Below are 72,089 nucleotides of genomic sequence, written 5' to 3' on the forward strand. Positions count from 1 at the left end.
TTTGGCAGCTATTGACCTGCAGAGTTTTTCTTTCAGTGTCCTATCCTTTTGACTTTTCCTATTGTTCGTGGGGTTCTCAAGGCAAGAATACTGAAGTGGTTTGCCATTCCCTCCTCCAGTGGACCACGCTTTGTCGGAACTCTCCACAATGACCCTTCCATCTTGGGTGGCCTTACATGGCGTGGCTCGTAGTTTCATTGAGTTAGACAAGGCTGTGGTCCATATGACCAGTTTGATTAGTTTTCTGTGATTGTGGTTTTCATTCTGTCTGCCTTCTGATGGATAAAGATCAGAGGCTTATAAAGGCTTCCTGTTGGGAGAGACTGACAATGGGGCTAAGAGGGTCTTGTTCTGATGGGCGGGGCCATGCTCAGTGAATCTTTTATCCAATTTTCTGTTGATGGACAGGGCACTGTTTCCTTCCTGTTGTTTGACCTGAGACCAAACTATGGTGGAGATAATGAAGATAATAGTGACCTCCTTCAAAATGTCCCATGCAGGCACCGCTGCACTCGGTGCCCCCGACCCTGCAGCAGGCCACTGCTGACCCACACCTCCGTTGGAGACTCCTGGACACTCACAGGAAATTCTGGGTCAGTCTCTTGTGGGGTCACTGTTCCTTTTTTCTGGGTCTGGGTGCATAGGTCCTGGTCATCTGCTCGATATTTCTATGGTGGGGTTAATGATGAGCTCCTCCAAGAGGGCTTACGTCACAGGCTGTGTTACCAGGTCTCCTGCACCCAGACCCCCTTGCCCTGTGACAGGCCACTACTGACCCGAATTCCCCTCCCCGCCTCTCAGGGAGATTGAACTCCTAACTCCCCCTTTTACTGCTGAGCCAACAGGAAAGTCCTTAGAACATGCTATGCTTCCCTACACTGCATGATATGCTCAGGAGGCATAATTACACTTGATTTTTAATCTCTAATATATCAATATTTAATCAACTGTGCCCTCACTACACATGATTATTTTGTGGAAGCTGGAATAACTCATCAACGTTTTTTTAACATTGACTCTCTGTGAAATAAGAATGTATAATTTTTTTCTAAGAAGTACTGGGATTCCAAGAAAAGTATATATGTGTGTATGTGAGTGTATGTGCATGAGTGCACATGTGCATCTATTTACACAGCTAATATTCTAGTCACTTTAGCTGTAGTTTCTCTTTCATTTCTCACTGAATTCCATTGGCGGTAGGCACTGTTATCCACCTAAGCAGATACCAGACTTATATGTAGAGAGACGTGAATAAGGACATGGATGTGACCATCTAAAACTATCCATATTGAGTCCCTTAATCCAAACATGATGAGTCACAAAGAGTTATTTGTTTCTAATTTTGTATATGTTTCTTGTTCTGGCAAAGCTTCCTGGATCCTACTGATTTACTGCTCAAGGTAAATTGTTCTGTGAAGCTGTAAGATATTAGTTTGGCTCATTTTCTTTGAAGTCGGGTCCTGTCTTTCCAGCCTGTGTACTACAAGTCTGTAGTGACTATAATCATCCTGTCATGACTATGATTCACCATGCCTAGTTGCTGGCCACGGTATTATGGAAACTTCTGAGTCTGTACCTTGTGATGACCCATGTGGACTATTGACCAGGTTTCCTGTGGTCTAGACAGTGGCCTGAGGGAAAGCTAATTTTTGTTAATGTCTATTCCCTGAGCTATAGTACGTAAACATTGCTTATTTGGTATTTATTCAAAATTATCTCCAGAAACTTCTTTTCAATGTGTTTGAAATGTTTGTGTCTACTCAGCTGTGTCTGACTCTTTGCGACCCCATGGACTGTAGCCTGCCAGGATCCTCTGTCCCTGGAAATTTCCAAGCAAGAATATTGGAGTAAATTGCCATTTCCTACTCTAGTTATCGAACCCAAATCTCTTTCATCTCTTGCATTGGCAAATGGATTCTTTACCACTGTGCCACCTGGGAAGCCGAGTCATCATTTAATTAGTTATAACCCTGAATATTTAGTACGTGTTTCTTATTTACTAAAGCACATTTTAGAAAGCGTTTCATTAAGGAAAATACTTATCACTTTATTATATTGTTTTTATATAACACAGTCAGTCTTTAGAAGTATAGCTAACACTCTGATAAATCTGTTTGAATCATATCTAATACCCAAATATGGACCCTTTTTCTAAGATAGCACAATCTGCTAGTGCTCAATGTGTGGGAATTTTTTATTTGAAATATTTTCTTTTTGAATGAATGTATTTATCTGTGTATCTAACTATTAATATGCACCTACTTATCTATCAGGGCTTCCGAGGTGGCTCAGTGGGTAAAGAATCTGCCTGCAATTCAGAAGACCCAGGTTCGATCCCTGGGTTGGGATGACCCCCTGGAGGAGGGCATGGCAAGCCACTCCATCATTCTTGCTTGTAGAATCTCATGGACAGAAGAGTCTGGTCAGCTACAGTCCATATGGTTGCAAAGAGTCAGACAGGACTGATGTGACTGAGCATGCACATATGCACTTATCTATCATTCTTTTCTTTATTTCTCACAGATCGTTATAAGAAAATCTAAGATACAACTATGTGCTTATTTAACAGTCAAATTAGATTTGAATCATTCACTTCACAAAAGAACTTATTGCAAGTTTGCCTAGAGCCTTGAAAAAATAATCGATTTACTGTAATTTCACATAAGTAATTTCTTTCAAGAATATCTTAGTTACATTTCAAGAATAACTTATTACATTTCAAGGTGCCATTCATATGTCCATGGGGAAAACAAAATAAATCAGCTTCTGTTCCTGGGCATCTGAGCTAACTAGATGAATAGTCAAATGGGTAACATACAAGTACAGCTGTTCAAGTGGTTTTTAAAGTAATTTATCTGTTTGTCCTGATTACTGCTAGGTCATATAAAGGTATGTCTTTTTTTTTTTTTTTTTAATCAAGGGATTATTATAATTTCCTTAATCATAGCCACTCTGAAACTGCTAACAATCATGTTAGAGCTGAATCACTCACTTTATACAATAACTTACTGTTAAGTTAACCTAGTGCCTTTAACAATCACTTTAGGAGCTTCTTATTCCTGTATGAATTCCTATAATACTGTTGGGCGGATATCCTCCTTTTGCCAGGGGAATGCTAGGAAGAAACTTCTTAACAGGTAGGCACATACCTTTTTCTCAGGATCCCTTCCTTTCCTTGAAAGTTGTTAGAATCAGAGTGGGAACAAGTAGAGTAGTTTAGTGGATTAAATGCCAAGCTAAGACAGGGAGTTAGAGTCAAGCCTTAGAGAGGTGTCAGAAGCCGAACACTGGAGTATGTAAGATGCTGCAAGTGGACTAGAAGCAAAAGTCATAGTGTCATCAAACGGAATCTTATAATACTGTGGCTTTAAAATTTAGAATAAAAATTCATGGACTTCCAGACAGTAGATCAACAGGGAGATGAGATGGTTTCATTCAAACACCTGCCTACAAAGAATAGAGCAGAAAACCCAACAGGCTCCAGGGCATGGAGTTTTATCTTCATTTCCTGTTGATTCAAAGTACTTATACAAACTGACTAGGAAAAAGTTCTGCCCTAACTTGCATAATCTCAGTATTTCTATTTATAGTCATTTTGGGAACTATAAAACAGTAAAACATATTTATTTATTTCTGGTTTAGAGTTACAATATTTTGCTTTTGTGTGATCACTTCCCTCATTCGAATATTTTCTGCCATAAGCTTTCAGTTCAGTTCAGTTCAGTTCAGTCGCTCAGTCGTGTCCAACTCTTTGCTGCTGCTAAGTCACTTTAGTCCTGCCCGACTCTGTGTGACCACATAGACGGCAGCCCACCAGGCTACCCCGTCCTTGGGATTCTCCAGGCAACAACACTGGAATGGGTTGCCATTTCCTTCTCCAATGCAAGAAAGTGAAAAGTGAAAGTGAAGTCACTCAGTCGTGTCTGACTTTTAGCGACCCATGGACTACAGCCTACCAGGATCCTCCATCTATGGGATTTTCCAGGCAAGAGTATTGGGGTGGGGTGCCATTGCCTTCTCCCGTCTGACTCTTTGCGACCCCATAAATCGCAGTACGCCAGGCCTCCCTGTCCATCACCATCTCCCGGAGTTCACTCAGAGTCAGTCCATCCAGTAGGTGATGCCATCCAGCCATCTCATCCTCTGTCATCCCCCTTTCCTCCTGCCCCCAAGAGTCTTTTCCAGTGAGTCAACTCTTTGCATGAGGTGGCCAAAGTACTGGAGTTTCAGCTTTAGCATCATTCCTTCTCTGGTATATATTGTGTTGGCCAAAAAGTTCATTCAGATTTTTCCAAAATCTTATGGAAAATCCTGAATGAACTTTTTGGCCAATCCACTATTCATAATCACAACTTAATATTTTCTTTATTTTGGTGTGCTTTGTGACAGTTTCAGTATTTAAAATCAGAAGAAATTGCTCTCCGTTTCATGAAAGAAAGTGTCTGACATTGGTAGTTTATTTTCCCCCACTAGTATTTCCTGTAAAGCAATCTGGCACTTACAGTTTCCAGTACCCAATGGCAATTACTCATTTCTGTTTTAATTACCCAGAGGACATAATTCAAGCTCCAGCAAGTTTTCTCTCCCCCATATTCATTGTAATATAATTTATTATATTGGCAATGTCTCTAAATATTTGATCATCTAGCTTGTATGCTTCATCTTCTTATTGCTGGGAAATTTAATCTTATTTTAGAATTTCTTCCTTCATCAATGTGAAATAATAGGATATTCTCACATTTTAAAACATGTCACATTAAAAGCTAATCATTAGAATTTGCATACAAAAAATAACTTCACATTTAATACAATTATCCTGGTAGGTCTGAGACTTCTGATTTCAATGACAATATTCTTTTATCCTTACCTTTCCCACCATTGTGTGTTGGGTGTGTTGGTGCATCGAATGCACCAGGTGTGAGAAACTTCATCTGCACCTGGGCCTAAATTAGCTTGAGATTCCAGACCCTGAGCCTCAGCTTGATGATAACTATAAGGAGATGAGACCTTTGTAGGATCTTGGGAAGGAGTGAAAGTACTTTGCCTGTGGAATAAACAAATAGAAGTAAAAGTTGGTTGACAGAGGTCAGACCTTGGTGGTTTTCAAACATGGCCACAAATTACTTGAAACTCTTTCAACACGAGGTAGGAATATATCCTTTTCCAGTGAATTTGGACAGATCACAGCCGCAACCAACGTAATATAGCAGAGGATGCTAAACTTTCTAAGCTATATAATAAAATGCCATGCCTCTTCTGCCTTGCTCAGTATGGAGTATGTCTGGGAACCACAGGCTTCCATGTAGGAAGACCTGATAACCTAACGTCACCCTGTTACATGGAGCTTGAGACAGCAGTGCCAGTGTGGGAACTTCAAATGATAGCCCCCACTAAGCCTGGCCTTTGAGTTTCTCCAAATTAATTTTGCCAGCATACTGTGTGAAAAAAACTCTCTGGACCCCAGTTACTCACAGCCTTTGAAGTCTTCCCGGTTAAGTCTCCAGATACCAGACATCAGAGCCATTCCTGCTGGTCCTTTGTTTAAAGTCCTCACCTACATATTTGTTGTGTGTTGTTGCTCAGTCACTAACTCGTGTCTGACTCTGTGCGACCCCATGGACTGCAGCACTCCAGGCTTTCCTATTCTTCACCAACTCCTGGGGTCTACTCAAACTCATATCCATTGAGTTGGTGATGTCATCCAACCATCTCATCCTCTGTCACCCATTTCTCCTCCTGTCCTCAATCTTTCCCAGCATCAGAGTCTTTTCCAATGAGTTGACTTATTGCATCAGGTGACCAAAATATTAGAGCTTCAGTTTCAGCATCTATCCTTCCAATTAATATTCAGTGTTGATTTCCTTTAGGATTGACTGGTTTGATCTCCTTTCTGTCCAAACGACTCTCAAGAGTTCTCTCCAGTACCAAAGTTCGAAAATATCAATTCTTCAGTGCAGGTAAAGTATTCTTTATGGTCCAACTCTCACATCCATACATGACTACTAGAAAAAAATCATAGCTTTAGCTATATGGAACTTTGTCTGCAAAATGATCTCTCTACTTTTTAATACATTGTCTTGGTTTGTCATAACTTTCTTTCCAAGTAGCAAGCACCTTGTAATTCTGTGGCTGCAGTCACACTCTGCAGTTTTTTTTGGAGTCCAAGAAGATAAAATTTGCCACTGTTTCCATTTTTTTCCCATCTGTGTATCATGAAGTGTTGAGATTGGATGCCATTATCTTAGTTTTTTGAATGTTGAGTTTTAAGCCAGCTTTTTCCTTCTCCTCTTTCACCTTCATCAAGAGGCTCTTTAGTTATTTTTCACTTTCTGTCATTAGGGTGGCATCATCTGCATACCTGGGGTTGTTGATATTTCTCCCAGCAATCTTGATTCCAACTTGTGATTCAACCATCCCAGGATTTCTCATGATGTACACTACACAGAATTTAAATAAGCAGGGTGAAAATATACAGCCTTATTGTAAACCTTTCCCAATTTGTAATCAGTCTGTTGTTCCATGTCAGTTATAACTCTATCTTCTGGACCTGCATACAGGTTTCTCAGCTGGCAGGTAAAGTGGTCTGGCATTCCCATCTCTTGAATAATTTTCCACAGTTTGTTGTGATCTACAGAGTCAAAGGCTTTAGTGTAGTCAATGAAGCAGAAGTAAATTTTTTGGAAATTCTCGTTCACTTTTTATGACCCAATGGATGTTTTTAATTTGATCTCTGGTTCCTCTGCCTTTTCTAAATCCATCTTGGACATCTGGAAGTTCATGGTTCATGTATAGTTGAAGCCTGGCTTGGAGAATTTTGAGCATTACTTTGCTAGCATGTGAGATGAGTGCAATTGTGCAGTAGTTTGAACAGTCTTTGGCATTGCCCTTCTTTGGAATTAGAATGAAAACTGACCTTTTCCAGTCCTGTGGCCACTGCTGAGATTTCCAAATTTGCTGGCATATTGAGTGCATCACTTTCACAGAATCATCTTTAGGATTTGAAATAGCTCAGTTGGAATTTAATCATCTCTACTTGCTTTGATCATATAAAGGCTTCCTAAGGCCCACTTGACTTCACATTCCAGGATGTCTGGCTTTAGGTGAGTGATCATACCATCATAGTTATCTGGGTCATTAACACCTTATTTGTATAGCTCTTCTGTGTATTCTTGTCACCTTTTCTTAGTCTGTTGTCCTTCTGTTAGATTCTTGCCATTTCTCTCCTTTAGTTCAGTTCAGTCACTCAGTTGTGTCTGACTCTTTGCGACCCCATGAATCGAAGCACGCCAGGCCTCCCTGTTCATCACCAACTCCCGGAGTTCACTCAAACTCATGTCCATCGAGTCAGTGATGCCATCCAGCCATCTCATCCTCTGTCCTCCCCTTCTCCTCCTGCCCCCAATCCCTCCCAGCATCAGAGTCTTTTCCAATGAGTCAACTCTTTGCATGAGGTGGCCAAAGTACTGGAGTTTGAGCTTTAGCATCATTCCTTCCAAAGAACACCCAGGACTGATCTCCTTCAGAATGGACTGGTTGGATCTCCTTGCAGTCCAAGGGACTCTCAAGAGTCTTCTCCAACACCACAGTTCAAAATCAAGTCTTCGGCACTCAGCTTTCTTCACAGTCCAACTCTCACATCCATACATGATCACAGGAAAAACCATAGCCTTGACTAGATGGACCTTTGTTGACAAAGTAATTTCTCTGCTTTTAAATATGCTATCTAGTTTGGTCATAACTTTCCTTCCAAGGAGTAAGCGTCTTTTAATTTCATGGCTTCAATCACTATCTGCAGTGATTTTGGAGCTCAAAAAAATAAAGTCTGACACTGTTTCCCCTGTTTCCTCTCTTTTATTGTGCCTATATTTGCATGAAATTTTCCCTTGGTATCTCTAATATTCTTGAAAAGATTTCTAGTCTTTCCCATTCTATTGTTTTCCTCTATTTCTTGGCATTGATCACTTAAGAAGATTTTCTTACCTCTCCTTGCTATTCTTTGGAATTCTACATTTAGTTGGATATATCTTTCCTTTGTTCCTTTGCCTTTCACTTCTTTTTCAGCTATTTGTAAAGCCTCCTCAGAGAACCATTTTGCCTTTTTCCATTTCTTGGGAATGTTTTTATTCACTGCCTCCTGTACAATGTTATGAATCTCTGTTCTTTGGGCACTCTGTCTATCAGATCCAATCCCTTGAATCTATTTGTTACTTCCATTGTATAATCGTAAGTGATTTGGTTTAGGTCATACCTGAATGGCTGGGTGGTTTTCCCTACTTTCTTCAATTTAATTCTGAATTTTGCAATAAGGAGCTCAGGATCTGAGCCATAGGTCACGCCCAGTCTTGTTTTTGCTAACTGTATAGAGTTTTTCCATCTTCAACAGCAAAGAATATAATCAACCTACTTTCAGTTTTGACCCCCTGGTGGTGTCCATATGTAGAGTCATCTCTTGTGTTGCTGAAAGAGGGTATTTGCTATGATCAGTGCATTCTCTTGACAAAACTCTGTTAGCCTTTACTCTGCTTCATTTTGTACCCCATGGCCAAACTTGTTTGTTACTCCAGGTATCTCTTAACTTCCTACTTTTGCATTCCAGTCCCCTATGATGAAAAGGACATATTTTTTTTGGTGTTGGTTCTAGAAGGTCTCATAGAAAGGTTCAGCTTCAGCTTCATCAGCATTAGAGGTTGGGGCACAGACATGAACTACTGTAATTTTGAATGATTTGTCTTATAAATGAACCAAGGTCATTCTGTCATTTTTGCAACTGCACTCAAGTACTGCATTTTAGACTCTTGTTAACTATGAAGGCCACTCCATTTATCTAAGGCATTCTTGCCCACAGTTGTAGATATAATGGTCATCTGAATTTATTTCACCCATTCCCATAAATTTTAGTTCACTGATTCCTAAAATGTTGATGTTCACTCGTCATCTTCTGCTTGACCACAATTTACCTTGCTTCCTGGAACTAACATTCCATTCTTTATGTTCTTTATGGAATATTGTTCTTTATGGAATCAGACTTTACTTTCAGCACCAAACACATATATAACTGGATGCCGTTTCTGCTTTGCCTCAGCCTCTTCATTCTTTCTGGAGCTATTTCTTCACTCTTCCCCAGTAGCATATTTGACACCTACCAATTTGGGGGTGGGAGGGGCTCATCTTCTAGTATCATATAGTTTTGCCTTTTCATACTGTTCATGGTGTTCTGTTCACAGTATCTTTTACTGACCTAAAATAAAGGGACTGTCAGATATTTCTCCAGCAAGAATGGATTTATTCAAGATCAGCAGATGATTGCAATTCAGGATCTACAAGCATATTGAGTCACAAGCATGTCCCCACATGATCAGGGAAGAAGTAGCTTTCATCAGGTGGCAAAGGAAGTTGGGAGGCAAGGCTGCAGTAAACAACGAAACCATGACTTTTCAGTGGCTGAGTTCTTGCCAGGAAAGAAAACAAGTCTTTCTTTTTCCTGTTCAGCTCTGTTAACCTCAGAGGGCATGAGAGCTCTCCCTTCTGATTGCCCCACTGTACTTTAGTGAGTATTGGTAAAGATACCACCTGCCAGTGCAGAAGATGCAAGGGATGTGGGTTCAATCCCTGGGTCGGGAAGTTCTTCTGCAGGAGGAAATGGCAACCCACTCCAGTATTCATGGAGGATCTCATGGACAGAGGAGCTTGGTGAGCTACAGTCCATGGGACCACAAAGAATCACATCTGATTGAAGTGACTTAGCACAGTCATAGCACAGTCTGTTCACTAACCTTTTACACTATGAACATAGTAAAATGTTCTTTTCTTTATACTCCAGGTTTGGTTTGATTTGTCATGCAATATTTGGTAACTGTAAGACATACTCAGCATAAATCAACAAAATGAAGTTCAGGATCTGTTCATCTATTTCAGCTTTGAAGTATGATTTGTCATTTCAGTTATATCCATCACTTGGAAAATTAAACAAACAAACAAAAACCCACACTTTTTTATTTACATTTATTTATTACAATATATATTTATATGTAAACAGAAACTTTGATTTTTTTAGCTATTGTTAAATAATAGTTGTGCATTTTGCTTTACTAATAGATACTGAATGCTAGTCAATTGTTTTACCTGAGTTTCTTAAAGTTCACTTGCTTTTAACATCCAAAGAACAGAAGTATCCCATAAGGTATTATTTACAAAACATGGAAAGCTGTACCCTAATAAACCTTTCCTTTTTTGTTCTTATTTATTCTATTTCTATTCTAACCCATATTTCTAACATAAATGACCATCATCTGACATACGCAATATAAATAATTTTTAGGGATGAAGCTCCAGATCCATAATCATACATACGCACACAGGTTTCCCAGGTGGTGCTAGTTGTAAAATAACCCACCTGTCAATACAGGAGGCACAGAAGACTCCAGTTTCATCCCTAAGTGGGGAAGATCCCCTGGAGTATGAAATGACAATCCACTCCAGTATTCTTGTCTAGAAACTCCCATGGACAAGAGTCTGGCAGGCTATAGTCCATAGGGTTGCAAAGAGTTGGTAACGACTGAACACACATGTGTTAGACACAGAAAATTTTTATTATTAGTAACACTGATGTCTTTCTTGAGAAAATCCCCCAAAACACACACTACCCTTAGAGGATATGCACAAGTAGGAGGAGAAGTAGATTTAATTTTTATCTCTCTTTCGCCTGTGGTAAACAGTCTGAGGCATCATTTAAGAAATGATCTATAGATTTGACTGTTTGATTTGATTGTCAGCATCTATTTTCCATTATAAGAATTGTAATGATATTCATTAAAAACATAGAACTGCCTTCAGTTAACAGAGTATGAGTATTCTAAGATTGCTTTTGGAAATTACACTCAGATGGAAGAAATGTCATTTATGCAGAATGGGAAAAATTGGAATTGCACAATGTTGAATCTTCTTCAAAATCTAAGTATTGGCATAAATAAAAAAGTTAAATTATTTTGGAGTAATTAATTATAATAACTCAGTTGTAATTATTATAGATTTATTTCACTTCACTAAAGCCAAAACCATCTTCACAAATGACTGTCTATAATTCACAATTAATAAATTTCATTGCCCATGATAAATTTCATATTGGCTTCTTGAAACACTGTGTTTTAAAAGTCATTATTTTCTTCCTTCATATTTTTTTCCATGGAAAACAGTGGTACATTTGTCACTGAAGAAAAACAAAAAACTAAAAAATGGTTTAGTTGTGTCATATTATATTAGACAAACTCCCTTCCATATTAATTGAATAAATATGTATCCATTTATATATATACATGCTTCCTGGTGGCTTAGATAGTAAAGGATCCACTCAGATGTAGGAGACCCAGATTCAATCCCTGAATCAGGAAGATCCTATGGAGAAGGAAATGGCAACCCACTCCAGTATTCTTGCCTGAAGAGTCTCATGGACAGAGGAACTTGGCAGGCTACAGTCCATGACGTTGTAAACAGTTGGACAAGACTGAATCACTAAGAAAATATATATATATATATATAGTCTTCTCCAAAATGTACTTTATATTAGGCCATCTTAAAAATTAAGTAGTATCAAATAGTAACAGCATTAAAAGGAAAATAAACTTACAAATGATTGAACATATTATGTTTTTAAATGCAAATTTCCAAAATGTTCATGCTTTTGCAAGAAAAACAATATGTTACAAGCTAATAAATATATAACCCGACACACATTTTTTATCGTGTTTTCATCACTTTTAGCAGAAACTTCGGCAAGTTCGCTAATATTTTGATCACTCCTTTCACTACAAAATGATTCTGTTATCTCTCAGGGTTGTTATGAGGTTTTATGTAGAACACAAGTATCGAGTAAAATTTGTCAGATTTTCTTTTCCTTCACTTGGAGCAGGGTCAAAGTTTTACAAATCATACTTATGTACTCTAGTGTCTTGAAAACAGAGGACAGGAAGTAAATACTTGTAAATTTATATTGATATATTATTGAATTTACCAAATTTTAGCTGGATATCTTAAGTAATTCCAGCTTATATATTAAAGTCAAAGTGACTCATAATTTCATAATAGAGAGTATACTTAACATTTTAGTGTTAAAGAATCCAGTTTACTTTAACCCCTAAATTAAACACGTAATATGATCAATATGGAGTCACGATTGCTGGGAGAAATATCAATAATCTCATATATGCAGATGACACCACACTTATGGCAGAAAGCAAAGAAGAACTAAAGCACCTCTTGAAAGTGAAAGAGGAGAGTGAAAAAGTTGGCTTAGAACTCAACATTCATAAAACTAAGATCATGGGATCTGGTCCCATCATTTCATGGCAAATAGGTGGGGAAACAATGGAAACAGTAAAAGATTTTATTTTGGGGGGGGGGCTCCAAAATCACTGCAGATGGTGACGGCAGCCATGAAATTAAAATATGCTTGCTCCTTGGAAGAAAAGCTATGACTAACCTAGACAGCATATTAAAAAGCAGAGATATTACTTTGCCAACATGTCCATCTAGACAAAGCTATAGTTTTTCCAGTAGTCATGTATGGATGTGAGAGAGTTGGACTATAACGAAAACTGAGTGCCAACGAATTAATGTTTTTGAACTGTGGTGGTGCAGAAGACTTCAGAGTCCTTTGGAAGACTTCTCAAGTCCCAGGAAGACTTGAGAGATTCAACCAGTCCATCCTGAAGGAAATCAGTCTTTAATATTCATTGGAAGGACTGTTGCTGAAGCTGAAACTCCAATAGTTGCCAACCTGATGTGAAGAACTGACTCATTGGAAAAGACTCTGATCTGGGAAAGATTGAAGGCAGAAGGAGAAGGGGACAACAGAGGATGAGATGGTTGGATGGCATCACCAACTCAATGGACATGAGTTTGAGTAAACTCCAGGAGTTGGTGATGGACAGGCAAGCCTGGCGTGCTGCAGTATATGGGGTTGCCAAGAGTCAGACAAGACTGAGCAACTGAACTGACTGAATATGATCATTGTAATTTAGAGTAGTAAAAGTTGTAAAAAGTAATATATATGAAAAGTAAACAAAACATAGCATAAGTTTAAAAAGCGTCCATCCTTTACATTTGGAGAAGGAAATGGCAACCCACTCCAGTATTCTTGCCCAGAGAATCCCATGGACAGAGGAGCATCAAGGTCCACAATCTATGGGGTTGCAAAGAGTCAGACATGACTGAGCAATGAACACTTTACTTTACCTTAATCTGGACTTAAACACATGGGAAATAGCAGACTATACAGACCCATGCTGCTGCTGCTGCTAAGTCGCTTCAGTTGTGTCCGACTCTGTGCGACCCCATAGATGGCAGCCCACCAGGCTCCCCTGTCCCTGGGATTCTCCAGGCAAGAACACTGGAGTGGGTTGACATTTCCTTATCCAATGCATGAAAGTGAAAAGTGAAAGTGAAGTCGCTTAGTTGTGTCCGACCCTCAGCGACCCCATGGACTGCAGCCTACCAGGCTCCTCCGTCCATGGGATTTTCCAGGCAAGAGTACTGGAGTGGGATGCCATTGCCGTCTCCAATACTGACCCATAGACTATGGTTAATCAAGTCTACACTAAGAAAGAAGGCTATTAATATTCTCTGTATAAATTATCCTGTGGTTTGCAATAATATAACTGTTCAGTTCAGTTCAGTTCAGTTCAGTCACTCAGTCGTGTCTGACTCTTTGAGACCCCATGAACTGCAGCACGCCAGGACTCCCTGTCTATCACCAACTCCTGGAATCCACCCAAACCCATGTCCAACGAGTCTGTGATGCCATCCAAACATCTCCTTATCTGTTGCCCCTTCTCCTCCTGCTCTCAATCTTTCCCAGTATCAGGGTCTTTTCAAATGAGTCAGCTCTTCACATCAGGTGGCCAAAGTATTGGAGTTTCAGCTTCAACATCAGTCCTTCCAATGAACACCCAGGATTGATCTCCTTTTAGGATGGACTGGTTGGATCTCCTTGCAGTCCAAGGGACTCTCAAGTCTTCTCCAACACCATAGTTCAAAAGCATCAGTTCTTCGGTGCTCAGCTTTCTTTATAGTCCAACTCTCACATTCATATATAACCACCGGAAAAACCATAACTTTGACTAGATGGACATTTGTTGGCAAAGTAATATCTCTGCTTTTTAATATGCTGTCTAGGTTGGTCATAACTTTCTTTCCAAGGAGTAAGCATCTTTTAATTTCATGGCTGCAGTCACCATCTGCAGTGACTTTTGAGCTCCCAAAAATAAAGTCAGCCACTGTTTCCACTGTTTCCCCATCTATTTGCCATGAATTCAAGGGACCGGATACCATGATCTTTGTTTTCTGAATGTTGAGCTTTAAGCCAACTTTTTCACTGTCCTCTTTCACTTTCATCAAGAGGCTCTTTAGTTCTTCTTCACTATCTGCCATAAGGGTATTGTCATCTGCATATCTGAGGTTATTGATATTTCTCCCAGAAATCTTGATTCCAGCTTGTGCTTCTTCCAGCCCAGAGTTTCTCATGATGTACTCTGCATAGAAGTTAAATAGGCAGGGTGACAATATATAGCCTTGACGTACTCCTTTTCCACTTTGGAACCAGTCTGTTGTTCCACGTCCAGTTCTAACTGTTGCTTCCTGACCTGCATACAGGTTTCTCAAGAGGCAGGTCAGGTGATCTGGTATTCCCTTCTCTTTCAGAATTTTCCACAGTTTATTGTGATCCACACAGTCAAAGGCTTTGGCATAGTCAATAAAGCAGAAATAGATGTATTTCTGGAACTCTCTTGCTTTTTTGATGATCCAGTAGATATTGGTGATTTGATGTCTGCTTCTTCTGTCTTTCTAAAACTAGCTTGAACATCTGGAAGTTCACAGTTCATGTATTGCTGAAGCCTGGCTTGGAGAATTTTAAGCATTACTTTACTAACGTGTGAGATGAGTGCAATTGTGCATTGTTTGAGCATTCTTTGGCATTGCTTTTCTTTGGGAATGGAATGAAAACTGACCTTTTCCAGTCCTGTGGCCACAGTTGAGCTTTCCAAATTTGCTGGCATGTTGAGTGCAGCACTTTCACAGCATCATCTTTCAGGATTTGAAATAACTCAACTGGAATTTCATCACCTCCACAAGCTTTGTTCGTAGTGATGCTTCCTAAGGCCCACCTGACTTCACATTCCAGGGTGTCTGGCTCTAGGTGAGTGATTACACCGTCGTGATTATCTGGCTCATGAAGATCTTTTTTGTACAGTTCTTCTGTGTATTCTTGCCACCTCTTAATATCTTCTGCTTCTCTTAGGTCCCTACCATTTCTGTCCTTTATTGAGCCCATCTTTGTATAAAATATTCCCTTGGTATCTGTAATTTTCTTGAAGAGATCTCTAGTCTTTCCCATTCTGTTGTTTTCCTCTATTTCTTTGCATTGGTCACTGAGGAAGGCTTTCTTATCTCTTCTTGCTATTCTTTGGAACTCTGCATTCAAATGGGTATTTCTTTCCTTTTCTCCTTTGCTTTTCATTTCCCTTCTTTTCGCAGCTATTTGTAAGGTCTCCTCAGACAACCATTTTGCTTTTTTACATTTCTTTTTCTTGGGGATGGTCTTGATCCCTGTGTCTTGTACAATGTCACAAATTTCCATCCATAGTTCATCAGGCACTCTGTCTATCAGATCTAGTCCCCTAAATCTATTTCTCACTTCCACTGTATAATCATAAGGGATTTGATTTAGGTCATACCTGAATGGTCTAGTGGTTTTCCCCATTTTCTTCAATTTCAGTCTGAATTTGGCAATTAGGAGTTCATATTCTGAGCCACAGTCAGCTCCTGGTCTTGTTTTTGCTGACTGTATAGAGCTTCTCCATCTTTGGCTGCAAAGAATATAATCAATCTCATTTTGGTGTTGATCATCTGGTGATGTCCATGTGTAAATCTTCTCTTGTGTTGTTGGAAGAAGGTGTTTGCTATGACCAGTGCGTTCTCTTGGCAAAACTCTATTAGCCTTTGCCCTGCTTCATTCCATACTTCAAGGCCAAATTTGCCTGTTACTTTAGGTGTTTCTTGACTTCCTACTTTGCATTCCAGTTCCCTATAATGAAAAGGACAGATTTTTGGGGTGTTGGTTCTAGAAGGTCTTGTAAGTCTTCATAGAACTGTTCAACTTCAGCTTCTTCAGTGTTACTGGTTGGGGCATAGACTTGGATCACCATGATATTGAATGGTTTGCCTTGGAAACAAACAGAGATCATTCTGTCATTTTTGAGATTGCATCCAAGTACTGCATTTTGGACTCTTTTGTTGACTATGATGGCTACTCCATTTCTTCTAAGGGATTCCTGCCCGCAGTAGTAGATATAATGGTCACCTGGGTTAAATTCACCCATTCCAGTCCATCTTAGTTAGTTGATTCCTAGAATGTTGATGTTCACTCTTGTCATCTCCTGTTTGACCACTTCCAATTTGCCTTGATTCATGGACCTAACATTCCAGGTTCCAAGGCAATATTGCTCTTTACAGCATCAGACCTTGCTTTCTATCACCAGTCACATCCACAACTGGGTGTTGTTTTTGCTTTAGCTGCATCCCTTCATTCTTTCTGAAGTTATTTCTCCACTGATCTCCAGTAGCATATTGGGCACCTACAGACCTGGGGAGTTCATCCTTCAGTGTCCTATCTTTTTTCCTTTTCATACTGTTCATCGGGCTCTCAAGGAAAGAATACTGAAGTTGTTTGCCTTTCCCTTCTCCAGTGGACCACATTCTATCAGACCTCTCCACCATGACCCACCCATCTTGCATGGCCCCACATGGCATGGTTTAGTTTCATTGAGTTAGACAAGGCTGTGGTCCATGTGATCAGATTGGCTAGCTTTCTTTGATTGTGGTTTCAGTCTGTCTGCCTTCCGATGCCCTCTCTCAGTGCCTACCATCTTTCTTGGGTTTCTCTTACCTTGGATGTGTGGTATCTCTTCATGGCTGCTCCAGCAAAGTGCAGCTGCTGCTCCTGACCTTGGATGTGGGGTAGCTCCTCTCGGCCACTGCCCCTGTCCTCGGAAATGAGGTAGCTCCTCTTGGCTGCGCTTGTTTACCATCGCAGCTGCCCGTGCTTTTATATACAATATAAATAATATAATATATAGTATATAATTATATACAATATAATTGTATTTTTAGATAATTATCAATTTTATTTAGTATTTATGCATTAAGTCCTATCATACAAAATAAGGCATCTACTTAAAATACCATTTACCTTTCCCCAAATTTCTGAATTTGAGTAATTGTAAAATTTGTATTTTCAGTTTGTTTGTTCATTGATTCATTCATTTAAAAATATTTAGTAAATACATATTATATATCTTACCTGGTGGCTCAGACGGTAAAGAATTTGCCTGCAATGTGGGAGACCTGGGTTCAATCCCTGAGTTGGGAAGATTCCCTGGAGAAGGGATAGGCTAACAACTTCAGTATTTTGGCCTGGTGAATTCCATGGACTGTGTAGTCCATGAGGTCGTAAAGAGTTGGACACAACTGAGTGACTTTCATTTCACTATTCTATATCAGTTACTATTTCAGAATATAGAAATGCAACAATCAACAAAACAGATTTGGTGCCCATGTGGAGCCTGAATTTCAAGGAAAGAAGCAGATAGTGAAAAGTAAATGAAATGACAGGCTAAACTTCCTTTTATAGAGACCTTTGAAGGCACCAATTTGAGTGAATTGTTGAACATGATCTCTCCTAAGTTTTAACTTATAATCCGAGACTAAAAGTGAGAAGGTAGGAGCCAGGAAAAGACTAGAGTCATAGACCATACCCCATAAAGGAAGCTGAAACCACATAGCAACATCCCAAATGTGGTAAAATCATGATCGTTCAAGGGAAAGAGCAGAAATCAGAGGTTCAAATTATAATGTCAAGGTTTTGTCTTTTTCTCTCGTTCAAGGGAAAGAGCAGAAATCAGAGGTTCAAATTATAATGTCAAGGTTTTGTCTTTTTCTCTCTGTTCCAGGTTGTATGCATGTGTATTTGAGTAGCTGTCATTTCATGGTGGCCCCATAAATCTCAACGCTTACATGCTTTAACCTTGTCCACTCCAGTAGAATAAAGTTTTCTTTTTTTTCTAATAAATGAAGGAGAAGAACTAGCCAGTCTTGCACTAATCAGAACTGATTCATGTAATTGACTAAACATTAGCTATCAGCTAATGTTTGGATCAGGCAAAAGAATTAACCAAATCGGAACAACATTGGATGAATGATGAAAAAGTGGTATTCTAAAGGATAATGAAAGTTTTTTTTTTTCTTTTAATTTCAAAATGGTTGAATAGACATTAACCAATTAGTGTCACTATAAGAGTCTTAAAACATGAAGATAGACATGTTAGTGGGTAATCTGGAGCTCTAGTGTCTAGATACATATTGTATATTTTTTTAAAAAAGTGATATCACACCATGTACAAAAGTAAATTTGCAATGGATTAAAAACTTAAATGTAAGACCTGAAACTATAAAACTCCTAGAAGAAAACATAGGTAGCACACCCCTTGACATTCATCTTGGCTATATATATATCATCTTGGCTATATATATAGCCAAGATGAATGTATATGTATATGCATATACATACATATGGATCTTCCCTGGCAGCTCAGACGGTAAAGCGTCTGCCTACAATGTGGGAGACCTGGGTTCAATCCCTGGGTCTGGAAGATCTCCTGGAGAAGGAAATGGCAACCCACTCCAGTATCCTTGCCTGGAAAATCCCATGGACGGAGGAACTTGGTTAGGCTACAGTCCATGGGGTCTCAAAGAGTCGGACACGACTGAGCGACTTCACTCACTCATACATACATATATCTTTTTTTTATATGTCTTCTCAAGAGAAATAAAAGCAAAATTAAGCAAATAAGACTACATTAATCTAAAAACAAACAAGCAAACAAAAACTTTTCTCACTGTGTGGGTAACTATCTGTATCATGATAAGGCCATTTATTAAATGGGAGCAAAATATTTGCAAACAATATATCTGATAAGGAGTTAATCACCAAAATATACAAAGAATTCTTAAAACTCAACGTCAAAAACAAACAACCTGATTAAAAGATTGGCAGTTGACCTGAACAGACATTTTTCCAAAGGAGACACAGATGGTCAATAGGCACATGGAAAAATGCTCAGCATCACTAATCATCAGAGAAGTGCACACAAAAATCATGATGAGAAATGACCTCACACCTATTAAAATGACTTATATCAAAAAGACAATCTATAGTAAGTATTGGGGAGGATATGGAGAAAAGGGAACATTCTTGCGCCTGGAATGCAAATTGGTGCAGCTGTAGCAGAAAACATTATGGCAGTTCCTCAGAAAATTTAAAAATAAAGCTTCCATATCACTCAGAAATTCTACCTCTGAGTACTTATCCAAAGAAAACAAAAACATTAATTTTAGAAAATACGTGCACCTCAGTGTACACTGCAGCATTATTTGCAATAGTCAAGATATGGAAACAAGCTAAGTGCCCATAAACAACATAGGTGAATCCAGAGAGTATTGTGCTAAGTGAAATAAGTAAGAGAGAGACAAACACTGTACTATTTTATTTATATGTGGGATCTAAGAATCAAAACAAATTGCCAAGCATAACAAGACGGAAACAAAGTCACAGATAGAAGAAACATATGGTTGTCAGTGGAGAGGGCATTGGAGAGAGGAGATAAATAGGTGAGGGAGATGAAGTGGTACAAACTTCCAGTTACAAAATGAATGTCATGGATATGAAATATGCAATGTGGGAAATACAGTCAATAAAGAATGGTGGTCATTAACAGAGAGATGATACCCAAGAAATGTGAAAAGTTTAAAGAAAGTAGGAAAATGTATAGAGCAGATATAACAGCATAAGACCTAGCCTTATGGGACTCCAATTTAGAGGTTGTGTAAATGGTATGAAGCCTGCAGAATGGTCTAAAAAGGAGTGCTCTGCTCTTATGTAGAGCTGAATCTGGAGAGGTACGATAGACTGGACTCTTTTGTAAACAGTTCTGTGCTTGATTCTCCTTAGCATTGCTTCCTGTGCTTTGTGTACGTTCACCGAGAGCTTCATGATTTTCTGGGCTACAGCTGGGAAGGATTCTCTCCTGTGCAGTCATCTTCTGATGCCTATTTGGGATGGTAACTGCTCTACTCAGTTGCTCCTCCAAGCCAATACCAATGCTGCATTCCAGAAATTTCTCCAGGATAATGAAATGCATTAGTAACATACTTCTTTCCTTTCTGGAGCCATATTTTGGATTTACACATTCTGAAATAAAATTTCCTTCCTTTCCACAGGATATTAGAAGGAAAGGAGGTCAGTGTTTTTCCTCAAGGTGCCACCTTGAGGTGAAACTAGTAGTCTAAACGTTATTTCTATAAAATAATTTCCTGAAAATTTTATATGTGAAAAAAAAAAAAAAAAACCCCCGCTGTGTAAATTTAAGTAATCATTTTCCCCTGCAAACCGAGATTGGGACTTGAGTAAAATTAGCACTTAACTAATGTGTTTTCTTTCTAATTTATTAAAGCTTTTGAGGCAAGAGCAGCTCATTTATTATTTTCCAAAACACTTTTATTATAATCAACCTACTTAAAGTAACACTATAAATTCCTGATTTTACCTAGAAATAGTACTTTTGCCTTTGTACCAAAATAGAAAGAAATGATTTTTAAAGTCTTATCTCATTGAAAAAAGAATGCATGCATATACCTATCCTCTTATTGACTATTTTGCCTTAAAAATTTTGAATAGATTATAACTCCTTAACTTAATTTTCTTTTAAAACTTTAGGAAAAAAAAATCTTCAACACAACTATAGCAGAAGTTAGAATACTCGCTTCAAAATCTACTATCATTAATGAACAGTTATAATTCTGTGTTTCAATTCACTTCTCTGTCAAAAGCAGCTCATTTATAAAATCTCCTCATAGGGTTGTTGTGAATCCTAATGTTACAAAAAGGCAATATATCATAGCCGCAGGCACATAATAATACTTAATCCATGTTTGCTGACTCAAATAAAATTAGTTTCACAAACAAAATTCATGGATTTATGGCTGGAATGTTTTATTTTTTTAAATTTTTTTGAATGTTCTATTTATTAGATATTTTTCACACTCCATGGAAAAGATATTTAAGAATCTTATATAAAACCAGTGTATATGGTTCACATTCATTTTAAAAGCATATATTTTGTTCATTTCTTTTTGTTTGTTTGTTTCTTTTCTGGCACTGCTGAAAACCAGATGATATTACACCATGAAAAATGAGTTGGATACTAAGCTTTTCCAGCTGTGACAAAGGAAAAAGGATCTCACACTTTTTAGGCACCATGTTTTAACATTTTTACAGCAGGTAAATATACACCACGGCTCTTAACTACCACTAGGTGAGGATCTTGTTTGAAACTGTTCCTAAAAATGATTGTGACTCTAATGTGAGTTCAGGTAGTCACGCAGGAATACCTTTTGACTTCATGAGTATTTCAATTACGACCCTTATGCTTAATGTAAAACAGGACAATTTTCACTATGATAAGAACTGATGGTATCTGGTATGAAACTGGCACAATAGCTCAAACTCTGAATAGAAATACCTTCATTACCTTCATTCTCATTTAATCTGTTTATTCAATACTATTGTGTCATTGGCAAGCTCCTTTTCTTTCCTAAACCTCAATTTTGTCATTCCTAAATATGAATAGCTCCAGCTCACCCCCTTATTTGCTGTGTGTGTTCATGTGCTAAAGCATCTGACTTAAGACAGATAGTAATCACATGGCCCGTGTGAAAGCTGTTTATATTCTTGGTCTTATTCTTGCTCTCTAAGAAGGAATGATGATTCAAAACCAAGCCATTTAACTCTTCATTAAACTGTTTTTATTTTGGACTTTGTCAGCATTCCACACGCTACGTTTTCAGATATTCAGATGTTCCATTTCATAACTTATAGTGATAAACTTTTCATGGAAAAATACATTTTTGTCCAACAGGACAAATAAGCAGTAAAGTTTTGATGAAGCTGAAGTATTCTGTTGTTTCAAAATAAGCCAACAAAAACAGTAATCTATAAGAGGGAAGAAATTCGTATCCCTTCTGTGTTTTATTTTTGGTTTCTAGGATACAATATCTTCTTCTTTTGGAGCCTTCTCTTTGAACGACATACCCTTCGAGGGCATCGTGGGGAAGAACATGTGGGATGAATTTTGGACTTATTTATGTCTGAAATATTTTTTTTTCTTGCATGCTGGATTAATAGTTTGAATGGAGTGTTCGTTCCATATTGCCATTTTAACAAATTATCACAACTTTAATGGCTTAAAACAATATAAATTTATGTGTACTGACTCAGGGACTATTGCTTTGGAAAATCAGCCTCCTCTACAATTTCTTGAGAGGTTCTTGTGCCTAGACCTCCTACTGTGACTTCTAGGGGGACTGATAAATGACAGCTTTATTCAAGCTTAAGCTCACATGGACATAATAAATATAGATTATACATATAACAGAATGGGACACCAAGCCCTGGAATGGCACTCATCAATTTAATCTGCTGCCTGTGTGGTCCAATGTGCACCTTGAGGATTTCTTTTATATGAAGGATGAGGGGCTCTTGTGGGAAACCAATCTGCTCACTCCAGACACCAACTTCCTTTATTGAATCACTAAGATTATTTGCTTAAAGTTTACTGCAAAATCTATGTAATAAGATCTGTTGGTTGTGTTAAATTGTTGGCTTCTGTTTCCATCTTTCCTATTTCTCCATCCCAGAGCAGGTGGAAGGGTGAGGGGAAAAAATGGCTGGGGAGATAAGGGTCTGGTTGGGGAGAAGAAATCATAAATGCAGTGGCTTAAACAACAAAAATATATTTTCATACAATTCTGATAAATGGTTGTCTAAATAGGTCAGCAGAACTGCCTTCCTTCTAAAACTTTTAAAGGGAAATCCATTTTCTTGCTTTTCTGAGCTTCTAGAGTCCTCTATATTTCTTAACTTCTAACCTCATCTTACATTTTCAAAGCCAGCAGCACATATCTTTGAATCTTTCTCTCAATTTTTATCATCCCATTGTCTTTTTCCGATTCTCATTTTTTTTTTCTCCCTCTTATTAGGACACTTAATCTTATATTGGGCCTATTCAGATAACTCAGAATTTTTCCCGTCTCAAGATTCTTAAACTAACACCTCCAAAGTCACTTTTGCCATGTAAGGTTTCAAGGATTTGGATGTGGGCATTTTGGAATGTTATTACTTTGTCTGTCCCAGACCCTGAAAGATTCAAGTCCATTCTGCATGCCTGAAACACATCCACCCCGTTCCAAGGTCCCCAACAATCTCAAATCGTTACATTAACATCTTAAGTCCAGAATCTCATCTAATTATCATCATCACAAAGACACAAATTTCATTATCTAAATCATCTAAATTAGGTATAGGTGACAGAGGATGAGATGGTTGGATGGCGTCACTGACTCAATGGACATGAGTTTGAGCAAAGTCCAGGAGTTAGTGAAGGCAGGGAAGCCTGGTGCACTGCCTGGCTAGCAAAGAGTCAGACATCAATTAGCAGCTGAACAACAACAGGTACAGGCAAAACTCACTGTATAATCCATCTGAGGGCAAAAACTTTACTCTCTGTATGTGAAACTTCAAAATATCTGCTCCCAAACTACAGTGGCGAGATAACAGTAGGTTAAGTGTTATCAATGTGCCAATTCACAAAAGGAGAAAACAGAAAGAAGAAAAGAGGTCTCCAGTCTTAAGTAATTTCAAAATCCAGCTGGGCAAGCAACCTTAGGTTCCCAATAATAATGGGAAGAATCCTCTGTAGTCTGGCTCTGCTCTCTGGGCCAGCGGCTCTACCGTCTGGCCAAGCCCCCACACTAGGAGTCTCCTTTCTTTTTGGAAAGGTGAAGGGCTGAATGTGTTTGCAGCTGAATAGTTTTATCAACTTGTTTCCTGCCAGCAGAATCTTGGGAGCCCAGCAGTCTTTCTTTGTTCTTTCTGTTTCTTTCAGTCCAAGCTGGCAGTGTGGCTGCTGGCAGAGTATTCTCAAGAACCTTGTAAATCTCCCTTCAGTTTCAGGGGTTCACTCCATTAGACCAAAGGCTCATCTGCACATCTATCTTGGATAATCCCACTTCTGTTCTTGGCTTTTGCTTAGGTGGTGAGGAGACCTGTGAGTTATTAGTATAATCTCTCAAAGAACCACATGTGTTATTGAACATTCTGCTCTTTTGATCCTCCCAGAGCACAAGGAAAAGGTTGTGTGGCCACACCCTTAGCCTTCTCTTCAGAAAAGGCTTCTTGAGAATCTGTTGCTGTTGTCCCATTGTTCAGTCATGTCTGATTCATTGAGACCCATGGACTGCAGCACACCAAACTTCCCTGTCCTTCACCATCTCCCAGAACTTGCTCAAACTCATGTCCATTGAGTCAGTGATGCCATCCAACCATCTTATCCTCTGTAGTCCCTTTCTCCTCCTGCCTTCAATCTTTCAATGTGATTAAAATGGTAATGTTTCCTAAATGCATATGTTTGCCTTCTCTGAAATTCATATGTAGATCCCACAATATTCGAATCAAAACACCAATATTCTTTATTTATATTCACAAGGCAGTTACAAATGCAGATGGAAAATAAAGAACTGAGAAGAGCCAAAACCATTTTAAGTAAGAGTAAATTTGGGGGAACCTGTAGTGAATTCTAAGTTGCCTTGCTTTTTATTAGTTAGATTTATAGTGAACACAGCCAGTATGTTATCAAACTTCTTTAGTGGGGGCTTCCCTGGTGGCTCAGTTGGTAAAGAGTCTGCCTGCAATGCAAGAGACCTGAGTTCAATCCCTGGGTCAGGAAGATCCCCTGGAGAATGAAATGGCTACCCAATGCAATATTCTTGCCTGATTTCCATGAACAGAGGAGCCCGGTGGGCTATATAGTCCATAGGGTTGCAAAGAGTTGGACACGTCTGAGCAACTAACACACACATATATTGCTATGATTGTCCCATCTCTAATGAGATTGGTTTTCAGTTCTAGGAGAGGGTAGCCTCTTGTTTGAGTGTTTTATTTCCAGTCTTGAGGTAATGGCTTCTCCCGATGTCTATTGCTGTATTCTTTAGAGTTCTAGTTGCCTCTTATAAGTCAAAGCTCAATACTCCAATTCTCATGTTAATTTTTTTATATTAAAATTATCCTCCCAAATCATCCATCCCCCCCTCCCTCTCCAGGTTCGATGCAGGATACAGGAAGCTTGGGGCTGGTGCACTGGGGTGACCCAGAGGGATGGTATGGGGAGGGAGATGGGAGGGGGGTTCAGGATTGGGAACATGTGTACACTCGTGGCGGATTCATGTTGATGTATGGCAAAACCAATACAATATTGTAAAGTAATTAGCCTCTAATTAAAATAAATAAATTTAAATTAAAAAAAAAACTAAATAAAACCAATACACAAGGAAAAAAAATAAAATTATCCTGTTCAAGTTATTGTGTGGCTTCTGATTGATGCATTGCCAAAAAACAAAAACAAAAACAACCCTGAAAATAAACCAATACAACAGAATATTTATCAACAATAAAACAAAATACACTCTTGACATATGCAATTATATTGGTAAATATCAAAACATTATTATAAGAGAAAGATGCCATAAAGAAAAGACTACCTATGCAAAATTTAATTTACATATTTCTGAAAAATGGAACAGGGAAGAAATCATATCAATGATTGTGAGAGGTAATTATTACAAATTCACACAAGGGTAGGTTTGTGGATGCAGAAAATATTACATACTTTGTTTGTCCAGTGGTCCAAAACTGCATACATTTGTCAACAGTTGGGATGATGAATGGAAAATCAACTCTGATTCGTTTGTTGACTAGCTATTTTCTTCTCTTGGAAGTTTTTAGTTGCTAATCCAAAGGGATGTCTTAGGTGTCAATCTGCATATCCATTATTCTTTTTCATTTTTCTAGAAGTTTGATTAGGCCCTTTCACTTTGATCAGCTTCCCTAATATCTCAGATGGTAAAGAATCTGCCTGCAATGTGGGAGACCAGGGTTCAATTCCTGGATTGGGAAAACCCCTTGGTGAAGGGAATGGAAACTCACTCCAGTATGCTTGCCTGGAGAATCCCATGGACAGAGGAGCCTGGTGGGCTATAGTCTTTAGGGTCACAAAAAGTTGGACTTGACTGAGAGACTAATATACACCCTTTTACTTTAAAAACTTGTTTAATGCTCAGGACAACCTCCTATAATGGGTTCTTTAATAGTTTGTTCTCTTCTATTTCATGAAGGCCCTTTATATTCCCACTTTTCTGGTACCATTGCTCCTTTCTAATAACTCTTCTCCGAACATTATCCTGTATTTTGTTGGGTTACTGTCATGTGGTGTGACCCAATATATGTTGTCTGAAGAAATGAATGGCTACCCACTCCAGTATTCTTGCCTGGAAAATCTCATGGACAGAGGAGCCTGGTGGGCTACAGTCCAGGGATTGCAAAGAGTCAGACATGATTGAGCAATGGAGCATGCACACAATATAGCCTAAATGCAGTTGGTTGTTCCCAGGAAGACATGTGGATTAAATTAACATGGCACTTTTAGAAAGGAGTATAAAGCTGTTTTTGTTTCCAGGAGTTGAATCCTAGGTTGCAGAACTCAGTGTTTACATTTATCACTATGAAGAGAAAGTCATGAAGAGAAATGAGTTATACCCATACCAACATCTTTATCTGAATCTCCATCTTCATTCTATATCTATCATCAGTTTCTGCATGAAACAGACCAATGTCTATATCTTTAACAGTGGTTTTCAACAAGGGAAAACTATGTCTCCAGGGAACTTTGGCTGTCACACTGGATGAGGTGCTCTTGGCATGGAGAAGGTAGAGGGCAGAGATTGTGTTCAACATCCTGCAGGCACAGGACAACCTCCCCCTACAAGGAATTCTCCAGCTCACAAGGTCCACAGTGCCAGGTTTGAGAAAACTTGATCTAGAGAGATCTTTAGAAAAATGGGATCCCCTGGTTCTTCTCCCCAACTAAGTACTATTCACTTCTTATTCTTATTTTCTGAAAATATTCCATTATCTACAGTTCACTCCTCTTTTTTGCTTAATGTAATTTAAATGAATTTTCAGTTTGTTTCAACAAAGAACGACTGAACTACCAATGGCTTTTTCTACATATTTTAGTGTGTGTTAAGTAGTGGAAGGTATCAATACGTTGAAATGATACTGTTCCTTCTTTGGTTGCCCTATGTGCTTGTATTTGAAACAGTACCAGATTTTACTGGAACTGAGAAAACAGAATTGCAAAAAGTTTACCTCTAAAAGCACTGCAGTGTTACTGTACTATTTTGAGCATTCAAATTCTTTATTTGTTATGATGGTGAAAAACTTTAACTAAATAGCATAGGAATATAAAAATATAACTCAAACTGAATCATCACATTACCGTGCACTGAAAAATAACTCAATATTGTAAATCAAGTATATTTCACATTTTTTTAATAAGAAAAAAGTAAAGATCAGTGTAAAATTCATAAACATATAAAACTTCTTTGCTTTCAGAACTCATGACTCAGTGTCTGTCAACCTGGAGATGTTGGTGTTCATTAGCAGCCAAAATTTGTTCTGAATCAGAAAATAATGTTTGATTTGAAGTCAAGATTTTCCCCATAAAGGCATTTCTGAAATTTGTTCTTCTCTAGTAAGTAGCAAAATTTCTGTGAGATTAGTAAATACATGATGCCCTCATTGTGTGAATTGAAGAAGGCTAGAAGCATGAGAAAATATGAGCATGAGAAATGGAAAAAAGTTATACATTATTAAGTAGTTAAAAATATTTTTCCTCTTAGAATGAAGGAAAAACAACTATTCAAGAGTTCTTGCACAGATTACCAAAGCATATGTGTATCTGTATCTTTTCTTTAAAAATTTCTATTAAAAATTTAGATGCTAATATCTGCATATCATCTATTTTTAAAGTAAGTGCTTTACTGACATTTGATTTAGGTCATACCTGGACAGTCTAGTCATTTTACCTACTTTCGTCAATTTAAGTCTGAATTTGTCAATAAGGAGCTCATGATCTGAGCCACAGTCAGCTCCCGGTCTTGTTTTTGCTAAGTGTGTAGAGCTTCTTCATCTTTGGCTGCAAAGAATATAATCAATCTGATTTTGATGCTGACCATCTAGTGATGTCCATGTGTAGAGTCTTCTCTTGTGTTGTTGGAAGAGGGTGTTTGCTATGACCAGTGCGTTCTCCTGGAAAAACTCTATTAGCCTTTGCCCTGCTTCATTCCATACTCCAAGGCCAAATTTGCCTGTTACTCCAGGTGTTTCTTGACTTCCTACTTTTGCATTCCAGTTCCCTAAAATGAAAAGGACGTATTTTTGGGGTATTACTTCTAAAAGGTCTTGTAAGTCTTCATAGAACCTTTCAACTTAAGCTTCTTCAGCGTTACCAGTTGGGGCATAGGCTTGGATTACTCTGATATTCAATGGTTTGCCTTGGAAATGAACAGAGATCATTCTGTCATTTTTGAGATTGCCTCCAAGTACTGCATTTTGGACTTTTTTGTTGACCATGATGGCTACTCCATTTCTTATAAGGGATTCCTGCCCACAGTAGTAGATATAATGTTCATCTGAGTTAAATTCACCCATTCCAGTCCATTTTAGTTTGCTGATTCCTAAAATGTCAACATTTACTCTTGCCATCTCTTATTTGACCACTTCCAATTTGCCTTGATTCATGGACCTAACATTCCAGGCTCCTATGCAGTATTGCTCTTTACAGCATTGGGCCTTGCTTCTATTACCAGTCACATCCACAACTGGGTATTGTTTTTGCTTTGGCTCAATCCCTTCATTCTTTCTGGGGTTATTTCTCCACTGATCTCCTGTAGCATATTGGGCACCTACTGACCTGGGGAGTTCCTCATTCAGTATTCTATCATTTTGCCTTTTAATACTGTTCATGGGGTTCTCAGAGAAGGCAAAGGCACCCCACTCCAGTGCTCTTGCCTGGAAAATCCCATTGGCGGAGGAGCCTGGTAGGCTGTAGTCCATGGGTTCACGGAGAGTCAGACACGACTGAGTGACTTCACTTTCACTTTTCACTTTCATGCATTGGAGAAGGAAATGGCAACTCACTCCAGTGTTCTTGCCTGGAGAACCCCAGGGACGGCGGAGCCTGGTGGGCTGCCGTCTATGGGGCCGCACAGAGTCGGACACGATTGAAGCGACTTAGCAGCAGCAGCAGCATGGGGTTCTCAAGGCAAGAATACTGAAGTGGTTTGTCATCCCCTTCTCCGGTGGACCACATTCCATCAGACCTCTCCACCATGCCCACCCGTCTTGGGTGGCCCCACCCAGCATGGCTTAGTTTCATTGAGTTAGACAAGGCTGTGTTCCATGTGATCAGATTGGCTAGTTTTCTGTGATTATGGTTTCAGTGTGTCTGCCCTCTGATGCCGTCTCGCAACATCTACTGTCTTACTTGGGTTTCTCTTATCTTGGATGTGGGGTATCTCTTCATGGCTGCTCCAGCAAAGTGCAGCAGCTGCTCCTTACCTTGAATGTGGGGTATCTCCTCATGGCCACTCCTCCTGACCTTGAAAGTGGAGTAGCTCCTCTCGGACCTCCTGCATCCGTGCAGCCTCTGCTCCTTGGACTTGGGGTTGCCCCTCTCGGCAAAGCAAAATGGCTGTCTGAGGAGGCCTTACAAATAGCTGTGAAAAGAAGAGAAGAGAAAAGCAAAGGAGAAAAGGAAAGATATAAGCATCTGATGCAGAGTTCCAAAGAATAGCAAGGAGAGATAAGAAAGCCTTCCTCAATGATAAATGCAAAGAAATAGAGGAAAGCAACAGAATGGGAAAGACTAGAGATCTCTTCAAGAAAATTAGAGATACCAAGGGAAAATTTCATGCAAAGATGGGCTCAAAAAAGGACAGAAATGGTATGGTCCTAACAGAAGCAGTAGATATTAAGAAGAGGTGGCAAGAATACATAGAAGAACTGTACAAAAAAGATCTTCACAACCCAGATAATCACGATGGTGTGATCACTGACCTAGAGCCAGACATCCTGGAATGTGAAGTCAAGTGGGCCTTAGAAAGCATCACTATGAACAAAGCTAGTGGAGATGATGGAATTCCAGTCGAGCTATTTCAAATCCTAAAAGATGATGCTGTGAAAGTGCTGCACTCAATATGCCAGCAAATTTGGAAAACTCAGCAGTGGCCACAGGACTGGAAAAGGTCAGTTTTTATTCCAATCCCAAAGAAAGGCAATGCCAAAGAATGCTCAAACTACCGCACAATTGCACTCATCTTACACACTAGTAAATAATGCTCAAAATTCTCCAAGCCATGTTTCAGCACTATGTGAACCGTGAACATCCAGTTGTTCAAGCTGGTTTTAGAAAAGGCAAAGGAACCAGAGATCAAATTGCCAACATCTGCTGGATCATTGAAAAAGCAAGAGAGCTCCAGAAAAAACATCTATTTCTGCTTTATTAACTATGCCAAAGCCTTTGACTGTGTGGATCACAATAAACTGCGGAAAATTCTGAAAGAGATGGAAATACCAGACCACCTGACCTGCCTCTTGAGAAACCTATATGTAGCTCAGGAAGCAACAGTTAGAACTGGACATGGAACAACAGACTGGTTCCAAAGAGGAAAAGGAGTACATCAAGGCTGTATATTGACACCCTACTTATTTAACTTATATGCAGAGTACATCATGAGAAATGCTGGACTGGTAGAAGCATAAGCTGAAATCAAGATTGCCGGGAGAAACATCAATAACCTCAGATATGCAGATGACACCACCCTTATGGCAGAAAATGAAGATGAACTAAAAAGCCTCTTGATGAAAGTGAAAGTGGAGAGTGAAAAAGTTGAGTTAAAACTCAACATTCAGAAAACCAAGATCATGGCATCTGGTCCCATCACTTCATGGGAAACAGATGGGGAAACAGTAGAAACAGTGTCAGACTTTATTTCTCTGGGCTCCAAAATCACTGCAGATGGTGACTGCAGCCATGAAATTAAAAGACACTTACTCCTTGAAAGGAAAGTTATGACCAACCTAGATAGCATATTCAAAAGCAGAGACATTACTTTGCCAACAAAGGTCCATCTAGTCAAAGCTATGGTTTTTCCTGTGGTCAAGTATGGATGTGAGAGTTGGACTATGAGGAAAGCTGAGGGCCATAGAATTGATGCTTTTGAACTGTGGTGTTGGAGAAGACTCTTGAGAGTCCCTTGGACTGCAAGGAGACCCAACCAGTCCATTCTAAAGGAGATCAATCCTGGGTGTTCATTGGAAGGACTGATGTTAAAGCTGAAACTCCAATATTTTGGCCACCTCATGGGAAGAGTTAACTCACTGGAAAAGACCCTGATGCTGGGAGGGATTGGGGGCAGAAGGAGAAGGGGATGACAGAGGATGAGATGGCTGGATGGCATCACCAACTCTATGGCCATGAGTTTGAGTAAACTCCGGGAGTTGGTGATGGACAGGGAGGCCTGGTGTGCTGCGATTCATGGGGTGGTGAGGATTCAGACATGACTGAGCGACTGAACTGAACTGAACTTACTGACATTATATCGGTTAACACGTTGTGCCTTTAGTTGGAAGGAAATGAGCTCAATTTTTCTGCAATAACTAGGAGAATGTGTGGGCTCACAAAGTTAAATGCCTAGAGGTGATTCTGTCTTCTTGGCTGGTTGATTTGACTGTTCAAGGATGTTACTGAGTTCCTTTTCCTTTCTCACCATTCTGGTGTCAGGCTTATCCTCAGGCAAAGTACCCAGGATACTCCCAAGATGAGTGCCAATAACCTTATGGGATATAATATACGCTTCTTCTCACACATATAGAGAGAAGAGAGAGTGAGTGTTTTGGAAGTTATCTCAAAGATCAAGGTTTCTTCCTTCTAATTTGCTATTGGAAAGAACAATTTAGTTCATATTCTTCCACACTAACTAGCATAGGATGGATGTCTCAGTCTTTTATGTATATATGAATGTAAATAGACATCACCTCTGGACCCTTCAAAGTTCAGATTCTTATTCAGAAGGTCTGGGTTGAGGTAGGATAATTTACATTTCTAACAGGTCTCTATGCAATATTCATCTATGTTGCTGGTCCTCAAGTCTTTCAAATGGTAAATGCTTCTCACATTTTTTCCCTATCAGAGATAATGGCTTGTGATCAAGTCTTCCAAAATAAAGAGCGCCTTTTCCTGCTTCAAAGAAAGAAGTCAGCATTTAATTCTGCTCTGTCTCTTTATGACCTTTCTTACCTCCCCATTCAGAGGAAGAGCTTTACAAAGTTGCCATTAAACCAAGTACTGCTAACCTAGAACATCTTTTATAAGAATTTTGAGAAAAGAGATCTTTAAAGATAATCTCCATATTATTTCTTCCTGCCATTGGTTTGAAAATCATACTAGAGAAAAAGAAATATTCTGAGAAAATATTGTCCAAGATTTCAGAATAAAGTAATGAAAATGTTGCTGTAAAATTTAATGTCTTGAATAAGTCATCCCATTCTGGTGTAACTTTGTGATATTGACATTCAGATCAGATCAGTCGCTCAGTCGTGTCCGACTCTTTGCCACCCCATGAACTGCAGCACACCAGGCCTCCCTATCCATCACCAACTCCTGGAGTTCACTCAGACTCACGTCCATCGAGTCAGTGATGCCATCCAACCATCTCATCCTCTGTCGTCCCCTTCTCCTCTTGCCCCCAATCCCTCCCAGCATCAGAGTCTTTTCCAATGAGTCAACTCTTCACATGAGGTGGCCAAAGTACCTGAGTTTCAGCTTTAGCATCATTCCTTCCAAAGAAATCCCAGGGCTGATCTCCTTCAGAATGGACTGGTTGGATCTCCTTGCAGTCCAAGGGACTCTCAAGAGTCTTCTCCAACACCACAGTTCAAAAGCATCAACTCTTCGACGCTCAGCCTTCTTCACAGTCCAACTCTCACATCTATACATGACCACAGGAAAAACCATAGCCTTGACTAGCCGGACCTTTGTTGGCAAAGTAATGTCTCTGCTTTTGAATATGCTATCTAGGTTGGTCGTAACTTTTCTTCCAAGGAGTAAGTGTCTTTTAATTTCATGGCTGCAGTCACCATCTGCAGCCCCCAAAAATAAAGTCTGACACTGTTTCCCCATCTGTTTCCCATGAAGTGATGGGACCAGATGCCATGATCTTCGTTTTCTGAATGTTGAGCTTTAAGCCAACTTTTTCACTCTCCACTTTCACTTTCATCAAGAGGCTTTTGAGTTCCTCTTCACCTTCTGCCTTAAGGGTGGTGTCATCTGCATATCTGAGGTGATTTATATTTCTCCCGGCAATCTTGATTCCAGCTTGTGTTTCTTCCAGTCCAGCATTTCTCATGATGTACTCTGCATAGAAGTTAAATAAGCAGGGTGACAATATACAGCCTTGATGTACTCCTTCTCCTATTTGGAAACAGTCTGTTGTTCCATGTCCAGTTCTAACTGTTGCTTCCTGACCTGCATACAAATTTCTCAAGAGGTAGATCAGGTGGTCTGGTATTCCCATCTCTTTCAGAATTTTCCACAGTTTATTGTGATCCACACAGTCAAAGGCTTTGGCATAGTCAATAAGCAGAAATAGATGTTTTTCTGGAGCTCTCTTGCTTTTTTCAATGATCCAGCAGATGTTGGCAATTTGATCTCTGGTTCCTTTGCCTTTTCTAAAACCAGCTTGAACATCTGGAAGTTCATAGTTCACATATTGTTGAAGCCTGGCTTGGAGAATTTTGAGCATTACTTTACTAGTGTGTGAGATGAGTGCAATTGTGTGGTAGTTTGCACATTCTTTGGCATTGCCTTTCTTTGGGATTGGAATAAAAACTGACCTTTTCCAGTCCTGTGGCCACTGCTGAGTTTTCCAAATTTGCTGGCATATTGAGTGCAGCACTTTCACAGCATCATCTTTTAGGATTTGAAATAGCTCGACAGGAATGCCATCACCTGCACTAGCTTTGTTCATAGTGATGCTTTCTAAGGCCCACTTGACTTCACATTCCAGGAGGTCTGGCTCTAGGTCAGTGATCACACCATCGTGATTATCTTGGTTGTGAAGATCTTTTTTGTACAGTTCTTCTGTGTATTCTTGCCACCTCTTCTTAATATCTTCTGCTTCTGTTAGGTCCATGCCATTTCTGTCCTTTATCGAGCTCATCTTTTCATGAAACATTCCTTTGGTATCTCTGATTTTCTTGAAGAGATCCCTAGTCTTTCCCATTCTGTTGTTTTCCTCTATTTCTTTGCATTGATTGCTGAAGAAGGCTTTCTTATCTCTCCTTGCTATTCTTTGGAACTCTGCATTCAGATGCTTATATCTTTCCTTTTCTCCTTTGCTTTTCTCTTCTCTTCTTTTCACAGCTATTTGTAAGGCCTCCCCAGATAGCCATTTTGCTTTTTTGCATTTCTTTTCTATTGGAATGGTCTTGATCCCTGTCTCCTGTATAATGTCATGAACCTCATTCCTTAGTTCATCAGGCACTCTATCTATCAGATCTAGTCCCTTAAATCTATTTCTCACTTCCACTGTATAATCATAAGGGATTTGATTGAGGTCATACCTGAATGGTCTAGTGGTTTCCCCTACTTTCTTCAATTTAAGTCTGAATTTGGTAATAAGGAGTTCATGATCTGAGCCATAGTCAGCTCCTGGTCTTGTTTTTGCTGACTGTATAGAGCTTCTCCATCTTGGGCTGCAAAGAATATAATCAATCTGATTTCGGTGTTGACCATCTGGTGATGTCCATGTATAGAGTCTTCTCTTGTGTTGTTGGAAGAGGGTGTTTGTTATGACCAGTGCATTTTCTTGGCAAAACTCTATTAGTCTTTGTCCTGCTTCATTCCGTATTCCAAGGCCAAATTTGCCTGTTACTCCAGGTGTTTTGTGACTTCCTACTTTTGCATTCCAGTCCCCTATAATGAAAAGGACATCTTTTTTGGGTGTTAGTTCTAAAAGGTCTTGAAGGTCTTCATAAAACCGTTCAACTTCAGCTTCTTCAGCATTACTGGTTGGGGCATAGACTATTTTAGAACCAAATGAAAGGTATGTCATACCTTTTTAGGGGTTCATTTCAGTTATGACCCAAAGAAAGAATTGGTGTCATTCTAACACAGGATTCCAAAATCTGAGTATATTCTCTGCTCTAAGTTTTTAGTCAAAGCTCACTACTTTCAGTAGTTTATTCCCTCCTTCAAATCTTTCAGTGATTTTTTTAGACCTTAAAACACATATGACCAGATGAATTTCTTAGCTCCCATTCAGTACATTGAGTATAGTTTCTTCCTCTGACTTATAACTTTTGACCATTTTTTTTTTCTCTTCTCCTCTGACTAACATTCTTCTATCAGATCAGATCAGATCAGTCGCTCAGTCGTGTCTGACTCTTTGCGACCCCATGAATCGCAGCACGCCAGGACTCCCTGTCCATCACCAACTCCTGGAGTTCACTCAGACTCATGTCCATCGAGTCAGTGATGCCATCCAGCCATCTCATCCTCTGTCGTCCCCTTCTCCTCTTGCCCCCAATCCTTCCCAGCATCAGAGTCTTTTCCAATGAGTCAACTCTTTGCATGAGGTGGCCAAAGTACTGGAATTTCAGCCTTAGCATCATTCCTTCAAAAGAAATCCCAGGGCTGATCTCCTTCAGAATGGACTGGTTGGATCTCCTTGCAGTCCAAGGGACTCTCAAGAGTCTTTTCCAAAACCACAGTTCAAAAGCATCAATTCTTCGGTGCTCAGCCTTCTTCACAGTCCAACTCTCACATCCATACATGACCACAGGAAAAACCATAGCCTTGACTAGTTGGACCTTTGTTGGCAAAGTAATGTCTCTCCTTTTGAATATGCTATCTATGTTGGTCATAACTTTCCTTCCAAGGAGTAAGCGTCTTTTAATTTCATGGCTGCAGTTACCATCTGTAGTGATTTTGGAGCCCAGAAAAATAAAGTCTGACACTGTTTCCACATTCTTCTATAGAAAAACCTAATTTCTTGATGACTGATCTACATAACTTCCAGTGGTTAATTTACAGATTTTTCTTTCGAAAACTTTCTTTCTTTCAATTTTGAAACTCACACATGGTCCCACTCTTGGCCATTCTCCTTCCTTCCTGGAATTTCATGCCCATATTTCAAAACTTGCTGATATGTCTATCACACTCAAGTCCATAGCAATCTTTCCTTCATCTTTTGTAATACAACCTTTTAGAACATGTGAATCAGTTACAAAATGCATTGTAATTTTTGTTTTATTTCCTTTTGCTTGCATTATTTAACTTATGCTCTGTTCTCTAACATTATTCATGCTGTATGTCTTTTCTTAGTAACCTTTCTTCTATAAATTAGCTATTCAAAAATATTGACTTGGCTGATTACAATGAATCTTTTAAAAAATTACAAGTTTGACAACTGCATTTTGAAAAAATGGGTTGGGCAAGCTTTATCTATAGAATATTTTCTTTACTACATTGTTGAATGCATATCCTGTAATAAGAAATATAAATGATTCTCCATGTTAAGAGACATCAACTTAAATTTCAGCATGGAATGATTTATTTTAAATGTTTATATCTTTCAGGTTAACTGCTTAGGCATTCTGAAAAATTTAGAACCATAAAGTATTTACCTTTTCACCACTAGCATGAGAGTTCCACAAAAACATTGATTATTGCTTTATTGACTATGCCAAAGCCTTTGATTGTGTGGATCACAATAAACTTTGGAAAATTCTGAAATAGATGGGAATACCAGACCACCTGACCTGCCTCTTGAGAAACCTATATGCAAGTGAGGAAGCAACAGTTAGAACTGGACATGGAACAACAGACTGGTTCCAAGTAGGAAAAGGAGTACATCAAGGCTGTATATTGTCACCCTGCTTATTTAACTTCTATGCAGAGTACATCATGAGAAACGCTGGACTGGAAGAAACACAAGCTGGAATCAAGATTGCTGGGAGAAATATAAATCACCTCAGATATGCAGATGACAGCACCCTTATGGCAGAAAGTGAAGAGGACCTAAAAAGCCTCTTGATGAAAGTGAAAGTGGAGAGTGAAAAAGTTGGCTTAAAGCTCAACATTCAGAAAACGAAGATCATGGCATCTGGTCCCATCCCTTCATGGGAAATAGATGGGGAAACAGTGGAAACAGTGTCAGACTTTATTTTTGGGGGCTCCAAAATCACTGTAGATGGTGACTGCAGCCATGAAATTAAAAGACGCTTACTCCTTGGAAGGACCGTTATGACCAACCTAGATAGCATATTGAAAAGCAGAGATATTACTTTGCCAACAAAGGTCCAGCTAGTCAAGGCTATGGTTTTTCCAGTGGTCATGTATGAATGTGAGAGTTGGACTGTGAAGAAAGCTGAGTGCCGAAGAATTGATGCTTTTGGACTGTGGTGTTGGAGAAGACTCTTGAGAGTGCCTTGGACTGCAAGGAGATCCAACCAGTCCATTCTGAAGGAGATCAGCCCTGGGATTTCTTTTGAAGGAATGATGCTAAGGCTGAAATTCCAGTACTTTGGCCAGCTTATGCGGAGAGCTAACTCATTGGAAAAGACTCTGATGCTGGGAGGGATCGGACTCAGGAGGAAAAGGGGACGACAGAGGATGAGATGGCTGGATGGCATCACTACCTCAATGCACGTGAGTCTGAGTGAATTCCAGGAGTTGGTGATGGACAGGGAGGCCTGGCATGCTGTGATTCATGGGGTCGCAAAGAGTTAGACACGACTGAGCAACTGAACTGAACTGAAGTGAACTTACAGAAAACAATTGCCTTCAAACTAGTTAAAAAGGTGACAATTTGCAAGTATCTTTCATAATGTTTTAATGAACCTCTTAAGGTTTCAAAAAACTATTTCCTTGGACATATATTTAGATTTTTTTAATTCCTTAAAAATTTGCATTCATCCTCCCACATCATGTTTTACAAAGTTTAAAAGTGAACCAAAGTATCTCTGGCCAAAGACAGAAGCATAATGGGAAGTTCCTTGTGCTCGTATTCCACAGTCTGAATTTAGATGAGTTTCATCCTACTGATAGATCATGAAACACAGGACTTCCTAATTATTCTATAAGAATCTTGTTACCCTGGATGCACACTAGCCCTCTCTGAGAAGCTTATAAAAAAAAATTCTAATATCCAAGAATTATTCTACAGTAAACCTAAATATCAGTTGGCCAAAAGTTTTAGGCATAGGTATTTTTAAGTGCCCTTCAGAAGATACAAGTGTATGGCAGGGTTAAGATTAATTGACCTAGGGAATAATTAGTGAGCAAGGATGTTAAATACTTATATGGTATGAGAACCATCATTTGGACTACTACCCAAGTGTTGCAAATGCAGGAGAAAGCCTGACTTTCCTTGCCTTTGGATTTACATTTCTGCTTCAAGCCAAAAGAATTGACTCCAATGCTTAGTTATTGGACCAATCTTTCAATCCCCTGAAACTTTATTACTGCTACCAGTGAGGTAAATATACTCTTTGCTGCGAGCCTATTCATTGTTTTCAATTGAAACTTTTCAACTTTTTTTCCTGTTTTATTTTCATTAGTCTTTTTGTGGATTGAATTAAATTCTAGGTGCCCTCAATGATATACTCTGGTAACTACAATCCACCAGGGTGAAGTTGAATTCTAAGCATATTCTAAATTTTCCTTTCCCTGGGAATATCTTCCCTTAGTCATGGAAAGCTAATGGGGAGAAGAGTCAGAAACTTCACTCTTGCTCCTTCAAAGTATGAAGCAGTATGCATTGTGAAACTTTTAATTTCTTTTTGTTGTTCTTCTTCAGGTTTCTCACAGGCAGGGAATGTGCAGGCAGTGACAATAACAACAAAAATGGCACTTGCCCATCTTCTGTGAGCTCTCTGTCGTGGAAAAAGACAGTTTTTTATATACATTATGCCATTTCTTCACATGACTTTATTTAAACATATCAACTTGAAGAAGGTCTTTTAAGGACGTGACTAATTCTATAATAGTACCCAGTACTAACTGTTCCATAGAGAAAACTAATAATAATAACATTTGGCAGAGGATGAGATGGTTGAATGGCATCACTGACTCAATGAAAATGAATTTGAGCAAACTCTGGGAAATGGTGGACAGGAAAGCCTGACATGCTGCAGTCCATGGGGTTGCAAATGACTTAGTGACTGAACAACAGCAATGACAAATTTCACTAAAATAAATACTTAATTGACATTCATTGTTCTACTATTGGAGATACTCCTCTCTCTTTTCCAGAGCCTCATCCCATACAGTATCTTCTTGCATGCATGCTCAGTTGCTTCAGTCATGTCCAACTCTTTGCTACCCTATGGACTGTAGCCCACCAGACTTCTCTGTCCATGGGATTCTCCTGGCAAGAATTCTGGAGTGGGTTGCCATGCCCTTCTCAGGGGACCTTCCCTATCCAGGAATCAAATCTGTGTCTCTTAAGTCTCCTGCATCTGCAGGCAGAATCTTTAAAATTTTCCTTAATTACTGATACTTTTTCTAGGCACATGTAGATCTCCCCTCATATTAATAGAGAAAACTGCAACCTCTCACTCCCTGTTCCCCTCCCAGCCACTCTCTATACCTCTTCTTCATCCACCACCCAGGAGTAATAAACCTAAATTCTGTGCTCAGAGTTTCTACCTTATTCTTTCCCTTCAAATTCCCCATGTGTCATAACTTGGCTTGCACTCCAGTTCCTTTAAATCTGCCTTAAATGCCAAGCGAAGTTCTTATTTAACTTGGTCTCTAAGACGTTTAACAGTATGGACACTTTTGCAATCCCTTTAGTTTCTTTGATTTCAGTCACATTTATTTTCATTTTGTGTCTCTGATCATTTCTCCCCCCCCCCCTTTTTTGGGGGGGGGGCACTATTATCTCTTCCCATGACTTGAAAGTTGTCATTCCATAAAATTTTGTCCTTAAAGTTTTCTTCTCATCAATTTTCACACTTTCCCTAAATAATTCCTTCCACATCATTGGTTTGAATTATATCTTCAAGTGATTTTAATATTAAATTTCATATAAAATTTTTATTTTATAAGATGCTGTAATCAAATTGTCAAAAGCCAAATTCATCTCCTACCTTCTATTTTTATTCTTTAATCCATTATTGAACAGTTACTTACTCAACATCTATATATAAAGTAGTATTTTAATTACTATAAAATTGCCATGAGCAAAAATGTCAAGAGTGCAAGTTCTAATAGTAATGGAGTAAAGGATGACTTGAGTGAGAGTAAAGAGTATGATAAAGAGGCAATTTTATGGTGTACAAGTTTGAGAGGGAACATTTGGAGTTTGATTTTGTAGAGGGTAAACATGAGTAGTTTATTAGACAATGGAATACAGGAGTCCCATAGAGAGTTAAAGGTGGATTTAACATTCACATGAGAGATCTTAGTTGTCTGTAATAAATAACAGAGAAATCAGAACTTAGATGTTAAGATTCATGGAATAGAATAAAAATCAAGGAGGTGATTATAGATAGGGAGTATCAGATATCTGTCTGACTTTTGAGACACAACAACCAGGTATTAGAAGGATGAGAATGGAAGAATAAAATGTCAGCTAAAGGTAAGAGAATAAAGAAAGAATGATTTTCTGGAAGGGAAGTTACATAGGTATTTCAAGGAGGAGGAACTAGGAGTTAAAGTTGGAAATGCATTTAATATTTTGAGTAAAGTACCCTCTGAACATTTCTACCTGCTAGAAATAAGAAATTCACTGGTGTCCACTTTATGTCTTCATTAAGGTATCTGTAACAAAATGTAGAGTGCTAGCTTGTTTGGAATAGTTTAAATAAAAAGTAGATGGGAAAAAAATCCACAAAAATCCATTAATTAATGACTACATTTTTGAGAAGTTTTGTAATTAAAAGTAATAGTAAAATAAAGGGGTTTCCTTGGTGGCTCATTGACACAAAATCCATGTGCAAAGTAAGAGATACAGGAGACATGAGTTTGACCCCCAGGTCAGGAAGGTCTCTTGGAGGAGGGCATGGCAACCCATTCCAGTATTCTTGCCTGGTAATCTCAAGGACAGAGGAGCCTGCTGGGCTACAGTCCATAGGGTTGCAAAGAGTTGGATATGACTGAAGTGACTGAGCATACACACAGGCACAGTGAAATAAAGCTTAGTTAATAATATACATGGGGTAAAGAGAGAGATTTTGTTTTCTTTTGAAGATGTGTGGAGTAATAATAATGATTTAATGGTTAAGTGAATGACAACAGGAAAAAAAAAAGAGAGAGAGAGATGCAGGAAAGAGAAGGAGCATTGCAGGACTGGTTTTCTTGAAAAGGTAAAAGCAAATGAGCCCTATCACATAAGTGGGGTGGTCAGTCATAGAAAGGATTATGAAATATTGATTCACAAGTATAAGAGAAAACACCAAAAATGCAGTGAGCTAGTGGATGTGAGGGTATTAGCGTATGGAATTCTGCTTCTGCGTTCACCTGTTAACATTTCACCAAGAGGCTGGATGCAGTGTCATCATGTGACCATGCGAGTGGGAAACAAGGAGAGAAAGGAATGTAGAGGAGAGAATGCAGCCAAAGAGTCGTTTAGGACAGTAAGGGATTCTGGGTAGGGGACTGTCACAGGACTGCTATGCTAAGGATGCTCTTGAAATTAATGGTCATGAATTATTAATCCAATTGGTATCGCATTTTACAGCATCAGATACCTTTTTTTTGGGGGGGTGGGTGCGGATCTGGCCATTGACTACACATAATGTTAAATTTAACCAGAGTTTTGAGTTGTTTTTCCCAAGAAAACATAACTAAGAAGTTTGGTAAATAAGTTGAGTGTCTGAAAGGAAATTCATACACCATGCACTCCATAAAAAGAGAAGTTAAATGAAGAGGCTATAAAACATTGGAAAAGAATTGAGGACCATCACTAAAGACCATCAGAGATGAGGTAATCTGGTATATAACAAGGAATAAAAAGGTAGCAATTGGAGAGTAGACTCTTGAGTCTGAGATTTTGGCACAACTTTTGGTAATGATATGTTCAAGGTTATGATAATACAGGAAAGTTGTAACTGGAGTGAAGAACAAAGTAACTATAGAAGTGGAAAAAAAATGAGATATTCACAGAAGAATTTTCTAAGTAGATATTTAGAGCAAGAAGAATTATAAAATGAACCATGTTGAAGAACTTAATAAAGCAGGTTGAAAAATATTCAGGAATGTGAGCTAATGTGACCAAAAATCTATAAGCAATTAAAGCAAAGAGTTGTGGTAGGTGATATAGAAGAGTATTAAGAATAGGTGGTATATGAGTTTGACATATAGTTGATTTACAAAGTCATTTTAGTTTTAGGTGTACAGCATTGAGATTTGATATTTTTATGGATTATACTCCATTTAAGGTTATTATAAAGTATTGGTTATAATATCTGTGCCATCCATTACATGCTTATATCTTATTTTATACCTAGGAGGTTGTACTTCTTAATCCCACCCCCTTATATTGTACCTACATTTCTCTTTCCATTAGTAACCAACCACTAGTTTGTTTTCTGTATCTGTGAGTCTGTTTCTATATGAGTTTTAAAAGTGGGGACTTGGCAAAAAGAAGGAAGTTCAAAAAGGGTGGATAATACTATCAAGAGCAAAGAGGACACTCATCTAGTTTCTCTCCCTGGTCTTACAAAGACTGTGAAAGACAAACAAGCAAACACAGCTGTAAGAAAACAGCTGTAAGAAAAATACTTCCACATGAAGGAGAAAATTTTCAATTAGAGCAAAAAGGTGAAGATAATATTCAATACAAGCTTAAGGAGGTAGAGGCTTGCTTAGTCTGGACATCAGGAGGAGCTAGTGTTTCAGATATGAAGCAGCCCATCATTAGGGCTGAGTTATGATTCCAGGTAATGAGGACTCTTGAAATCTTGAGTCTCTTGTGGCAGTGATATAAAACAAAAATTCGGGTGTGAATGACATTAATCTTGTATAGTTTTAGAGATGCAGTAGGCTATGGTTTTTCCTGTGGTCATATATGGATGTGAGAGTTGGACTGTGAAGAAGGCTGAGCGTCGAAGAATTGATGCTTTTGAACTGTGGCCTTGGAGAAGACTCTTGAGAGTTCCTTGGACTGCAAGGAGATCCAACCAGTCCATTCTGAAGGAGATCAGCCCTGGGATTTCTTTGGAAGGAATGATGCTAAAGCTGAAACTCCAGTACTTTGGCCACCTCATGCAAAGAGTTGACTCATTGGAAAAGACTCTGATGCTGGGAGGAATTGTGGGCAAGAGGAGAAGGGGACGACAGAGGATGAGATGGCTGGATGGCATCACTGACTCGATGGACGTGAGTCTGAGTGAACTCCGGGAGTTGGTGATGGACAGGGAGGCCTGGCGTGCTGTGATTCATGGGGTCGCAGAGTCAGACACGACTGAGAGACTGAAATGAACTGAACTGAACTGAATGAATAAAACTCTACCTTTCTTGCCATTTCTGCAAGTAGATTTCTAGTAGTTCAAAACATAACCTGATGTCTTTATAAACTTCTTCCTCTTCCTTTCTACTAAAACAACTTTCTGCTAAAAGTATTTTGCACTCATTCAAGCATTCTTGCCCTAGGTTTATTCTACTAGCCTAGATTTTTTTCTAATTGCCTCTTTGCTTTGATTTTCCTTTGAGTCTTGTTCAGCATGCTCTCTGCTTGCCCTAAGCCAATCACTCTTTCATAGTGCTAAAGACAGACAGATTTTTCTCACATGAAAATTTATCAATTTCATTCTCAAGTTCAACATTCTAAACACATTTCTAATATTTCAATAATCTAAACACATTTCACAATATTCAAAGTATTTTGTAATCTGGCCTATACTGTCTTTAACTCACATTAACCATTTTCCAGTTATAACTTTCTGCAGTTAGATGTGGAACCATACCTGTACACATGCCATCTTTTTGAAATCTTTTCTTAATATTTTCCTGTAAAGCTAAATCTGATTTATACATTTATTTCCAAGTAAAAGATAAATCCTCCGTGTTCTTATCCCTAGGTATCCAAAGCTGATTTACTCTCAGTCCCTCCTTTTCCTCTGGTGCTCCAGGGCAGAAATTATCTCTTCTCCTTCTAATTTTCCATTGGCATAGCTCCATTAATCAGTGGGCTCCTTCAAGAATGATTTCATTTGATTTTTTTTCCCTTTTTTTCCCACTTGGTTAAAAATGCAGTCTTGTCAAGTAGAAAGCTTATCGTAGATGCTTTAGGTAGACACATCATTAGATAGACACTTCATTAACTATGTACACAAAGAACAAGATAACTTTAAGCATTACCATGGAATTCACTCAAATATAGATTTTTGTTTGTTTTATTTTGTTTTTCAGAAGGAAATATTTGAATAAGGGGGAAAACTGGTTAGGGGCTTTTAGTAACTTTAAGGACAAACTAAAAAAAGTTATTATTTTAAAAATATAGATAAATATCAATTGATTATGACAAATTTCTTTAATTGACTCCAGGTGTACCATTATCAACACAGAAGGGAGATTCATCCTTATTGTTGGAAAATTGATTTTGAGATCATTGTGCCTTCTGTTATTTCAGTATGTGGTATCAAGGTAAAGTAGCTTATAGTAGGTGTAGTGAATTGCAGTACTGGTCTCTTCATTAGTAGACTGATAGGTTAACCTTCATACAAGTGGATGATTCCTAATTGATATGTTTTGTGTAATTGAATTGGAACATTTCTTCCTGGTTTGTCTTCTACATTCTAAAGAAAGAAGTATATACAAATATGTGAACCAAAATGACTTTTCTATGAATAGTTGACAGGTGTCCTTAGCAACTGAAGGTGCATACTTTTTAACTTCTGGAAATGATGCCTTTGACCAAGTTATTTTTTAAAAGAGACACTAACAAGATTAAGAATTAGACTTGATAGTTGGCTAGGAGTGTAATTTGATGACTTAGTATGTCAGGGATATTTTCATTTCTTCTTTAATATTCACAGCACTGTCTCTGGATAATTACACTTGTTTTAGTGTACATGCATCCTTCATACAATCTGTGTTTTATGATGAAACATGGGTGCCAAAGCTGAGCTAACCAGCATAATATTAATCAGTATCCATGGGACTCAGCAAATGAGATGAGAGAAAACATTTCTAAAGTAGTATGCTCTCTCTGAACCTTTCAAGGTGGGGCATGGCAGAAATGTGCATACTGCTATGGTTATCTTCTTTCTCAGGAGTAAATCAGCCTTAGGATAAAAAGAGCTCATTATGAGAGGCAAAGTAGACTCATAAAAGGATCCTGCTTCCTGATGAGGTAGCAAAGCAAAAAACCAAATACAACATGAGCCTTTGAACTCTCCAGATAGCAGAGCCAGTAAATCCATTTTATTGCTTGAACTAATTGGAGTTACATTTTCCACTATGTCAAAATGAAAGACTGATAACCATTATACAGAGGATTGTTATGAATTGCCATAGCAAGGCTGTTGTTTTCTGGAGGCAGTTGCTCTTAAGATATGTTTGGGGTGACGACAAAGACCGTGTTTTACCAAAACATAGATTTCTTCTATTTGATCAAAGTATAGAAATTCCATAAAGGCATTAAATATTTTGATGGTGAACACAGAGAGCAGTCCTGACAGAATGAGGGGAAAGGACTGGTATGTTTCAGTGGGAAGGATATGTAATTTAAAAAGCTTTTGGTTTCACTAAATTCTGTAGGGGTTTGGACAATGGGGAGCTGTGGAGGGGGGTATCTGGGGAAGATTATTGCTGGGGCCTCCAGGGAGTTTTGGATGAAAAGGATGTGTGGGTCCCAATTCACATAGATTGCTTTTCCCTCAAAAGCAACCCCTATATATATGCAGTGCTTTAAGTTGATATAGATAGGTGGAAAACAGAATCAAAATTTAACAGTATGAAATATCTGTATCAAAGTTAATTTTTTGAGTGTACTCTTTTAGAAACTGGAATTTTCTAAAATAAATTGGTATTTTTTCTGTTGAGTAAAACAACATATATTTGGTTTTAGCAATATTAAAAAAAATAGATTGAAGTGGGTTATAATTGAACTCCTCACAATATCCTTGCCTTTCTTATTTGAAAGTTCTTATTATGACTTACAATTAAGAATTTCAGGAATACTATTATGAATTTTCAGTGGAGTCTGAATCAGGGTTGGAATTTTGTTATTTTTTAAGTCCCTTGGGTTGTTTGAGTATTTTTTAGGGTAAGGCCTGACTGGGGCTTCCCAGATGGCTCAGTGGTAAGGAATTTGCCTGCCAGTACAGCAGATGCAGGAGACACAGGGTTGATCCCTGGGTTGGAAAGATCCCCTGGAGCAGGAAATGCAACCCCCTCAACTATTTTTGCCTGGAAAACCCCATGGACAGAAAAACCTGGCTTTTTTGTCAGTTTTTTGAATCAGGTGGCCAAAGTATTGGAGTTTCAGCTTCAGCATCAGTCCTTCCAATGAATATTCAGGACTGATTTCCTTTAGGATGGCCTAGTGAACTTTTATCTCCATAAGAGTGTTGTTTATAACATGACCTTACTCTATCAGCTGCTTCCGTCTTGTCACTAATTAATTTTCATAGCATCCACCAACCTAAATGAAAGCTCAAACTGTATGAAGAGTGAAGATTGCTATTGTCACATTCAAACTTGTTACAAATAAGGATAAACACTAAATGACACATGAGTTCAAAATGTGAGTCACACTTAATTGTTTACTTTTATGTGGAGAGCAGTATTCAGAAAACCCCTTTCAATTTGTTTATTCATCATTCTGATGCTTGGAAAAAAGTCATATCAATAAATAAAATAAATATACCAATAGCATTCTTTTCCATCTATTAAGTATGGTGAAAAATAGATATTTAGTAGGTAAAACCAAAGTTCTCAAATTCAAATCTTTTGGCCTAACACATTTTAAAAATTTATGCAGTCTGTTTAATATATACTTAATACTAAAGAAGATACTCAAATATTTTATTTTATGGATTTTCATATAAAATACCAGATGCCTTCAACTCATATTAGGACTTTTTCTTTATTTTTATTAAATTTATTGTGATTTACTATTTATGTGCAATGATAAAAAGAATTTAACATCATAAAACCAGCTCCAAGGTGCCAGTATTTCCTAAACTGATGAAAATCCAAATTACTTAAGTAAAGACGAGTATAGTTATATACTTTTTGGGAAAATAAATGTTCTCAGAAATTTCAATTCTTTTCCATTTAGTTCAGTTTAGTTCAGTCTCTCAGTCATGTCCGACTCTTTGCAACCCCATGGACTGCAGCACCCCAGGCTTCCCTGTCCATCACCAACTCCCAGAGGTTGATCAGACTCATGTCCATCAATTCGGTGATGCCCTCCAACCATGTCATCCTCTGTTGTCCCCTTCTCCTCCTGGCTTCAATCTTTCCCAGCATCAGGGCCTTTTCCAATGAGTCAGTTCTTCACACCAGGTGGCCAAAATATTGGAGCTTCAGCTTCAGCATCAGTCCTTCCAATGAATATTCAATTATTAATTAATTAAAATATATTCCATGCCTTCCCTTGGGGGCTTGTGGCTCAGCTGGTAAAGAAGCCACCTGCAATATGGGAGACCTGAGTTCGATCCCTGGTTTGGGAAGATCCTCTGGAGAAGGGAAAGGCTACCCACTCCAGTACTCTGGCCTGGAGATTTCCATGGACTGTATAATGGGCTCACAAAGAGTCAGATAGGACTGAGTGACTTTCACTTTCACTTTATATTCCCTGCCAAAATATTAAATTTTGATATCATATTGTGTTAAATCAGAATGCATCTAGATAGGCAAACTTTCTCTGCAAAGAAAGATAAATAATATTCTAGCTTTGTGGTTCATAAAGTCTCTGTTGCAAAAACCCTCTGTTATTTTACACCAGAAAGTAGCCATAAATCATATGTAAATAAATGAGATGTCTGTGTTCCAATAAAGCTTTTTTTTTTACAAAAAGAAAAAGCTATGAGCTGGATTTGGCCCATAAGTCCTGGTTTTCTGACCTCTGATCTAGATATGTAGAACATCATTTTCTAATTTCTTAAGTAGACGAATGTATTTGGTCTGCCTTCAGAATATGTATGTATCGATAAATATATCTACATATTTTATATATATAGGCATGTCAGGGGGATGTTGCAGGAGTGGTTCCAGACCGCCACCATAAAATGAATAAATAAATAAAGCAATTCATGTGAAATTTCTGGTGCTAGTGTGTATGAAAGTTATGTTTGGACTATTCTATAGTCTACTAAGTGTGAAATAGGATTATGTCTTAGAAAATGTACATAGTTCAATTTAAAAAATGCTTTACTGTTAAAAAATGCTAAACATCATCTGAACCTTTGCTGCTACTGCTGCTAAGTCACTTCAGTTGTGTCCAAGTCACTTCAGTTGTGTCCGACTCTGTGCGACCACAGAGATGGCAGCCCACCAGGCTCCCCCATCTCTGGGATTCTCCAGCAAGAACACTGAAGTGGGTTGACATTTCCTTCTCCAATGCATGAAAGTGAAAATAGTAATTTTTTTGTTGTAGAGGATTTGTCTCTAAGTTCTGAGTGATTAGGGTGATGATTGCGTGAAGGTTGGAAAGCTGTAGAAAATCTTAAAATAATACAATGAAGTTTTCTGCATCAGTTAACTCTTCCTTTAATAACAGAGAAGAGCAATCTGACACCATGTTGGATATTCCTTTAGCTCTAAGTTTTGTGCTCTGTCATCTGTGCTTAGTCATGCTGGCTCTGAAATGTTGTCTAATAGAATGTTTCCTATAACCTGAAATATGCATATAGCCTTTTACCAAGGCTCTGCCTCTAGGCTGGACCTTTAAAGCCATAACACTTTTCATTCACACAGAGACAAAATGTTGCAGAACAGAAAATGACATTTGTTGTATTGGGGGTTTGCAGGAAAACAGTGACTAGACTTAACCGGACAGCTGCAAGAACAAAGGATTATCACATACCCTCTAGAGTGTGGCTGGCACCAAGAAGTCTGCAACAGCCAGTTATGCCTGCCCTTGCCACCAGCTCTTACTATAAAAGAAGCCTGAATTTTAACTCAGGTAAAATTGTTCTTTAGACACTAGCTTGCCATTTACTCCATCTGCTGTCTTTCCCTGTAAAACTGCTGTTCTTTTCTCAACACCTCATCTCTCAGTGTGACCAAAAAGCACATGAAAAGATGCTCAGTATCACTATTTATTAGAGAAGTATAAATCAAAGCTACCGAAAGGTGTCACTTAACGTCAGTCAGAATGGCCAGCATCCAAAGATCTACAAGCAACAAATGCTGCAAAAGGTGTGGGGAGAAAGGAACAATCCCACGCCTGGGCGTATGTATACCCAGAGAAAACTAGAGTTCAAAAAGATACATGCACCCCCATGTTCACAGCACTGCTATTTGCAATAGCAAGCTGACAGGGGACTGACACATACACACTATTGTATATAAAATGGATAACTAATACAAACCTGTTGCATAGCACAGGGAACTCTGCTCAATTCTCTGTAATGACCTGTCAGAAAAGAACCTAAAAAAAAAAAAAAAGTGGATATATGTATGACTAATTCACTTTGCTATGTAACTGAAAATAAAACAACATTATAAATCAACTATACTCCAATAATTTTTTTTAAACTGCTATAATGGAAATATCTTAAAGCGGGTAATTTTTTGTCTTTTCAATCACATTTGCCATCAAAACTGATAATATTAAAAAAGGAGGTCCTGATGCTAAGTCTAATATGTAAAGAGCCTAGAAGTTTTCACTGCATAGTTATAATAATAAAAGGCTGAGTAAATTAAAAACTAAAGACTTTTCTTAGACTTATTAGAGAAATAGAATTTAAGTGCAAAACACTAGATTGTAATCTAAAGACATAGCAAATTTGAGAGTCATAGTGAGGTCTCCTAATCTGGGATAGACGCTGCTCAAACCAGCAACTAGGAACACTTGAATGGGAGTTTTGACAAATTTTTGAAGACTAAATGTAAGACTAGTGTAAAACTGAGACAATCTCATAAACCATTATCTTTGGATTTTTATAGGTCCCACTTCTAAAAATCTTACCAGATTATTATGGTGATGGCTCAAGAAAGATTGTATGTGGCTCTAGCCAGGAGAGGGGCTAGACATTAGAAATACACTCAAAATGTTATAACAAAGCCAACTTTCCACTGAAAAGGATTTTACCAGAACCTTGTCCGATCAATGACAGGGCACCTGCTGAAATCCAGCCCCTCTAGTCTTCCTGTTTCACCTAAGGATGGGGTCAGTGGGGAGAGGGAGAGGGAGAGGGTGGGAAGATTTGGGAGAATGGCATTGAAACATGTAAAATATCATGTATGAAACGAGTTGCCAGTCCAGGTTCGATGCACGATACTGGATGCTTGGGGCTGGTGCACTGGGACGACCCAGAGGGATGGAATGGGGAGGGAGGAGGTAGGAGGGTTCAGGATGGGGAACACATGTATACCTGTGGTGGATTCATTTTGATATTTGGCAAAACTAATACAATTATGTAAAGTTTAAAAATAAAATAAAATTAAAAAAAAAGACACTGGTTAAAATCACAATTAAGGTTGGTTACAAATCAAATACTGAGATTTAAACATAAAATTATAGAACAAGTATCTTCTTCCACATTCTACTCCAACACTAACAGAGTTCCAGGTTATAACAGTAGATTACAGATGAAAAGACTGCAGGACACAGACTATCTGTGAGAGATCTCTTAGAAAATCCCAAAGACAACATGAGAGACAAAATCTAAGACACCAGAGGACTTTGAAAACTTTGGCACCTTCAGTTACATTAAGCAATAAACTCCTAGATAAACATACACCATCACACCAAAGACCTATTTACCCAATACATCAAGTCCAGATTTTAACAAAATTGCAAAATGTGCTAAAAGCCAAGAAAGAGTGTGAAGAGACAAAGCAAATGATTAGAAATGGACTGATATGAAACAGATGTTGAAATTATCAGAGAATTTAAAATAGCGATGATTAACTTGTTATGAACCCTAATGGAAAAAAATTGACAACGTGGAAGAACAGATGGGTTAGATGGAAACACTAAGATAGAATTAAGAGTAAATGCTCGAAACCAAAAACACTGGAACAGGTTTGAAGAATCCTTTGATCATCTCATCAGTAGACTGGACATAGCTGAGTAAAAGATCAGTGAGCCAGAATATATGACAATAGAAACCTCGCAAACTTAAACACAGGGAGAAAAAGGAATAGGGAAAAGAAAAAAGAGAGAGAGAGCCATGGGACAATTTCAGAAGATATAACTCATGTGCAATTAGAATACTAAAAGGAGAAAAAAACAGAATGAAGAGAAAGATTTAGCCAAATATTTTCCAAAATTAATGACAAATAATAAAGAATAGATACATAAAGCTCAGTCAAAATCAAGCAAGCTAAATACTTAAATACTGAAAATCTACAGTAGGGATAATGTATTCAAATTAAAGAAAATAAAAATATTTTAAAAGACAGAGAAATAACACCTTCCTGCAGAGGAAGAAACAGAATTATATGGGATTTCTCAACAGATAACTCACAAGAAGTGTGCTGTGACAAATTTCATTCTTTTTTTAAAGCTACCAACACAGAATTCTTTGTCAAGCCAAATTATGCTTCAGAAGTAAAGGAAGAAAAAAACTTTCTCAGAAAAACAAAAACTTAGGATATTCATCAACAAAAGAAATATCTTGAAAGAAATATAAAAAAAATTATTTGGGGAGAATTGAAAATATATGGGTCAGATACTCAAATCTATGTAAAGAAAGGAAGAATGTCAAAAAATAAATGAGTAAAATAATTTTTTAATTATTTCTTTTTAATGATATAAAAGAACTTAAAATAAAAATGAGAACAACATATTTTGTGCTTATAGATTATGGCTGAGTCTAAAGTTTAAGGGGCTTCCCAGGTGTGGGAAAGAATCTGCCTGCCCATGAAGGAGACTCAGGAGATGCAAGCTCAAGCCCTGGATGAGGAAGGTCCCCTGCAGGAGAAAATGGCAACCCACCTCAGTATTCTTGCCTGAAAAATCCCATGGTGGAGCCTGGCCGGTTACAGTCCATGGGGTTGCAAAGAGTCGGGCATGACTGAATACATACACACGTGTCTATTGGGTGGATGGTAACAAAACGTCCCTATAAACCATGATATTTAAATGGTAAACACAACAATAAAAGGAAATGTAAACAAAAACAAATGATGGGACCAAAATGCAAAACCTAAATATCTGAAAATCAAAAAGCCATTTAAGCACATAAACACTCTGAGTCACCCTTGTTCCAACAGTAACGTTATTTACTCTCAAATATAGATAATCTTAGAATACTCTTGAGGATATTTTTCTGCCTATCTATAGCATTTTATGACATAAAGTAAGTTACAAATAATAGTCAATTAATTGTAGCTTATTCTTTGACTTCCCAATAATTTACTTACCATAAAAATACATTTTGTGTATTGTACTACATTTTTATTCATTTATCAAATATCTAGTGAATACTAACCACAGGTAACTGCATCATAGAAATATCTTTCAGACATTTTCGGGCATGTATTATGTAGTGGCCAAGTTTGAAGAGTCTGGAAGTTTCATATCCTGGACCCATCACTTATAAACCACATAAAGAAAAGTGAAGTTGCTCAGTCATGTCTGGCTCTCTGTGACCCTGTGGACTGTAGCTTACCTGGCTTCTCCATCCATGGGATTTTCCAGGCAAGAATACTGGAGTGGGTTGCCATTTCTTCCTCCAGGGGATCTTCCTGACCCAGGGACTGAACCCAGATCTCCCACATTATAGGCAGACGCATTACCGTCTGAGCCACCAGGGAAGTCACTATACATCCCACGGAGTTCTCCAGGCCAGAATACTGGAGTGGCTAGCTTTTTCCCTTTTCCAGCAGATCTTCCCAGCCCAGGAATTGAACCGGAGTCTCCTGTACTGCATGCGTATGCTTTACCAACTGAGCTATGGAATTCTCCTATAAACCATGTGGTTGTGGGCAATTTGTTTATCCTTTCTGTATTTCACTTTCCTAATCTGTGTCCTGTGTGTCTTAAGTCACTTCAGTCATGTCCATCTCTTTATGACCCCATGGAATATAGCCCACCAGGCTCCCCTGTCCATGGGATTCTCTGGGTAAGAATACTGGAGTGGGTTCACATTTCCTTCTCCAGGGGATCTTCCCAACTTTGGAATATCCCCAGGACTGAAGGACTGAAACTTTTCACTTTCATTAATATGAATGTAACATATTTAGTTTTACAAAGTTACTCTAAGGAAGAAAACTTTTGAAACAGATCAGCTTCTCAATCCTAAAATTTTCCTTTTCCTATTCATCTCCACAGCACAGAGTCAGAAGGAAACGTGTTGCCAACGGGTGTCCATTTCTAAGACATGACCCTGTAGAAATGATAGATCAAGCCTGGAAGCAAGTAGAAAGCCCTTTGAAAAAAATTGGAAAACAGTATGATTTTCCCTTCCTGCATCCTACCTCAGGCCAGAGATACATTGGATGCTGAAATATTTGGGGCACTCAACAATTCCTTGAGGTAAATATAAATGTGATAGCATCTTTGTTTCACAGTGACTGTATTTATTGACTGTACATTGATTTTGGTTGCTTTTATGTTGTTCTTGTTCAGGAAATGCTGTTTTATACTTTGTCAGAAATAGCAAGAGAGTTTAGGTTCATTTGACCTATTAGCCTTACTATGACTTGTGTGTGTACCAGAAGATTTTCCAATGCCTGATTATTATGGAAAAATTTATGAAAGAGTAAGTCTTTCTGGGAACTAATTGGCTGTTGCCACAATTTCTATATTTTCATAACCAGTGTCTGGGTATTTTGATATTATTATTTGGATGGAAAATGATGCAAAGAATATTAAATGTTTTTTTTCTTTTGCTTCAATGACTGCCAGATATTAAGCAATGGTTAGAATGTACTTCCTTTGAAAAGAAAAGAAAAAAAAAAACCAAAAAACCCACACAGACACTTTTCAAGTACTTTTTACCACAAAAGGAAGATTAGCTCCATTACACCCTTAAGCAAACACATGTGAAACTCAAATTCATTTTAGAAAATAACTACAATTAAGAAGTAATGCAGATCTTCCCTTTATAATTGCAATATACCAAAGATATGCATTTCTAATATTTTTCAAGGCTATAATTGCTATTCAGTTTTATAGAGACACTTGTTATAGAAGCACTTAGAAAGACTTATATTCTCTGAATATATTCTAAAAGTAAATTTACATCATGCAACAGCTGGACAGAGGATCCAAAAAATTGGAAATTCAAACTCTTTAGTAGAGGCCATTGAAGTTTATCCAAATGAGAAAGTGTAGATTTGGCTGAACCACTCCCTTACCTTCATAGAATAATCACTTAGAAAGAAAAACTCCCTGGATAATTCAGATTATTTGGAAAAGATGTTCTTCCTCAGAAAATTATTTTAAACTCTGAAACAGAAAGTCAAGTTTCCCACACTATCTCACACACCCTAAAAGCAATTAGTTTGTAGCCAGTGGTTACACCCTTCCCCTCTCCTATCTGAGTCTTTGGAAATGGGTTCCAGGGTTCTAAATATACTGGATCTCTTCTTTAAAAACTCAAAAGGAATCTCTAACTTCCTAAGGACATATCATGTATCTGCTAAACAAGAGAAGAGCTTTACAGAGAAGTTCATTTCCTAAATGTCAATCAAAAAGGTGTACAGAAACCATAAAAACAACTGAAGACTCCAGAAAGATGATGCTGTCAGAGACCACGGAAAACTCAGTCTGTGACTTACAGGGTGGCCGTCTGCGGGATCTTCACTGAGGTGATGAGCAATGCAAAAGTGTCAGCCAGTTTGTTCCCAGGGCTTCTGGAACTGTTTTCAGATGGATGCTTGTGCAAAGTTAAAAAAAAAAGAAGAAGAAAAATGAATCTTCTCAGAAATTGCTCTTACAACAACTTTGCTCTGAAATGTAGCCACAATGGAGTATTTCTTGGAAAACATGAAACTCTATATAGTGGATAACTTACATGAATAAAGAAAACACATATGATAGTGAAACACTAGAGAAAACTTAACACTCTGGCAAGGGACTCATGATACATCAACACAGAGACCTGCGCTTCTTTACAATGTGAGCTGTTGATGAGCAGGCAGTGGGTGAAAAATAAGTCTCAAACACATTAAATATAAGGGCAGTGAATGGGAGAATGGATCTCGATAAGGATCCTACAGGGTAATTGAAGAATTCGGTGGGTTGAAAACAGAAACTGGCTTTGGAAGGGGCCAGAGACATTTCTGTCTTAGGGTATTGTTTACATCATATCCTTACAAATGAGCTGGAGATACATAGAAATATGAAATTATAGGTCAGCCATATCATCTTGCCTTGAAAAATGCTCAGAAATGGAAGGCTGCACTTCCATGTTTCCACCTATTTATCTATCCATTCATTAGTATCACTACAGGAGGAGATAAAAACTAAATAAATAGGAAAAAAAAACAACAATAAAAATGAATGAGACAAGTGACTAGGTCTAAACTGGAGCGAAGTGATACTATATCAATGGATTTCTACGTTATATTTGGAAGGTAGACTAGACCTCCTAGGAGGTGGCAACTAAAAAGACTCTGAGGACAACAAAGTAGTCACGTGATGATCAGGGACTGCATATTTCAGGAAGAAGAAGAAAACAAGGTCTTTGAGTTCAATCAAGTTTGGTTTATTTAGAAAGCAGCAAGAAAGAAGAGAGTAACAGGAAGAAAAGTGAAAGTGTTCTTTCAAAATAGTTGTGAAAAGTTGGGAGCACCACAGGTTTCTCACCATGATGCACTTACTTTTTAGCTTATTTCTTTTTTTAAATAAACTTGTTTGCTTTTAATTGAAGGATAATTCTTTACAATATTATGTTGGTTTCTGTCCATATATCAACATGATGCACTTAAAAATCAACCAACCAATTACCACAACCAGTAACAGCAACAAAAGCAAACTATGTCCAAGATCAAAACCTATGAGCTGGATTAAAACCTATGATGCAGGGAAGCAATATAGAAAGAAAACAAACTATTTGGTGAAGGAGGATTAGAGTCCACTCAATGAAGCTAAACTACAGTCTGGACTGGTCCAAGTTTTGATTGAAGGAACATCTTATTGTTTCTAGTTTTCGGGTTTCTTTAGTTCAAAGATCATTTTTCCTTAAATCTGATTGTATCAGGATGAACTCAACTGAATATGTACAACTTGGAAAAGTGAATTAGATCAAATTTTGGGTCTGAACCTCTACATTACAAGATATGATGCTTAAAATTTTCAGTATAGGGGTGAGCACACTCAGGGGAGCTGAATGATTTTAACCCTGTTAATTAATTACCTTTTAGCACACAAGAAGGTCGAATTCAGGTGAAAAGCCAGGAAAGTATCATAATAGTACAATAAGATTAGAAGGATAACCTGAAAGAAAAACATCTCTGAATAAGGTATGAACACAGAAGTGTTTTAATGACTGTCAAGGTAAGGTTCACCTACAAAGATGCTTCAGTTCAGTTCAGTCACTCAGTCGTGTCCAACTCTTTGTAACCCCATGGACTGCACCACGCCAGGCCCCGCTGTCCATCACCAACACCCAGAGTTTACACAAACTCACACCCATCGAGTCGGTGATGCCATCCAAACATCTCATCCTCTGTCGTCCCCTTCTCCTCCCACCTTCATTCATTCCCAGCATCAGGGTCTTTCTAAATGAGTCAGTTCAACAAAGATGCTTACAGAATTTAAAATCTCCAAAGAGAACTGACTGAACATTGAAGCAGATAGGAAAATTCTTACCCAAGACCATACCAATTGCTTCATGTTTCTTTATTAATTATGCAATTATTTTTAAACCTGAAGTATTTTGATGTATTTATTGAAAGGGGTATTATTCAACTGATAAAATAAATGCTTCTAAACTTCTCAGAAATTTGAAAGTGCCTGCATGTACGTATTTCATGTTCATGTTTCAGTTAAGACACAAATATAAAAGTTTTCAAGAAAATTATGAGCTGTAACATATAATAATTTCATGACTGAAGGTACTTTTAAAATTGTAGAGCAATATACCTATGTGAATTTTAGTATTAGTATGCTTTCTTATTGTTGTCACTAAGTCGTGTCCAAATCTTTGCAACCCCATAAAGTGCAGTACGATAGGCTCCCCTGTCCTTCACTATCTCCCAGAGTTTGTTCAAATTCATGTCCTGAGTCAGTGATGGTATCCAACCATCTCATCTTCGGTCATCCCCTTCTCCTCTTGCCTTCAATTTTCCCCAGCATCAGGATCTTTTCCAATGAGTCAGTTCTTCTTCATATCAGGTGGCCAAATTATTGGAGCTTCAGCTTCAGCATCAGTCCTTCCAATGAATTGGAAGTGTTGATTTCCTTTAATTGACTGGTTTTATCCCCTTGCAGTCAAAGGGAATCTCAAGCATCTTCTCCAGTGCCACTGTTTGAAACATCAATGCTTCAGCACTCAGCCTTCTTTATGGTCCAACTCTCACATCTGCACATAGCCACTGGAAAAACCATAGCTTTGACTATATGCACCCTTGTTGACAAAGTAATATCTCTGCCTTTTAATATGCTGTCTATGTTTGTCATGGGCTTCCCTAGCAGCTCAGTTGGTAAAGAATCTGCCTGCGATGCAGGAGACCCAGGTTTGATCCCTGGGTTAGGAAGATACCCTGGAGAAGGAAATGGCAACCCACTCCAGTATTCTTGCCTGGAGATTTCCATGGACAGAGGAGCTGGGCAGGCTACAATCCATGGAATCACAAAGAGTTGATGTGTGAATTTCCCTTTCCCTTTTCTTTTCTTCCAAGGAGCAAGACTCTTAATTTCACAGCTGCAGTCACTGTCTTCAGTGATTTTAGAGCCCAAGAAAATAAAATCTATCACTGTTTTCATTTTTCCCCCATCTATTTGAAATTAAGTAATGAGACCAGATGCCATGATCTTAGTTTTTTGAATGTTGAGTATTAAGCCAGTTTTTTTCACTCTCCTCTTTCACCTTCATCAAGAAGCTCTTTTGTTCTTCTTCACTTTCTATTTTATTTTTTTTAAACTTTACAAAATTGTATTAGTTTTGCCAAATATCAAAATGAATCTGGAATCATTTGTATATCTGAGGTTGTTGATATATCTTTTGGCAATTTTAATCCAGCTTGTGATTCATCCAGCCTGGCATTTCACATGATATACTCTGAATATAAGTTAGATAAATAGGGTGACAATATACAGCCTTGATATACTCCTTTCCCAATTTTGAACCAGTTAGTTGTTCATGTCTGTTTCTAACTGTTGCTTCTTAACTTTGACTACAAGGAGATCCAAACCAGTCAATCTAAAGGAAATCAGTCCTGAATATTCATTGGAAAGACTGATGCTAAGCTGAAGCTCCAATACTTTGGCCACCTGATGTTAAGAACCGACTCATTGAAAAAAATCCTGATGCTGGGAAAGACTGAAGGCAGGAGGAGAAGGGGATAACAGAGGGTGAGATGGTTGGATGGCATCACCGACTTGATGGGCATGAGTGTGAGCAAGCTCTGGGAGTTGAGGATGGACAGGGAGGCCTGGTGTACTGCAGTCTATGGGTCGCAAAGAGTTGGACATGACTGAGTGACTGAACTGAACTGAACTAAACCTACATACAGGTTTCTCAGGAAATAGGTAAGGTGTTCTGGTATTTCCATCTGTTTAAAAATTTCCACAGTTTGTTGTGATCTGCACAATCAAAGGCTTTCACATCATCAATGAAGAAGATGTAGATATTTTTCTGGAACTTCTTGGCTTTCTCCATGATCCAGTGAATGTTGGCAGTTTGATCTCTGGTTCTTCTCTCTCTTCAAAACCCAGTTTGTACATCTGAAAGTTCTTGGTTCACATACTACTGAAGCTTAGCTTGAAGGAATGTGAGCATAATTTTGCTAGCATGTGAAATGAGAGCAATTGTATGGTAATGCAATGATTCTTTAGGGTTGGAATGAAAACTGACCTTCTCTAGTCCTTTGGCTACTGCCAAATTTGCTGATATATTGAGTGCAGCACTTTAACAGCATCATCATTTAGGATTTTCAATAGTCATTTCATTCTTTCTGAAGCTATTAGTAATTGCCCTCTACTCTTTACCAGTAGCGCACTGGACACCTCCCAACCTGGGGGTGCTCAACTTCTGGTGTCATAGCTTTCTGCCTTTTCATACTGTTCATGGGGTTCTCGTGGCAAGAATACTGGGGAAGTTTGCCATTTCCTTCCTCCAGTCGGAACTGATTTGTCAGAACTCTTCACTATAATCAATCCATCTTGGGTGGCCCTGCGTGGCATGGCTCATAGCTTCCTTGTTACACAAGTCCCTTCACCATGACAAGGCTGTGATCCTTGAGGGGCATTATTATGCTTAGTTTCTGATAAATGATTGGAAATAACTAATTCAAGTCACTATGGAATCTCGTCCAATCAGACACTTCATTACTTCTAGTTCCTTGTTGTGAAGGCTCCAGAATCTCATCCTTCATTTTTTGTAACTCCTTTGAGGTCTGCCATTAAATTTTTTTATTCTATTAAGATTACCTGTATAGTCTACATCTTTCTTCATTCCTCACTTAGAATCTCTGTCCTCACAAACCAAGTCAAATATCCCAAAATAAAGTATTAGCCCCAACATTTCTTATTTCTAAAATGTCTTTTTTTATCCCATGATTTTTTTTTTTAGTAAATATCTCACATATGTTATCTCTAAGTTAAGAGGTTTGTTGTTGTTGTTCCTTTTATCCTAAGATTCCTACCAATTAGTAAATTCAAGAATGTGATGAGCAGGATGGCTTTCTAAAGCTTTCCAGTCTCTAAACATTTGACTAGGTTATATTAAATCACACAAACACACACACACACACACACACAATCTATAGATAGAATTGAAAAAAAAAATAGAATTGAGATCATGACTTCTATTAATAGATGAGAAGATTATCCTGGATTATTCAAGTGGGTAATGTGGCAATGGAGGCAATAGGATTCCAGCTGAGCTACTTTAAATCCTAAAAGATGGTGCTGTGAAACTGCTGCACTCAATATGTCAGCAAATCAGGAAAACTCAACAGTGGCCACAGGACTGGAAAAGGTCAGTTTTCATTCCAATCCCAAAGAAAGGCAATGCCAAAGAATGCTCAAACTACCACACAATTGCACTCATCTCACACAATAGCAACGTAATGCTCCAAATTCTCCAAGCCAGGCTTTAACAGTATGTGAACCGTGAACTTCCAGATGTTCAACCTGGATTTAGAAAAGGCAGAGGAACCAGAGATCAAATTGTCAACATCCACCTGATCATTGGAAAAGCAAGAGAATTCCAGAAAAAACATCTATTTCTGCTTTATTGTCTATGTCAAAGCCTTTGACTGTGTAAATCACAACAAACTGTGGAAAATTCTTAAAGAGATGGGAATACCAGATCACCTGACCCACCTCCTGAGAAATCTGTATGCAGGTCAGGAAGAAACAGTTACAAACCTGTATGCAGGTCAGGGAGCAACAGTTAGAAGAGTTAGAAGCAATAGACTGGTTCCAAATTGGGAAAGGAGTACATCAAGGCTGTATATTGCTACCTTGCTTATTTAACTTATATGCAGAGTACATCATGTGAAATGCCAGGCTGGATGAAGTACAGGCTGGAATCAAGATTGCCAGGAGAAATATTAGTAACCTTAGATACACAGATAACACCATCCTTATAGGAGAAAGTAAAGAGGAACTAAAGAGCCTCTTGATAAAATTGAAAGGGGAGAGTGAAAAAGTTGGCTTAAAACTCAACATTCAGAATACAAAGATCATGGCATCCAGTCCCATCACTTCATGGTAATAGATGGGAAAACAATGCAAAGAGTGAGAGACTTTATTTTGCGGGAGGTGGGGAGGGTGGGGGGTGGGCTCCAAAATTACTGCAGATGGTGACTGCAGCCATGAAATTAAAAGATGCTTACTCCTTGGAGGAAAAACTATGACCAACCTACACAGCATATTAAAAAGCAGAGACATTACTTTACCAACAAAGGTCCATCTAGTCAAGGCTATGGTTTTTCCAGAAGTCATGTACAGATGTGAGAGTTGGACTATAAAGAAAGCTGAGCACCAAAGAATTGATGCTTTGAACTGTGGTGTTGGAGAAGACTCTTGAGAGTCCCTTGGACTGCAAAAAGATCCAACCAGTCCTGACTAAAGGAAATCAGTACTGAATATTCATTGGAAGGACTGATGCTAAAGCTGAAACTCCAATACTTTGGCCAACTGATGCAAATAACTGACTCATTTGAAAAGACCTTGATGCTGGGAAAGATGGAAGGCAGAGGGAGAAGGGGAGGACAGAGGATAAGATGGTTGGATGGCTTCACCGACTCAATGGGCATGAATATGAGCAAGCTCCAGGTGTTGATGATGGACAGGGCAGCCTGGTGTGCTGCAGTCCATGGGTTGCAATGAGTTGAACATGACTGATTCAGGTGGGTTCAGTATAATTATGAGCTCTAAAAAATAAGAAACTTTCTCTTACTGCAGAAAGATATAAAGAAGGCAGATAGGTGCAAAGTGTAAAAAGAATGTGTTATCCTGTCATTGATTCTGAGAAGTAATCATCCATACAACGATGAGAGAGCAACATCTAGAGGCTAAAAGCAGGACCCATATGATAGCCAGTAAGGACGCTGAGATCTTCCACCTACAGGCAAAAAGAACTTCATTCTGCTTGGAACTGAGATGAATTTGACAGTGGATTCTCCTTCAGAGTTTTCAGATAATAGCCCTGGCTTACCGACACCTTGATTTTGGCCTTGTAAATTCAGAGTGTATGATCCAGTGAGCCCACTTAGCCTTCTGACCCTCAGAACTGTGATCATAAATGGGTATTGTTTAAAGTTCTAGGTTTGAGATGATTTGTTACAGCAGCAAGAGAAAACTCATGTAAGTGAAACCATACACCTCAGATTTGGACTCGATCCACATGCCAAGACTTGAACCTATAAAACCCTAATTGGAACTTGAGTCCATGGTCTTCCAACTGAGATTATATATGTGGTTTCAGCACTTAATGAAGCTCAGATTCTTGATGTCATACTGCACAAAGAATTCAGTGAGAGACAAAGTGATAGGTAAGAAGTGGATTTATCTAGAGAGAAAACACTTCACAGATGGAATGTGGGCCATCTCAGAAGTGCAAGAGTGGCCTCAAACTGTGGTGTGGTTAGTTTTTATGGGCTGGGTAATTTCATAGGCCAATGAGTGGGAGGATTATTCCAATTATTCTGGGGAAGGTGACAGAGATTTTAAGGAATTGGGCCACTGCCCACTTTCTGGTCTTTGATGACCAGCCTTGGAACTGTCATGGTGCCTCTGGGTGTGTCATTTAACTTGGTGATGTGTTGCAATGAGCATATACTGAGGTTCAAGGCTTAGTAGAAGTCCATTTGTCTGCCTGTGGACCCATTTGGTTCTAATCAGTTTATATTGTGTCCTGGGCCTATGTCATCCTTTCAAAGGTTGTGCCCTGCCTCCTTCCTTCCTGTTTCACTAGAATTCACTGTTCCTAAATAACCTTTGGTTATTATTAACAAGATTAATTGGAGATGAGGGGTACTAAAACTACTAGCACTGATGGGAGGTTTTCTACCACTGTGATCAGAAGAATGTTAAAGAGCACAGAAAAGAAAAGAAGTTTAATAGAACCTGAGTATTTTTTGGAAGTCATTTATATTCAGGGCAAAGTGTCAGCAGCAACTACCCCTAGTATGTCTTTAAAACATATTTACATCAAAGAGGGTATTTCTTTTATTCTCATTAAGAAGAATTATGGCAAGTTCATGTAACTGAAAGCCCTACCTCAGTTGGTTTGATTTTTTTTCAATATATGAGTCATTACCAATGCAGTTCTTAAATTCCCACAAGAAAAGAATAAGTAATTAGCTGACAAGCAATTTTTTTTTTTTCATAAGCAAAAGGCCAAGCAATTCTCTTCTTCCTATTTTACCCTAAACTTTATTATGATGTGTTGGTTTTTCCTTTAATGCCATCAAAGATTGTTGTTGTTGTTTAGTCTCTAAGCCATGTCTGACTCTTTTTCAACCCCATGGACTGTAGCCCAAAAAGCTCTTCTGTTCATATGATTTCCCAGGCAAGAATACTGGAATGGGTTTCCATTTCCTCCTTCAGGAGATCTTTTTGACTCAGGGATCAAACCTTCATCTCTCCCATTAGCAGGCAGATTCTTTAACACAGAGCCACCAGGGAAGCCCTGTCATCAAAGATTATTATAAAATAAAAGCTAAAAACTTGCATTTAGTTGCTTGTATAAATAAAATAAATGAATAACTCCTTTCCCCCCCTTATTTAGTCAGTATCTAATTTAAGACCCATCTCCCACTTACTGATTTTATTCACTTTTTAAAACAACTTTATGATACAACAAAAATTGACTAAAAAGTGAAAATTCTGGAGTTAACTGGGAAAATGTTAAACTATTTTAAAATATTAAGGCAAATTTTATTGCCACCAATAAAGTAATTTTAGAAAAATACTTTGATATTTTGTTATGCCTTTGACTCTTGAGAGTCCCTTGGACTGCAAGGAGATCCAACCAGTCCATCCTAAAGGAGATCAGTCCTGGGTGTTCATTTGAAGGACTGATGTTGAAGCTGAAACTCCAATACTTTGGCCACCTGATGCAAAGAGCTGACTCATTTGAAAAGACTCTGATGCTGAGGAAGATTGAGGGCAGGAGGAGAAGGGGACAATGGAGGATAAGATGGTTGGATGGCATCACCAACTCAATGGACATGGGTTTGAGTGGACTCCGGGAGTTGGTGATGGACAGGGAGGCCTGGTGTGCTGTGGTTCATGGGGTCACAAAGAGTTGGACACGACTGAGTGACTGAACTGAACTGAACTGAATTTTGCAACTTTCTTTTATACAAAATTTCCCATCCTTTTTATATTACAAAAATACTTATCATAGGTAAATAATAACTTCATTTCACACTTTTTCACATAACTTTTCTGCTCTTGTGATATCTCTGAATCAATACCTGTCATGAAAAAAGTATTAATAAGTGCTTTGTGAGTAGTTAGGATATGATAGTATATAGAAGCAGGAAATCTCTAACAAATTTGGCAGACTGCTTAGATTATTACAAGATAGTTTTGAATTGTATGTAGGCAAGGAGTGATTGAGGTGGCACTAGTGGTAAAGAACCCACCTGCCAATGCAGGAGACATAAGAGATGCAGGTTCAGCCCTTGCGTCAGGAATATCCCCTGGAGAAGGAAATGGCTACCCACTCCAGTATTCTTGCCTAGAGAATCCCATGGACAGAAGGAACCTGAAGGGTTCCAGTCCATAGAGTTGCAAAGAGTTGGACATGACTGAAGTGATTTAGCATGCAAAGAGTGAATATGTTAGTTGCTCAGTCGACCCGGACTCTTTTGTGATCCCGTGTACTGAAGCCCACCAAGCTTCTCTGTCCATGTAATTCTCCAGGCAAGAACACTGGGGTAGGTAAGCATCCCTTCTCCACGGAATCGTCCCAACCCAGGGATGGAACGAGGGTCTTCTGTATTACAGGTGGATTCTTTACAGAGGATGAGATGGTTGACTAACATCACCAACTCAATGGATATGAGTTGAGCAAACTCTGGGAGATAGTGAGAGACAGGAAAGCCTTATGTGCTGCAGTTCATGGTGTCATAAAGAGTCAGACACAACTTAGTAACTGAGCAACAACAAAAGAGTGCATAAAAAAATGTAAAAGTATCATAAATTCGTAACTTCAACTTCTATATTAATTTTTTATGTTCTGATGTGGTTATAATTCTGCTTATTTTAAAATATTTCTTATATAGGAAAATTAAGAACTCTAATTTATAATATTCTTATCTACAATATTCTTGGGGCATTATTTAATTTTCACCTATCCATTTGTTCATTCATTTATCCAGCAACTATTTAATTGAGCATGTCTTATATAGTAAGCACTTTTCTAGATTATGGGGGTATGTGAAGAGAGTGAATTCGCTCAGTCATGTCTGACTCTTTGCGACCCCGTGGACTGTAGCCTACCAGGCTTCTCCGTCCGTGGGATTCTCCAGGCAAGAATACTGGAGTGGGTTATAGTAAAGGCAATAAAATAGCCCCCCAAATCCTGTCTTAATTGAAGTCACATTATCATTGACAGAGAGGTTCCTAATTCAATGAGTGTTTATAGAATAGCTCAAAAAATATTATTCATGTGAATTTCTATATACCTGACTTAATTTAGTTCATCTCCTATTATTTCACTCTTTATCTGGCAACCTTTAGAAAATAAAATATCAATCCCATTATGCTCTTAAAGTTGTTATTAAAAAAACAAAGAAACAAACATACATGAACACTAATCCAGAGGATAGCAGGATCAACTTACTCTGCTTAACTTGAATGAGGAAATATTTTTTCCCATTTTACAGCTGGAAAATAAGGGACAGGCAAATGTTAAGTAACTCGCCTGAGGTCAGTCAGCGAGGATCGGTTGAGTCTGGGCTGTAACTCAGAAGTTCCTGATTCCCTGTGGTTGGGCCACAAGTTCATAGCCGCTGGCTCATAGCAGCTTCCGGAATAGAACGCAGTTTTCCTGTAAGCTCTAGAGAGTTAGGCTGACACATCAATATAAGTGCTTTCAGAAACCAGGCTCCAAGGAAGGTCAGTGACCACAGGTTCTTATTGCTTTAACCTTTCTGTCCACGTTGAGGAAATTCACAACAAGGTAAGACTTGCCAAGAGAAGGAAAGCAAGAAAGATAACTGTAGGAAATGTTGTGCCTAACATTCCATGGGTGAAAATTTAGGGTTCACAAAGTCTGGGAAAATTAACTTTTCTGCAGCAGAAGTTGTGAAATTAAATTTACCACTCTTGGCAGTTTTCTGACAAATATTTTTGCTTTTTCATTAATCCCAAAAGAAACAGTACTAACTCCAAGTTAAAATTAGAGCCAGGCCAGTAAACAGGCTGTGAATCTTTGTACCTGAGAGTTTAATGTGCTATAGATTTAAACAGTTAAGCCTGGGAGTCTGAAGAATAATCAACTTGGATTCAGGTGCAGCTAAATCAATTCCAAAAACTCTGGCGCACAAAATGCAGGGTTTCCTGATTTGATGGATTGCAGTGCACTTGGGTGGGCTCAAAAACTATGAGAGAAAAACAAAATTAAATGTTTTTAAATTGACTCAAACCACTGGATTGCTAACATTCAGCACATGAAAATAAGGACACAGTATTGAAAAGTTGCATTGCAAAAAAAAAAAAAAGCACAATAGAACAAAAACAAACAAAACATTAAAATCATACTCAGTTCAGTTCAGTTCAGTCGCTCAGTTGTGTCTGACTCTTTGTGACCCCATGAATCGCAGCACGCAAGGCCTCCCTGTCCATCACCATCTCCTGGAGTTCACTCAAATTCACGTCCATCAAGTCAGTGATGCCATCCAGCATCTCATCCTTTGTCGTCCCCTTCTCCTCTTGCCCCCAATCCCTCCCAGCATCAGAGTCTTTTCCAACGAGTCAACTCTTCACATGAGGTGGCCAAAGTATTGGAGTTTCAGCTTTAGCATCATTCCTTACAAAGAAATCCCAGGGCTGATCTCCTTCAGAATGGACTGGCTGGATCTCCTTGCAGTCCAAGGCACTCTCAAGAGTCTTCTCCAACACCACAGTTCAAAAGCATCAATTCTTTGGCGCTCAGCCTTCTTCACAGTCCAAGTCTCACATCCATACATGACCACAGGAAAAACCATAGCCTTGACTAGATGGACCTTTGTTGGCAAAGCAATGTCTCTGCTTTTCAATATGCTATCTAGGTTGGTCATAACTTTCCTTCCAAAATCATACTAGGAGGATTCAATTCTCTCAGTCTCTGAAGACTACAGATTATCCAGTGTGATTACTTTGCTGCTGCAATGGCATTAGAGAAATAGAACAAACAAACATTTCCAAAGAGAGATGGAGTTGTTCACTTATCAGCAGAATCCTACTCCCTATGGTACAATTAGACATCCAACATATAGAGATCCACTTAATAGCTATTTACATGCTGAGGTATTTAGTTGTAATGTGTATCTTTGATGTGCTCAGCACTACTTTAGACACTGAGAGAAGTGCAATGGACAAAAAAGGAAGAAAACACCCTTTAGGTATAAATTATTCTCATGGACCTTACATATAGATTGTATGAATAAACAAAAGTTAGATAAGATGAAACAAAACATCTATAAAGAAAATCAGGTCAATGATGTCTCTTGTTTTGCAGTTGCTCAGTCACATCTGACTCTTCGTGATCCCATGGACCGTGGCACACCAGACTCCTCTGTCCTCTGTCATCACCTGGAGTTTGCTCAAACTCATGTCCATTGAATTGATTTTGCCATCCAACCATCTCAACCTTTGTCACTCCCATTTGCTCCTGCCCTCAATCTTCCCCAGCATCAGGGTCTCTAGAATATATATTTGTCATAGACTCAGTGTCAGTATTTGGTTACAGGTAGAGTTGAGCAGGTATCTTGAAGTTATGTGTGTATAGTGACATCACTGCTTCACCTAGGATATAGATTTAGTGTGGGTAGCTAAGGGAGGAAGTTACTGATGGAGATAATCAGGGAGAAGGGGGATTAAAGATCCCTAAGTGCATCCCTGAATTTATCCTCTATATACCCACTCTGTCCTCTGGCTGAGTGTATTTAATATTTTAGATAAGTTGTTAGATATAAGAGTTTCTTCTGCAGTTATATTGACAGAGAAGGAAAAACAGCCTTTGGCCAATTATATCACATGTCTCCTGTGCTTTCCATAAAAATAAACATTGTTTTCTAAGAGAGTTAAAATGATATGACTAAAAATCTAGAAGTCAGGCTTTCCCTGGTAGCCAGTGGTTAAGAATCTGCCTTCCAATGCAGGGGACACGTTTGATCCCTGGGTGGGGAATCAAGATCCCACCTGCCACGGGGCTACTAAGCCCATGCACTGCAACTACTGAACCTACATGCTCTAGGGCCTCTGTCCCGCAACAAGAGAAGCCCGCTTGAAGCAACTAGAGAAAGCCCATGCTCTGTAATGAAAGAACCAGCAAAGCAAGGAAAGGAAAGAAAGAAAATCTCAGAGCCATCACTCTTGCACACGTAGTTATCAAGTTCTTTTATCTGGTGTTTGTTTTTTCAGCTCTTACCATACATATCACCGTAAGGAACAAGGATCGTGACTAAGCCTATAACACATTCCTCTGGCCCCCTTTTCCTACCTATCATTTTGTCTTAGGTCTTCCCAGGTGGTGCTAGTGGTAAAGAACCCGCCTACCCTCCAATACAGGAGACATAAGAGACGTGGGGTCTATCCCTGGGTTGGGAAGATCTCCTGGAGGAGGGCATGGCAAACAACTCCAGTATTCTTGCTTGGAGAATCTCTATGAACAGAGGAGCCTAGAGGGCTACAGTCCATGGGGTCACAAAGAGTCGGAAAAAAAATTCTAGATGATGTAATGCCTTCAATTTTAACTCTACTGCCTGGCACCAATCAACTCAACTGCCTCTTGCACTCTGTACTCATAGCTCCAGCTGAACCTTGCTCTTTCATTCACTCCCCCTGGAATATAACCTATTACATAGCTTTCCTCCCTCCCTCCCTTCTTCCAACTTCTTTCCTTCTTCCATCATCACTCTCTACTTTCTTTCTCCATTTTTTTCTTTCATTTCCTTTTCTTTCCTTCTTTCTTCTCATCACCTATCCTCTCCTCTCCTCTCTTCTCTCTTTTTCATCCCTTTCTTTCTTCCTCCCTCCTTCCATCCCTCCCTCTCTTCCTTCTTTCCATTTTCCCTTCTTTTGTTCTTTTATTTATTTATTTATTTTGATCTTCATTAAGACATCTCAGGTGCCAAGTCACTTTACATAGGTTTAACATCAACCTCTCTGATTAACACAGAGAAAAAAACAATGCTTACTACTGGTTTTCTCTTTTATGGCTTGGCTGAGATTAAAAAGCAAAAAGATTGATAACACACTCAGGTGCTGAGAGACTGAGAAGCAGGAATTTATATATTGTATTACATTAGTAATATTTGGTAAAACCTATAGGGAAAACCATTTGGTTATAGCTACTGCAAGTGAAGATGAACATGACCAGTGAAAAACCAATGCTGCTTTTTTAAGACTTATTAGTATCCTACAAATATATGCACATATGTGCAATAAATGCTTATTCTTTGTAGGGTTTTTGCTTTTCAGCATAGCAAAGATTTATATAGTAAGTATTATCAAAAGAGACTGTTTAGATTAATGAATTTCACACATGGAATACATCTGACTAAATATGACACATGTATTTAAATAATTAAATATGCTGCTAAGTCGCTTCAGTCGTGTCCGACTCTGTGCAACCCCATAGACGGCGGCCCACCAGGCTCCCCCGTCCCTGGGATTCTCCAGGCAAGAACACTGGAGTGGGTTGCCATTTCCTTCTCCAATGCACGAAAGGGAAAAGTGAAAGTGAAGTCGCTCAGTCACATCCGACTCTTCGCAACCCCATGGTCTGCAGCCTACCAGGCTCCTCCGTCCATGGGATTTTCCAGGCAAGAGTACTGGAGTGGGGTGCCATTGCCTTCTCCAAAATTAAATATGATTATTTTTTAAACAAAATTAAATAATACTTATTCATCAGTTTAAAAAACAACAAAATAACTTTCTGTTTTAAAGTGGAAGCACATATCCAAGATATATTGATTAGAAAACTGAAACAATAACAACAAAAATCAAAGTGCTGAAAAGCATATGTATACTACAATTTTCTGAAAAAAAAACAAAAAACCAAAAACCTGGAGAAATTAACTATATATTTAAATTTACTTGTATATCCATGGATATATTTTGCAAGAGTACACAAGAAGTTGGAAACATTGCCATTAAAGAAGGGAACTGGAGCAGACTAGGAGGGGAACTTTTCACTAAGTGCCCTTTTGAAATTACGAAAATTGAAAATGTACTTTTGAAGAAAGAATTTCTTACTAAACACTCACCTGAACTGTTTATTCTTGTCACCATATGCTTCAGTTACTGAAAATTAATGTGGATTTCATCGCTAAGCACTAAGTGTTGCTTTGGCATGATGGTGATCAAAAAGCCCAGAAACTCCTAGGACTTATTTCAAATTTCAAGAGTTACATGTTCTGGTGTCTTGGAAGATTTTCAACATCATTTCAGTGATTCTTCACATGGCTCTAGCTCTGACAGGATGTGGCAAACTTGCCACGTTTTGTGGACCGTTGCATATTCAGGAATCCATCATTCGTCAGTGAAGATTTCCTCATGTCGGTATTTTTGTGTTTGAAAATTACCAAACACTGAAGACACATTAGACCGCTAAACATTCCAAAGACCTATGATTCTAAGGTGGTTTCCAAAGGAAAATAAAAGTAAACATGAAGGGAAAAATTGATGACATAGCATTCTTGATATAATTCATTATGATTATGGTTTAAAAGGCAACATATACATTTTTGTGAATTACACATTTGACAGATAATCAAGCATCATTCCGAATATGAAGAGAAAAATTTGTTCTTTGGGCAGTTTTCATTTTTATAAAGACACTTAAATCAAAAAAGAAAGCTACTATTGCATGGAAATTTTGTGTTCTTGCTTATATTTTCTGCATACACATTTTTCAATGAAAAAAAAAATTTTCCCTTTGGACTGAAGGATTTAACCTAAATTTTCAATCCCTCTAGAAAATTTCCAGGGAATATTTTATTTTGTTTGGCATTATGTAAGCACTGGGAATATTTACTGAGTAGGAACCAAACCACAAAGTTCTACAGCCAACTTCAAACTGAATAAACTCCTAGAAGCTTCAATATAGCATTTTTTGTATGTGATTTCTTTTGCATTACTTATCCCCTTGTTTATATATCTCAATGCAATAAATTTGAATGCAAAACTGTATATATGCAGCAAAACAGGAAAAAAGATTTTAAATTATATGTGAAAACTATTTATGAATTACATTTCTATTTCTTCAAAGATCAAAGGAAAACATACTAACCATATCTTGATCTTAGTAAAAATAAAGTTTGATAATATGCTGCCATAAATTATTTAAAGTTTAAAAGTCATTCTGGTAACTTGATGATTTTACCATGAATTGCCTTCCCTTTTGATTGCTTGCTAGTGTTTAAACTAATTTTAAACACATACATGGAGAAGGCAATGGCACCCCACTCCAGTACTCTTGTCTGGAAAATCCCATGGACAGAGGAGCCTGGTAGGCTGCAGTCCATGAGGTCTCTGAGAGTCAGATATGACTGAGCAACTTCACTTTCACTTTCATGCATTGGAAAAGGAAATGGCAACCCACTCCAGTGTTCTGCCTGGAGAATCCCAGGGAAGGGGGAGCCTGGTGGGCTGCCGTCTATGGGGACGCACAGAGTCGGACACGACTGAAGCGACTAAACAGCAGCAGTAGCAAACACATACATATCAAGAAATGTTTACCTTTTATTCCTTGTAACTAAATTTTTAGCCATACTTAAAAATGAAGATTATCCTACCTAAAATTAATTTTTTCATTTCACTACTTAATCCTAATTCTGTTGATTATCCTTTAGAATAATTTCAGAATTTCTAAAAATAGATACATACAAAAACATCATTTTTAAAGATACACATGTAGTTCTAATATGTAAAAAACATTATATTTTAAAGGGGTTGTAATATTTGAGAATTTTTTTGCATGAGGTGGAGGATATAATTAAAAGATGAGCAGCATTCACGTATCATGACCAAATTTCAAACAGCAGTTGAAGCCATGTTCT

The 72,089-nt window shown here is 38.4% G+C and overlaps 1 long non-coding RNA gene across 1 annotated transcript; it reads left to right on the forward strand.

The window, feature by feature from the left end:
- The first annotated feature begins 44,678 nt into the window (after nucleotides 1-44,678).
- Nucleotides 44,679-54,003, forward strand: LOC129644745 (uncharacterized). Its single transcript, XR_008710952.1, has 3 exons — nucleotides 44,679-44,714; nucleotides 49,049-49,203; nucleotides 53,524-54,003. It is a non-coding gene; the product is annotated as an uncharacterized LOC129644745 (long non-coding RNA).
- The last annotated feature ends 18,086 nt before the right edge of the window (nucleotides 54,004-72,089 follow it).

This window comes from Bubalus kerabau, chromosome 2 (genome assembly GCF_029407905.1).
Source record: "Bubalus kerabau isolate K-KA32 ecotype Philippines breed swamp buffalo chromosome 2, PCC_UOA_SB_1v2, whole genome shotgun sequence".
Taxonomy (NCBI): Eukaryota; Metazoa; Chordata; class Mammalia; order Artiodactyla; family Bovidae; genus Bubalus; species Bubalus kerabau.